This window comes from Eptatretus burgeri, chromosome 9 (genome assembly GCF_056783735.1).
Source record: "Eptatretus burgeri isolate ZD-2024b chromosome 9, Ebu_testis_v1, whole genome shotgun sequence".
Taxonomy (NCBI): domain Eukaryota; kingdom Metazoa; phylum Chordata; class Myxini; order Myxiniformes; family Myxinidae; genus Eptatretus; species Eptatretus burgeri.
The window spans coordinates 40039800-40102299 of NC_140969.1; the positions used below are offsets into that span (position 1 = coordinate 40039800).

The 62500-nt window shown below is 45.5% G+C and overlaps 3 protein-coding genes and 1 non-coding gene across 8 annotated transcripts in view; 2 read left to right on the plus strand and 2 right to left on the minus strand.

The window, feature by feature from the left end:
- IMPACT (impact RWD domain protein) overlaps positions 1-1947 on the minus strand; it is a 32064-nt gene extending 30117 nt beyond the window's left edge. For both annotated transcript variants that reach the window (XM_085894878.1, XM_085894877.1), the window contains exon 1: positions 1716-1947. In XM_085894878.1, coding sequence (XP_085751004.1) covers positions 1716-1796 — 81 coding nt within the window. In that variant the 5' untranslated portion in view covers positions 1797-1947. The remainder of the gene's footprint in view (positions 1-1715) is intronic.
- Positions 1948-2619: 672 nt separating this feature from the next.
- Positions 2620-5979, plus strand: EXOSC6 (exosome component 6). The gene is made up of 2 exons (XM_085894876.1): positions 2620-4031; positions 5447-5979. The coding sequence occupies exon 1, from the start codon at positions 2804-2806 to the stop codon at positions 4010-4012; it is 1209 nt and encodes a 402-aa protein (XP_085751002.1). The 5' UTR covers positions 2620-2803; the 3' UTR covers positions 4013-4031; positions 5447-5979.
- A 2845-nt stretch (positions 5980-8824) lies between these two features.
- LOC147019962 (palmitoyltransferase ZDHHC1-like) lies at positions 8825-45589 on the plus strand. Of its 4 annotated transcripts, XM_085894882.1 has the most exons (12): positions 8825-8896; positions 15571-15675; positions 15831-15999; positions 16112-16220; positions 16339-16530; positions 16645-16823; positions 26099-26200; positions 27665-27786; positions 28410-28535; positions 37904-38010; positions 44463-44532; positions 44660-45589. In XM_085894882.1, the coding sequence occupies exons 4-12, from the start codon at positions 16170-16172 to the stop codon at positions 44962-44964; spliced, it is 1254 nt and encodes a 417-aa protein (XP_085751008.1). In that variant the 5' UTR covers positions 8825-8896; positions 15571-15675; positions 15831-15999; positions 16112-16169; the 3' UTR covers positions 44965-45589. The 4 variants fall into 4 exon arrangements, with proteins under 4 accessions (XP_085751008.1, XP_085751005.1, XP_085751006.1 ...); XM_085894879.1 differs by having other exon boundaries at positions 15831-16220; positions 44660-45588; XM_085894880.1 differs by having other exon boundaries at positions 15835-16220; positions 44660-45588.
- A 4176-nt stretch (positions 45590-49765) lies between these two features.
- On the minus strand, positions 49766-49837 carry TRNAQ-CUG (transfer RNA glutamine (anticodon CUG)). Its single transcript has one exon. It is a non-coding gene; the product is annotated as a tRNA-Gln (tRNA).
- Positions 49838-62500: the final 12663 nt, after the last annotated feature.

A 62500-nucleotide genomic window follows, 5' to 3' on the forward strand; every position in this document is an offset into this window, starting at 1 on the left:
CAATGCGCGTCGGTGTTGTGCAGGCAGCTTCAACAGGTGGCGGTGAGCCCGTGGCGTTAAAGGGAGTCGCGAGTCACAACATCGAGTCGGCAACCAAGAAGCGGACTCGTGATGTGGGTTGCGGGTTGTTGTTCATGGCATATGTGTTTTTCCTTGCTCTAGTGATGCAGTTTAACGTTGTTGAAATAAATGCCAGCAGTTCTCATGTAAAAGTGGATTTGGTGGAGATCAGTCAATGGGAGTTGTATTATGATCAATGTGATGTGGGGGCTTCAGGAGCGGTGGTGGCGAATAAAAAGGTTGGGTTGGCCTTCCATTGTCCCGGGCCGCAGATAATTGCTTTGTCATGTGCTGGGATTTTATCAGAAAAGCGCGCTGTACGGAAAAATGAGTTTGCAATGCTTCGAATAATGTTCGTAGTGATTTATAACGAGCCTATGATTGCAGTGTGGTTTAAATGGAGTTGCTCCCGTCTCGCTGCCGTGTGGGTCTCGGAGGTCGACTCGGAACCAAGACTGGTGCCCTGGTCGGCGTTACCCCCACCTCTGGTTGCGAGCGCAGCTCTCTGTGTTCGCTCAAGGCCGTTTGGACGGGCATTGGCGTCTCAACTGATTGGGGTGCGTGAGTTGTTTTGGAGAATTAAATGCATGCAGCCAGCGGCGCTGTTCAGTGCCCCCGGCCAAGGTCGATCAAGGCTGGCGCCACGGCTTCCAGACAGTGGGCTTCCGGCCTCGGAATGTTTATCTACGTCGGGTCTGCCTGGGGAGAGTGGGTCGGAGGCGTTTGATGGTGCCGGGGGAGGTTGGCTCGAAAGGTCGTCACGACCTCGGCGAGGGCCATGTCAGCATGGGCCGCCTGGGGGCGTTTTTGCTGCGTAGTGCTGCTGTGCTTCTCATTTGCTGCTTCATATCGGTAACGCGGTCAGAGTGTGGTGGGGGGGCTTTGTGCAACTCCGTCTTTGGAACCTGGCCTTTGCTGCTCCACTCGCTCGCATCGACACATTATATGAGGTGGTGTGCTGTTATACTTCACTATTTTCATGATTATTATACGGAGTCCTTCGTGTTCTGTATGCTTCTTATAATGGTAATCATTTAATAATCATAGTTTTAGGGGGGAGGAGTGTGGTGGAGTCTGCGGGCCTACGGGGAAGGGCATGGTGATGATGCATGATGGGCGTGATGATGGGAGGAGTGGTCGTGGTGGTCAGTGTATCGGCGAGGGATATAAGGTGTGCGTGCCGCCTGAGGCGTCGTAGTAATGCTGGAGTCGCCCGGCTCGTGAGTGTGCCGAATACGGAATAAAGGGGAGCCGCCGGGCAGAGTACGCCCGCGCTCGCACTGGTGCAACACAGCCTGGCTCGACTGTTCCTCCGCATCGTGTCTGCCTGCTAGGCATCTCCCATTTCAGTACATTACACGTACGTGTGTGTGTGTGTGTGTGTGTGTGTGTGTGTGTGTGTGTGTGTGTGTGTGTGTGTGTGTGTGTGTGTGTGTGCGTGCGTGCGCGTGCGTGTGCGTGCGTGCGTGTGTGTGCGCGTGTGTGTGTGTGTGTGTGTGTGTGTGTGTGTGTGTGTGTGTGTGTGTGTGTGTGTGTGTGCGTGTGTGTGCGTGTGTGTGTGTGCGTGTGTGTGCGTGTGTGTGTGTGTGTGTGTGTGTGTGCGTGCGTGCGTGTGTGTGTGTGTGTGTGTGTACGTGTGATCATCATCCACGTACTTGCCTTTCCACGTTCTCATTAAGCGCAGCCATTATACTGGATTCTTCTTCACGAATTTTTTTTTCTTCAAGCCGAGCCATCCGTGCACCCCATACGAATCATTACCTCGTTGAAATGAAACCGACTAAACCTCATTCTCTACGTTTGCACCGATTTTAAATGTTGTCGCGTATTTTTAAAACTGTACCGGATGGAGGTTACGTCACCGATCCGTGACCACGCCCCAACCGCGAAGCTGTCAACAGTTTCATTCATAATTCATTCCTTCAAAAGAATGAATTATAAAGTGAGAATAACGGTGATATATACATCGAATTTTTTTTACACATTTTGACGGTCCGTTCGCTGCTTTACTTGTAATGAACGAGTAAGCGGTTTCACACAGTCCCTCGGAGTAAGTGGCAAAGACTCGACGTGACGTACAAGTACACAGATGGTGATTCAAAATGTAGGCCTCACGTCCAACATGATAATCCTTGAACACACGTGTGAAGGAAAAGGGCGCGTTTCTGGGGGGAACTGGGGAAGGGGAGTCGAAAATTCCGCCATATGGTTCCTTTGATTATTTGTTTTTTGTTTCACACAAACCGCGAAGTAATTTACGGCGATTTATTGGGGCAGTGTATTGTGAAGCGTCGGTTGCTAATTTTCTCTCGTCCATGGCGTAAACTTAAGGAAAAAAAATATTTTGACTTGCTTTTGTCAAAGCTGAAATAAATTTGAAGTTTATGAAGAAAATAGAATGTAAAAATGATCAAGGTGGGTGTGTGTGATCTGTGGAGTTCATTGATTTTAATTTTGTGTTCAAACTGGTATCCGGCTGGAAAGAATAATATTCTCTTCAGTTTTTTTTTTTTTTAAATAGTCTTTACTCCGGTTTTAGTAGACGGCTGATTAGAAATAGTAAAAGGAATTGGTTAAACTGGCCTTGATTTTTTTTTTTAATCGCCGTCCTTGGCGGAAGCACGTGGTGCTCGTTGGAGTCGCGAGGGCCGCCGACTCGCTGTGATTTTTGTCCCGTTGAACGCGCCTCCAACAGGTGGTGAAGCCAGAGCCGTGCCCCCATCGAGCCGGCCGTCGGCGCGACATGCCAGGCGGGGACACGAGGCGGGTTCGAGGGCCGGACGAGTCGCACTCACCGCTGGTGTTGTGCGACGTTCACACCGGACCGACGGGTGTGGAAAGGCCGTTGTTGGACGCGCAAGGAAAGCGGGCCGATGGACGCGGCGCCGACGACCTCCGCCCTCTCTTCTACCGCGCCGGTTTGCTGAACCAGGCCAAGGGCTCGGCGTACGTGGAAATGCAGGGAACCAAAGTGATGTGCGCCGTGTACGGACCCAGAGAGGTACCCAGACGGGAAGACTTCAGCCTCAATGGTCGACTGTTGTTCGACATTCATTTCGCTCCGTTTTCCCGCCGAAAGCGCATCCCTCCGGCTCACGGTGCCCCGGAGGAGCGGGAGCTCTCGTCTGCCATCACCAAGGCCCTGGAGCCCGCGGTCCGTCTCCATCACTACCCCAAGGCGCAGCTCGATGTGTTCGCCAGCGTTCTCCAGGACGACGGCTCTGCTGCGGCGGCCGCGCTCACGGCTGCCTCGTTGGCCCTGGCTGATGCCGGCGTGCAGATGTACGACCTGGTTCTCGGTTGTGCGCTCAGGTTTTCCGCCGGTCGCTGCCTTCTCGACCCCACGGCGGCCGAAGAGTTCCCGGGCTCTTCAGGACCCGCGGCTGGTATCGCCGGCGGTGAAGGAGCCATGACTGTGGCTCTGCTTCCCTCGCTCGGACAGCTTTCGGCATTGATGGGTTACGGAGAGTGGTGTGGGGTCGACGAGGTGCGGCAAGCCGTGCAGGCAGCCATGGCGGCTTGTCAGCGGCTCTACCCTGCCGCCCAGCATTGTCTCACATGCTCCTTGCGATCCCGGGCGCCTCCACCGGCGCAGCCCGAAGAGGCGCAGTTGGGTGCACGACGCCTGAAATCTCGACTCGAGCGACAGCAAGCGGACCAGAACGAGGGCGATGAGGTGCTACCTTGCCAAGAGCAGGAAAATCGCACCGAGCAACGACTGCCGAAAGCACCGCATGGCGAGAAGGTGGAGGAGAGCTGTGTGCAGATGATGGACTCGAACGATTCCCAAGAGTCGCCGCACGTCCTGAACCTGGCCGTGTCCCAACTGATTGTGGAATGCAGGAAGCAGTCGCAATCCAAAGGAGCTTCAGACAAACGGCAGCAAACTGAGCCGAAGGAAGCACAAACTGCTCCTCGGATGCAGCAGCAGAAACCACGGAAACGACGCTAGCCATCTTTAAAGGGACGATGTAATAAAAACTTTTTTATCATCTGCCTTGCTCATCTTATCCCTCGCCGAGAAGACCGATGTACTCCGTTTTTTTTTTAGTTTTGTGTGGTCTTTAGGGGCTTGCGTTCTCCTTTTGCCTTTCCAGACACCCAACTTCCATTTTAACTTTTTACAGACTGGGTAATGGATGTTACACGAGTTTATCTCTCATGATCTGGACGTGTGACTTGAGGGGTGGGAGGTTAAGTGCTCAAGTGTTGTAGTTTAGCCTTCACTCCTCTCGCATTTTGAGGCCAACCTTTGTCGATAAACGAAAGTGTAGAAGTTATAATGTAACTGTGACAGCAGCTTGTTGTTGATAATGGCCTCTTGTGGGTTATTAGATCTCGTGGAACTTTTTCTTGAGTGTGAACCTCCGCAAGGTTTGCGCATCACCATGTATCACTATCATCGGTGCAGAGGTCCCCTTGTGTCCGCCAAGTTGTACGGCTTTGCTCACTTGTTTTGGCTTTGTAAATGTGACCCCCCCTCCTTTCCACTTCACTTGGGAGCTGTAAGAAAGGTCCGTACATCTAGGTTGGGGTAACTCCTCCTCCCCACGAACCCCTTCCTTGATCCCCTGTTGGCCGCAGGTTAAGAGCCACCGATATAAGCAAATCGGAGTCCTCGCTCGATATTCCCCTTCTACCCTCTCCCATCTTGCTCTTCCACAAGCAAGTTTTATCCACATTCAACTTGCAAGAATCTTTGAGCTCGGTTGAAGATTTATTTATTATTATTATTATTTTAAAAAATATGTCAATTTTCACTTCATTTTTGGGAAGCCTGGTATATTGGCTGAATTGTTAAGGCGATTGGCTTAATATCTTCGGGTCCTGAGTTCTTAAAAGAATACTATTAAAGATATTAAAATAACACGAGGACTCCAGCATGTCCTCCTTTGAACGGCAAAATGCGGACGATCTTACTGGGAAGAATGAGCCGTTCGAGTATCGTTCGTCCGAGGGACGACCCGTCCAGGATTGTGCCCCTAGCCAAGAAAAACTGCCTGTGCAGCCCTATGTGTCTGTAGACGTTAAAGGAGCGGTTCTTCGTTTTTGTTGCCATTTATGGAATCTACAGTTTCTTTTGTCATCAACTTTTACAAGGTCAGAGATCTGGCATCAAGTCTTATGTCTATTATAGACGATCGTTGACCTTACAAAAGCATGATAACATGGCTGGCTCGAATTTCTGGCAAATTCACCGAGTTGCTTTTCCTATACCATGATGCATTTTATATGAGGATGAAAAGAAGAAAAAAAAGATGTCGTATATGTTGATTGGATTGGCCTGATAGCTTGGAGCCTCCAGGTACGTGTCCTCACGTTTGAACCGTCAAGTCTAACTTTGAGTCCCAATCTAGCAATAAACCGTCACCCTGGTGTTTCACAGGCACGAAGATTTGATGTGTGCGCCATCCAGCAGAGGGCCATTAAGCCGAAGGACCCGTCTACCAGTGCTGGTTGTCGATGGATGCTCGTGCCTCTGGTGAAGAAGTGCAGGCGAGTTATCGCCGGCACCCTGGCTAACACCCAAATTCCTGCCAGTGGAACCAATCCGGCCAGTTGGTTCCAGAAAGACTGGTCAGAACCCTTCCCACCTTCCCCATCCCTCCAGCTTCCCCCAAAGAAGATGGAAATAATGATTCCCATTAAAATATATTTCACACATGATGGAACTGTTAATTTAGTTTTCCTTGAGGTCACTTTTGTTAATCGTTTTTAAGGAATTGTTCGGAATCATTTCTACAGTGTTGTCATGCAATGCACAAGAAACGAGGTCGGCCGGGAGGGTGTTGTGTATAATTTTTCTCCTCGATGTACTTTCAAACACCAATCCGTTGGGAGTGAAGCATTTTTCATGATCCATGCATGATCCTATGGATGTGTGTGTAGTACATGATTAGTAATAAACAGACTTCGCAACACGGTTGTTTTGTTGCGCGTTCAGCCAGGAGACGAACGCTTGGAATTTGGTAAGCTGTGTGTGTTGCAACCTTGACGTGCAACGAACTGAATCCATGTTGTCTGCTATGCTTGAAAATGTTGGGTATGTGACCCCCATAATCCCCACCGCTACCACATTTTCAAATATAGATGACACCGATATCCTGAATACCCAACCAAAAGATCATTCTCCAAGTTGCTAACTGATTGTGCTGGTCTGCAAAGACCCACAAATTGCAACATTTAAACCCAGAACAATCTTACAGCTGTTGTGATTAACTTGGCCAGGAGGATTCCAATGTCGGTATTTGTGGCAGGGGGAGAGGAGGGGAAGTGGTGTGAAGATGTGGGGTTCGAGGAGGAAAAGAGGGGCACGGTGTTGCCCGGCAACGCTGGGCACCTTGCTGATATATATATATATATATATATATATATATATATATATATATATATATATATATATATATATATATATATATATATATATATATATATATATATATATATATATATATATATATATATATATATATATATATATATATATATATATATATATATATATATATATATATAGTACATGGAAGAGCTAAAACACTGAAGGGATCAGGACGTCGCAAAACAAAAGGAATAGTCGAGAAAGAGGGGGGAGATACTAACAGCAGGGTTGAAGGACAAAACATCGGGAGACTTGGACAAATAATGGGTGGGGGAGGACACATGGGGTGGATAAAATGCATTCAGAAGTAAACACCCAGGAAGGAAAAATTGGAAATTTTTGGGGTGGGTTGGTGGTTTAATTGGGATAGAAAAATATGTTTTTGGATGGGGGATGGTGATCAACAGCTGTCGTGAAGATCTGGAGGGAAGAATGAAATCGAATAGGATATGGTAGTCTATTCCTTCAATGTTGAGAACCCCTTTCTCCCAACCAAATGCAAGTCTAGAACCCCCTCCTCTCACGCTGACATTGTCCCAATCTTCCTCCCCCTCCCTCCTCCTAAGTCCCCACCCCTCCTAACTTTCCTCCTAAGTCCCCACCCCTCCTTGCTCATGACCCCGGCCATCCTCTCTCTGCCTCCCCTCCCCTCCAAATATTCCAGTCAGCGAAGCGAAGGGTTGTATTTGCTGGTTTACTATAAATCGATGAGGTGTGTGTGTGTGTGTGTGTGTGTGCGTGTGCGTGTGCGTGTGCGTGTGCGTGTGTGTGTGTCATGTTTTTGTGGAGTTCTACTGGAGCGTTCTGATATGCAATGTGAAACACTGAAATGCTCGTTATGATCTGAGTTGATTCGGACAATTAACTACAAAGAACTTGGAAAAATCCCCATGTTTTAAAGTCACGCCATGTTGAGGTGGACAAATCGGCCTCATAGGTCCTTCCGTGGCATGGCATTCAAATTAGAAAATGAATTGCATTGTAACAAAGCATTTATTAATTAATACTAATAATATTAACATCAATAATAATAATAACAACAAACGTATCATCTTTGCCCCTGGCTCAATCTTGGTGAAAGGCAAACCAATACTCAATCAGCACAGCAGGCAGGTATGCCACAAGGCCATGAAGACCATTGAGAATCTGAGCACAATGTGATCGAACGGAAGACCAAATACTACATTCGAGTCATCAGAAGGACCCTGAATAAGTAAAGGGCAATGATACTCATCAGGAGGAAAATGGATAGAGTTTGGGTTTCAGCTGCAGGGGAGGCAGCCCAGAGGTGAGAGCGGTACTCCATCAAGCTGCAGATGAAGGCCTTGTCCGTGGATAGGAGTTCGCAGGAGTGCCAAGGAGGGACTTTGTATGATGGAGGATGCCCAAACGGCCTGGCGAATCCTGGCTTTGGAGACCAACTTTGACCCCAATTCATGTCTCCCGAGCAGAAGCGATGCAATTTAGCTCCTAAAATGAGCTGCGAGACAGAATGATTCACACAAAAATGAATTTCGATAATGTACCACGAAGGGTAGGCGAGCTATCGCCGCCACCATGGCGAAGTTACAAATTCCTGCTCCAACTACTGCTGGGAACGCAATATAAAACCACCCAGAGCCAGTTTAATCATTGCCAAGAAACTGCTTCAGCAACACCGTTGCTCGAAATGGCAGAGTATGGTCCATCAGAATCAGACAATCAATCCACCTCACACCTGCTAATTCCAAACAACACAACAATGTGTTTGCGATCCTTCCTGCAAAAATGAGAATCGACATGTTTAATGGTTTAAAACCACATCGCAGCTTCATTCCTATCTATGTCCATACCACCTTGAGAATACAAGAGAGCCATGGGGTATGTGCATTCACCTCTGAGCTATCTTGGCTGAGTAAGAATCTCAGCCCAGCTATAAACTTGTTCTTTCATGAGCCTCGGTCTTCTAAAAAAAAAAAACAACCACTGTTCTGGTGTTTCGCATGCAGGGCGATGCATCAATGTGTGCACCATCCCTCGGATGAATGATAAACGACGTGTCCCATCTGTTAGTATTAGTTGGTGGACGTTAAAAGATCCGAAGGTAGCACCCTGGCAAAATTACAAATTCCTGCTCTGACCTGCAGGCCACAGCCACATTCTCAACAACAACGATATAACTGTTTTTTTTTAACCCAACTGCTAAATATTTTTTCCTGACTGCCCTTATGGTTAAGGCCCCTAGAGCAGACAGGATGGTCTGGACTCTAGACTCTTGAGGTATGCACACTCATGTCTAAGCTGTCTCACCTGGGCTCGAATCCCGACCCAGCTATAAACTGCCACCCCGTTGTTTTACAGGCAGGATGATTCATCAATGTGTGTGCCATCCCTCTGATAGACGTTAAACTGGCGTCCCGTCTACCGGCTTTCGTTGATGGACGTCAAAGATGCCATTGCATCCTTCATGAAGAGGAGGTGAGCTATCGCCAGCACCATGGCCAAGTTCCTGCCTTAACCAACAGAGGGCATTGCATCAGTGGCACAGCTGTGTCCTCAGCCAATGATGCTACCCCATAGCCTTGTGCTGTATACGAACGAACGAAGAAGAAATAAGACCCCATCTTTAATGGCCTCTTCCCCCATCCTCCTCTAACCTAAAACAGCCTGACTTCCCTTCTCAATTCCCTCTCTCAACCTTGCTGCATCCTTTCTGTTTCCCCTTCAGCCTTCATTCTGGAAACACTGCTCCCAAAAATGGTTAAACTCCCAAAAATCCAGGCTGACCGCACACCTCAACTCGTCTTTTCCTCGATTTTACTGTCTGTGGAACAATCTTCCAGATGCTGTGCTGTCCAGACCCTTCAAACATCACTCCCCCCATCCTTATCCACAATCTTTATTACCCCATTAATCCTCCATAACTCTTGTACGTGCAGGTTGCAGTGTTTCCTCCACCCCCCTCCGCCCCATCTCCCTCTCCTCTTTTCTCATTCATTCATTTCCTTCCTTGCTGTGTCCAGCTGTTGCCCTGCTGCCCCCACTGTTGGTTTATACTGTTATGTGTCGACCTCAGGGCACCGCAGTGAATGCACCGGTGTCCCGGAAGGTGTCATGGCAGAAAATAAATAAAGCCACCGATGTGCCTTTGGTGCTGTTTTTAGGGTGACACCAACATACGACAGGAGACGAGAAATATATATATATATATATATATATATATATATATTAATCCCTAATGTATACCTTGAGCACAATAATATTAATGAAACGTAACAATTAATGACTTTCCGAAGAATCCCCAAATTAAACAAGTACGAACGTTACATGCAGCTCCGCAGCTCTACGATAACTCACGATTCTGGATGTGGCAACTCAGCTTAATTAAGCACTTTGCACATGGAACCCCAGCGGGTTATAAATAGGTGAAAGGTCAACGGTGAGCCTCGTTGAAAGGGTCAAAGTCTGGAGGGTGCGCCAATATGGCGAAGCCAACACAGGCCGCCATGTTTAATAAGTCCTCAGAAGGTGAATTCCCGAATCAAGCCATAGAGAAGGACCCGGATCAGCCATTAAAGCTGCACCACAGAAAATTAAGACGAAGAATGCTTCAACACGCCGTAGCGCACAGTGGGTTCAAGATACGTAGTGGTACGTAGCGTTCAACACGCCGAATGCCTCCACGAAAAGACGTAAATCACCCAAAATGGCGCCAACGGGAATACAAGGAGCTGCGTTTATTTCTTCCCTGGGGACAACAAGTTCTGTGCAGTGTTCATTATGCAGGTCCAACAAATTATTGAGGGAGTTCAGCAGAGAATACTACCTCACTGGGTAGATGTATGAAGATAAGCTGGATCTCCTTCCCGGACCAACGCACAGTGGGTTAAAGATGAGCCTCAGTGGCAAATGGTCATTAAACCTTTACAGGTTCACATACCGGTACAGATGATCTCCGATCCCTCCTTCACTGTGGATGTTGGTTTTAAAATGAAATGCACCGCTCGAAAACAGGGTGTCGCAGCTCCAGAGAAGTCCCAAAGCCTCATTGCTCTCCTCTTCATCCTTATCTCTCTCTCACTTCTTCCATTTTAAAACTGCTGTTGCCTCTTCCTTCTCGTGTTATTGTGGTGGTTGCTGTTGTTGTTGCAACTTAACATAAAGCGTTACCCTTTCCAAGCACAATTAAATGAATATACTGATCTGTAACAATGTAACAATACCCTCCATCACCTTGCTCTTCCATGAGCCACCATCTTGTGAAAAATTATTTTTAAAAGGATTTGGAGGGAATGATACTGTTATGGTTTTGGAAACGTACCCCAGGGGGAGAGCATATATGGACACGTTTTTAACTTGAGGATTAGTTATTTCATTCATCTTTGTGTAGATAGTCCTTGGTCCCTTGTCAAGGGGTGGTTCGGTTGTATTTCCCCCTGTGTAATCTCTCCCCCTTCCCCCTCTCTTACTTTCATTCTTTCTTCCTTCACCACCATCGTTTTGTTTAACCCATCTGATACTTCCAATCATTCCTCATTCACGCCATCGGTCCATTTCCCCCTCCCCCCGCCCCCCACCTTTCTCAATCCACCAATAACCTCCCCTTCACCAAACATCCTTTCAACAATCCCTCCTTTTCATCATCGTTCTGTTACTCACCTCCTCTGCTCCTTTCGACAATCCTTCCTTCACCCCATCGGTCTTATCTTCAATCCCACTGCCGTTCGGTCATCCCTCGGTCCGGCAGCATCCCTCTCAATTTTCACTCCGTTCTCACATGCAGGTGGTACAGCTCTTCTCACAGGTGTGGTACAGTACATGACTGTACGAGTGAATGTTTGCACGTAAGGGAGGGAGCAGGGGCTGCACCGAACATTCCCTTAGAATGACATGGCGTTTTCCATGGGCTGAATCGTGGACCCGCCCTCATCAGCTATGCACAAATGAGAGCAAGGCTCACACGAGCCGAGGAAAAAAAGCTATGTGAAGAAGAAGAAAGGCAGAAGGAGACTGAGAAGGCTCGTGGGGGAGGAAAAAGGCACGTGGGGGAAGAAAGAAAGGTTTCACAAGCAGTTGGTGCCAAGCTTCTGTGGTAAAAGAAACTGAAAAGCAAGTGAAGAAAAAAAGGGGAGGGGGAGAACACTTCTTAGATGAACGTCATCCTGCGGTCTCGATCCTGTCGGCCACGAATGACGAGGAGGGTGGTGAACGGCACCACCTCATTGACCGGGACCTGAGGAGGAAGCTGAGGCAGAGGAGGGTGAGTCGCATATCGAGCTCATATCTGGCCCGCCGGAGAGAACTTTATATTTTAAATACTTGCTTTTAAATGATTGCTTGCTCTTGTGTTTGCAATAAATAATTGTTTGTTGTTATTTCCAATCTGTCTCGGTTGTCTTTTCCTTTATTGGTCTGACACAGTGCACAAGTGTAGTTAGAAAGGAAGTTGTACCCCACCCGATTTGCTTATTAGCCGGTGCGTACTTGGCAGCTCCACTCGGCTGCAGCTGAAACGGTAAGTTAACGCAAGTACACATTGAGGGCACGAAACTCGCTTGGTGGGGTCAATCTACCGGAAAGAGTAATGCGCAAAGTAGTGTAGCCCTGCAAGGATTGATGGTACCAATCGGCGTTTGTGGTTTCTTAGCAACCTGTCGGTGCGTGGAGTTATCTGTGCCCGGCGGCCCCAGGACCGAGCGTTCGGGAAGGACCTGAGTGCTTCCCCTCTTGTCGAGCCCCGAACCCTGGATCCGTAACAATACATTGCATTCGCTTCTGAATGACTGTAATTCTAGTTAGCCCGTCCACTGCGTCGTGGGACATGGAGTTTTGCAATTGTTTGTGTGTGTGTGTGTGTGTCTGTCTGTCCAGCCCAAACTTTTTTTTTTAACCGTTTGAACTTTTGTCATCACATTTTCAACAAACCTCTATTATGAGAATATGGAGAACACTGATTCTTAACAATACATTTTACTTTTTTTTCTAGCTGTTGTTTCCATTAGTTCACATACAAAGTGGATGTGGACAGGCTTTCGGGATGCTCTCTTGTTTTTATTTACGTTTCGTTTCCCTTTTCTTATTGACTCAAGCCCTCAGGAGGTCAAGGCAAGGATTCCAACGCTTCATTTGTTTTAGATTTGATTTGATCTTTTCTTTTTTGCTGGAACCAATCTCAAAGGAGATATCCCCAATTATTTTAACTTTATGTCTTAAAAAAAAATGAAAACCTTCCCAGGAAAAACCACCGAAATTGTGGGATCTACAAAATGGAGAACACAAAAGCACAATAAACTCGAGGTCGGATTGTCAAGATGAAAGAGGTACAAAAAATCCCCCAAAAAAGAAACATTTTAAGGGTTTTTTACGATTCCAACTTCAGGAAAGTAAAATTTTACAATTCAAATCAATTTTTTTTTACTTCTACTATTACTTCTTATTTAATGGCCCCAATTATTCCCAACCTCTTGTGCATTTATTTCGCCAGGAAACATCGTTTGGCCCAAGTCTTTCACCAACAGGCCGGTTAGGCTGAAGGTGGCACGAATTTGGAATTTGCTTAGGGTGGCGGCAACAGTCACCTCTTCGTGCAAGACACCGTGGGATCTTTAATGTCCACCGGCTGGTTTTCTGGCTTAATGTCTTTCCAATGAACGGTGCACCCATTGACCAATTCCTCGCCTTGCATGCAAAACACCAAGGATGGCAGTTTTTAACCGAGTCGAGATTCAAACCCAGGATAAGCAGCTTAGAGGCAAGAATACACTACCTCTAGTTCCAGTAATAATCTAGGCTATCCGGCCATCCTGCCTCAAAATATGTCTTGGTTCATAAAATATTTATGAATACTCAGTTGGATATCATTCAAAGTTTATGATTTTTTCAAGTTTGACCAATAGTGGGGCAACTGAGCATAACAATTGTGCATTTTGTGAGGAAAGCACCAAATTTGGCACACTAGTAGCCTATCATATTGTTACGGCTGTGGAAATTCGCAATACACCTTAAAGGGTCCTTAGATCAGTTATGATGCTAAGTTTATGTGCAGATAGTTCCCCACCATTGTTTAAAGGGAATTCGTGTGATTCACCGGGCTGCGACTCTTTGAGATAGCCGTTTTTCTTTTCTATTGTTATTTTGAACAAACCTTCACGCAAGCAACAAGCCGCGTTGAAAACCGTCGAACGAAAAAGGGAACCAAAAGAGTTCCCTTTTGGAAGCGCAGATTTTTTCCCGCCTATTTTTCCCCGCGCTTGGTGTGAAGGAAAGGGGGAGGGCAGCTCGCCGCCGATTGGTGGATGAACAGCGTGAGGCGGTCGGGGTGAGGGAACACCCCTTTTCGGGAACCTTCTCGAAGGGAGGTGGAGCCGAAAACGGGGAGGAGCGAAGTGCGGAGCCCCGCGCTATATAAGGCGGACCGCGCGCGGGGCTCACACTCTCTGTCTGGGTCGTCGACGTCACACTCTCTCTGTCAGGGTCGAGCTCGCTCTCAGCTCTCTCTGTCGGGGTCGAGTGCTCCCCTCTCTTGGTGGCCAGGGTTGAACTCGCTCTCAGCTCGCTCTGTCAGGGTCGAGTGCTCCCCTCACTTGGTGGCCAGGATCGACGTCATTCTCTCTCTGGTCCATGAACTCTCTCTTTCAGGGTCGAGTGCTCCCCTCTCTTGGTGGCCAGGGTCGAGCTCGCTCTCAGCTCTCTCTGTCGGGGTCGAGTGCTCCCCTCTTTTGGTGGCCAGGGTCGAGCTCGCTCTCAGCTCGCTCTGTCGGGGTCGAGTGCTCCCCTCACTTGGTGGCCAGGGTCGACGTCATTCTCTCTCTGGTCCATGAACTCTCTCTGTCGGGGTCGAGTGCTCCCCTCTCTTGGTGGCCAGGGTCGAGCTCGCTCTCAGCTCTCTCTGTCGGGGTCGAGTGCTCCTCTCACTTGGTGGCCAGGGTCGAGCTCACTCTCTCTCTCTGGTCCGGAAGCCCTCTCTGCCTCTCCTTCTTCTCGGTGCAGCACTCTCTCTCTCTCCCTCTCTCGGTCCTGTGCTCGTGGTCCGGCGAGCGGCCTGTTGGTAGAGACGCGGACGGGAGGCGCAGCAGTGCCGGCTGTCTGGTGGACCTGCGCGTCCGGACGAGGGGTGCCGGAGGGGGTTCGCCGGTCGCATGGGAGGCCAGAACCAGGCACGACCACGCTGACAGTCGTGGGAGAGAGACTGGATGACCACAAAAGGGAGGTCTTTTCTTTTGTTTGTGTGTGTGTGTGAGTGGCGCCGTGTCCGACAAGTAAACCTGTGTAAGTGCCTATACTTTGCTAATAATTATAGTCTGTGGTATTGCTTTCATTGCTTTCTTGCCTGTATCCGTGTTTCATTTCGATTTGCCTTGCTTGTAAATACGTGCATGGTTCCTTGCTTGTGTTGTGTGTGTAATGTGTGCTTGCTTGAATGAATGTCCTTGTGTGAAATGTATCCCGTTCGTCGTCTTTTTCCCCATTGAAAGTGCCATCTTGAATCGCGGAATAAATTAGTAGTGGGTTTTGAACACCCGGGTAAAGAAGATAATCTGATCCGTCGAGGTCGGCAGTAACACCGCTCGGTTATCACTGTAGCACGGAACGGACCGCTTAAGCGGTTCGTGTCCTAGGCCGACCTGCGGCGAGGTACGATCGCCCGGTCGACTACTCGTGCAGATACTTAGGTAGGTCGAATTTGGCGAGCAACCCTATCCTGCGCTGGTGGGCAATTGGCACGATCGTGGTGAGGTTAAACCCCTACCCGTGACTGGCTCCTGGCGGTAGTTCCAGGAGGGTCACGACTGAATTGTCCGTCCGGTGGGCGACGCGGTTGCGATTGGAGTTACGCAATCACTCGCACGCCAGGCAGGCCAGAATTCGTAACAATATTATGAACGGATTTGGATATTGGGTCATCTCAAAATTTTTGATGGCAGTGGAAAATGGCTGCCACAGCTTCTTCCACTGTGGCTGAAATTCGTCAGTGGCTGAATTTGAGATGGCCCAATATCCAAATCTGTTCATAATATGTTAGGCTACTAGTGTGGCAAATTTGGTGCATTCTTCACAAAATGCACAATTATGCTATATTTAGCTAAGTTTCCCCACTACAAGTAAAATTACCTCCTCTGTTGAACGAATAACGTGTTCTCCATTTTGCACAGGTATGCATAGTGGAAGAAGATTTGGTGTGGTGGGGGAAACGCAGCACAAACGTTCCATTAGCCTCATCCACTTACCTACTCTCTTCCACATTGCACGTAAGATAGGTGATTGATTTAAGCTTCTCAAACACCACGCCACAATTGCACTCCTCTCTTTGTTCGTGCACGTCCTCGAGATTGGCTCGTGCAGCCTTTTTTCATTTATTCTGATGTACTTTATTAATGAAACTGTTTCACGCCTCTCGTGTGTTTCTCTCAAGGCAGGCTATCTACAGGATGCAGAGATTGCTGACTTCCCCACACACTCGCAGTCATGGGCATTATCGAGCAGTTTCCGGGAAAAACAGAGGGAAAGTGTGAGACGATGCTGATGTCACAGCCGAAAGGAATATTTTGATGACATTCAAAAAAGGCAGTCACACCGAAAAGGTAAGACTTTGATATGCTGCATTTGCTTAAATAAGGAGGTCTGTGGATGCACAGCAGAACCTTGAATCTCGGATGTTTCGGTTTCTATTCGATCAAATAATCTCTGGGAAAGGGAAGAAAAGGGCAGAGAGAAGGAGAGAGAGGTTCTAGGTATTACGACAGCGTGGTGGATGGAGCACACACACCGTGAGCCTGCAATAAAGATGCTTCCCAAATGCCAGGTGAGCTCCAGATGTCTTCTCAATGCTACTGTATGACACTTACTTTCATATTGTGAACTTTAGACTCGATTTGCATCGTTTAAAACAAACTAGCAGTTCCTTCCCACTTCTGTGACAGCTGGGTCGTTGCACCATTTCAAACAAAGATGGCACGGCGAGCGTGGCACAGGCCCGACACAATGGTTGGAGTTGGCCTCCACACCCACTGCAACTTATCGCCTGGATTTATTTCGGTTTCCAATGTGCAGCCACCTTTGGATACCTTTTGCCACTTTTTCCAGCCAGCGCTGAACGTACGGCAGCCTACGCTGTATCCTACAAAGAAACACGGGGCGGTAGAGCGAGAGATCCGGTGAAATGTGTGCAAATGTCAAGATAGCAGAGCACATGTTGTACGTGTGTATCCTTAAGTCACTTATGCAAGTCTCTGGCCTGCATGTTTCTCTACCACGCAACCTCCCATGTTGTTTGCGTGTCACTGGATCCCCGAGACCCTGCCATTAATAATTGCTGTTCGTCTGATTCCTTGCCTCCCTCGAGTCCACCAAGCCCAAAAGCTGTCACAACTTCAACACCTTTCTGCTACATTTGCAGAGCCTATGTGTACGTGGTTAACTTCTGTGAATGACATGAGGCCTCTGATACTTGCTTATTGCAATTATGAGTTGTTGGTATTATCTTCAGATACACTTGCATAGCACAGACAAACTAGCACCAGTTTAGTCTGAAGTGATTCAAGGAAATGAGGCCTGGGGGAGCTACGCTTGCTTGTTGAATCAAGTATCAGGATATATTTTGCTAAATTGGATTATGGAGTGTGAGAGTTAATGCTTATAGGAAGTATTTGGTGCTCACTCAACCAATATCTTTTTAGTGTCTCCATACTTGTGTTGTTCTTTAAAAGTCACTATTATTCCCAGCCTCTCGTGCGGGGTGGGCTGGAGAAAGTTTGGACAAAGTCTTTCACGAACCAGCTGGCCCGGCCTTGATGTTCGACTAAGTACGTTGGAGCAGGAATTTGGAATTTGGAATTTGGCCAGGGTGGAGGATTTCTAAACATAGGATATGGAGACTTGAACCAATAAATGTCTCTCTCTCGAACAAAGCATTGAAATAGAGTCACAACATCATGATGCAAACGATGAAAGCGTTGAGCTCACCGGGGCCAACACTCGCGACAGGCATCATATTACACCTGCTGAGCTTCGCGTGTTCCTGGACAGGATGATCACATCTTCGTTTACTATTCGAACATGTTTTTCCATCAGAGGAAGACCGATTCATTGTTTTGGGATGTAAAGTTGAGAGTTCTTCTTGTGGTTGCCAAGGGGAAGCAAAACTGAAACTTCAACTGAGAATTGTTTATTATGATTGATCTTTCTCATTCGAGGTAACCACGCGTTGTGTTTGTGGGTCCTTGATTTACTGTCAAAACTCATTTGCATCCTTCATAACTTCAGCTTGACGTGTCCCAAAGCAAACGAGCATTAGCACTTGCTATACAGCAATGAAAGGGCGAATCAACCGCGTCCTTTTATCTTTCAGATTTGAAGCGATCAATATGTGGCAATTCCTAGCCCGTTAAGTGGCTTTGCTTGCACAAGCACTCAACTTAGTCCAGTGATTACAGTACAGTACGGTATCTATATTTCAGAAATTACACAAAAATCACAATGTAGAAATGATCTTAAAATTGTCATTCTTGTTAAATTCTCAGTTCAATTCAGCACCCCATAAACCTCTTTTGATTTCAGAACAATCCGAAGGAAGTGTTTTGTTATATTGCCTACATTGCCTTTTGGCTTTTTCAGCCAGTTTATAGATGACACCATGGAGGGAAGTGCAGTGTTCAAACTCTGACAAGGAACTTCAACACAGAAGGTCATTTGGCCCGTAGTGACTACACAGACACCACATTAATCCAATCTATCAGCTTAAGACTCAACTTCCAGAGGAGGAGTTGGTGGGAGGAGAACAGTGTGGCAGACAAAGGCACATAAACTGGGTGATTTGTATAAGTGTGTGTGTGTGTGTGTGTGTGTGTGTGTGTGTGTGTGTGTGTGTGTGTGTGTGTGTGTGTGTGTGTGTGTGTGTGTGTATACAGTCAAAGATCGCGTAGCGTGCCTACAACTTATGGCCAGCGTATGCGGAACGTGTGTCATATGTCGGGTACGTCGAGAAATTTTCAACATGCTGAAAATTTCTCGACATACTCGGCGTACTACGATGTATGCCAGCGTACTACGATGTATGCCAGCGTACTACAACGTATGCCAGCGTGCTATTAACGTATACAAAACTTACCCATAACGTATTTGACGTGTGCCAGCTTGGTTCGGCAAATTTTTCATACGTCGGTATACGCTGGCTAAAACGTCAAGGTGTGACAGCAGCTTCACACTTCGATGTCTAGTGCGGTTATGATTTGAATCGTCGAGCCTCAGCCTTTTAATAGCCTACGCCACGTGATCGTCGGCGATACGCTGCCGCGCTATGCATAAGTTAGTCTCTCGTTAGGCATAGGTTGTGAACGCCGACAACACGCTCAGCATTCGTTGGTATAAGTTATCTATATGTGATTAAAACGTTCTCTGTACGTTACTAATACGTTATGCATATGTCCAACACGTTATTATATGCCCAAAACTTAAAAAAAAAACATCAATAGTTCAGCGTACGCCAACGTTTTACATACATTTTGAGACCTTGCCATACGCTGGCTAAAACCTCAAGGTGTGACAGCGGCTTAAGGCAACACCAGGCATGAATCTGGTAGAGATCTTCCCAAAAAGTCTCGTAGCAGTTATTGCTCCAAAAGGTATTTCCACCAAGTACTGACCAAAGGGGCTGAATGCTTTTACAATCAGTGAATTTTGATTTGTACATGTTTTTTGCAGGTATTCCTGACATGTAACCTCCTTCAACTATAACAGTGTTTAGTTTGATCTCTTCAGTTATCAATAAAAAAGTTCATTTGGAAAAATTGTTTCTACATAATTCGTAAACATACTAAAATATGCCAGTGTGTGTGTGTGTGTGTGTGTGTGTGTGTGTGTGTGTGTGTGTGTGTGTGTGTGTCTGTGTGTGTGTGTGTCTGACTGTTTTTTTGACTGCAATACATTCGGTGGTTACGAATACAATCTCAAACAAACTTCACAGGAGGACTAAGGGTCCCATGATTGGGGTTGTAGCAATTTAACTTGCTTCCCTCCCCAATTTGTGCCTTGGCCAAACTCCGTATTGAGGTATATAATAGGTTATTCTGGTGTTTCATAGGGCAGACCTTCTGGATGTAAAACTTATAACCACAAGCGATTCAGTCAATTCTGTCTAACGAACAATTGCATTTTGAAATCGTCACTATGAAACTGGAAGAAGGTTAGAGGAAACTCGACATGCTTGAGGCATTCTGTACTTATTGCATGCCCTCAGATGAACGGATCAGAGTTTTCTCGAATTGTTAGGCCTCTAGGTAAGTGGCAATGATCTTTAGTTAACAAAGCTGTCTGCATGAGTCTTGATGTATGAATGATGAATCCCACTGCCTGTCCAGTTTCTCTCACCATCAGATTATATGTGGACTGTATATGGATTGTTTGTAACTTATATCTTGGGGCCTCGTATTTGATTTCTCCCGGCCATGGCTTCATGAGTGATATTGCTACTGACACCCTTACGGCCCAAATTGTGACCTTTATTTCATGCATAACCATATTTCTAAGGTTCGTTAACATTGTTTAATACTCGCCAGAGGGAAATTTGGAGAAAATGCGACGTACATACACATGGGCAATGTATCAGCTAACAGTCGCTGGTCCACACATCTATCAGTACTATTATAACCAGTTATCCAGTTCCGTTAAGTCGTGGCCAATTTCTGGTGACATTCATGATCAGATGTCTCCAACCATCCCTGTCCTGCACTGCTTTGTGAACTTCTAGCGGACACAGCTTGTGTGCAGCCTTTACCCCATCTATTGAGGGTGTGGTCCAGGACCGATCAGCTTGCCAAGCCAGTCGTTCCTCATCAACCATTTTGGTGGAGTGCTTGCTTGAGTGTTCAAAATCAAACGAGCCACTTGGGGAGCACTCTACAAGCTGATTGGTAATGGAACACACCCCTTATGAACACATCGATCTTTTTAGTTGACAAGATTTTAATCTTGTTTTAGGTTTAAATAAAGACCAGCTTTTCACTTTCCTCCTTCACTGTCTGCAGCAGTTTCATCAAGTCCTCTTTACTTTCTGCCAACAGAGTGGTATCATTAGTAGCATACCTGAGGTTGTTGATTCATCTTTCTCCAATCCCGACTCCAGTATCTATGTCATCCAAGTTATATTTTTTTATAACCAATTTCGTCAAAATTATTATAACCACAAATTAATCAGTCAATTCCATCCATTGATAATGGCATAATGAAAATAATGATTAACACAGGGTGGCATAGAGCGATGCATACAAGAGCAATGCACACTCTCCTTGAAGCTGTCTAGCCTGGGTTCGAATCCCAACCCAAATGTCATTCCGGTGTTTCACAGGCAGGATGATTCATCAATGTGTGCCATTTCTCAGATGGATGTTTAACTGGTGTCTCGTCTGCCAGCATTGCTTAGTGGACTTTAAAAATCCTATGGTGTCCTTCACGAAGAGTAGGTGGGATATCGGTGGTACCCTGAACAAATTATAAATTCCTGCCTGAACATGAGTCGAACGTCAGCCCTTGCCAGCTGGTTTGTAAAAGACTTAGCCCAAGCTTCCCCCAGCCAATTCCACAATTATGTGGGAAATAATTTGGCTGTTAAACAACAAGAGAAATGTTAACAAACTGACATCTGCATGGTATGCATGTACACGTGATCCCCCCACCTCCCACTCCCCCATCCACCCCATCTCATAGGGAGTGGGTGTACTCGTTCATCTAAATCTGGCATTATTTGTAGGTGGTGAATAGTTTTGCAGGCCACTGTTTTTATATATATATATATATATATATATATATATATATATATATATATATATATATGAATTTTAATCGTGTAGCAATTACATGTGTATATGAGTAAATTATCCTTTGATGCATTGCCAAGGTGACAACATTGTCCAAAATAGTGGATAAAGAGGGTAAGGCATTATGTTTTTGTGTTGCCCCATGTCTGGATCCAGGTGAGCCCAGGTATTTGCGGATGACATTGGATTGCGAAGAAGCAGTGGGCTTGGACAGGCTACTGTGCTAATGTGGGGGTGATGATGTAAACATGTTGAACTAGAGCTTTCTCTATCTCTATCTCTCTTTGGACTTCATTTGTGGGTTTCACAAGAATGAACAGCATACTCCTGGGGCCAAAGTATCTACTTCCATTTTGGTAAAGGATCACATTTCAGGAACCAATTTAAGAAGATATTGTCATGTCAGACAGCCTCCATTAACACAGGCCATCTGCACGACCTACGAACAGCCATACAATCTCCAACTAACCTGCGTTCAACTGATCAATCGCCACTGCGTTCTTGACTTGCAGTCCTCCAAGGTTATTCCCAATTAAACCAAATTTGACAGTGGCATGCACAGGAGGCAGAAGGATGGGAAAACGTTTCTTACCTTTCTAAGGGTTTATGTATAAGGAGTCCGAGGAGAAAGGTGGATGGGACGTGGAACGGATAAACCAAGCAAGTCAACAGATACGAGCAGGGAGAAGGGAACAAGCAGCTTATGTGCAATGAAATGAAATAAATACATCTAACCACTCGAGGCACCACAGAAAACTGACTCACTACAACGATGGGGAAAACTGGTGAGGGCTTTCCAGCACAAAGTTGAGAATGTGCAGGGTGGACGGGTGGCATGGTCGCATTCTGTCTGGTGCACACAGCACGAAGAAGCTCTCCGCCTCCTTAGTCCACAGCTGAGAGAGAGAGAGAGAGAGAGAGAGAGAGAGAGAGAGAGAGAGAGAGAGAGAGAGAGAGAGAGAGAGAGAGAGAGGTATATATATATATATATATATATATATATATATATATATATATATATATATATATATATATATATATATATATATATATATATATATATATATATATACACATACACACACATTTATCCTGCAAGTCAAAGGTCGAACTATTGGCTCCTCATCTATGAGCAGGCCCAGCCCTCTTGAACTCAGGGACTCTCAGTACTTTTTCATAGAGGCCCCACCCTTCTGTGCAGTGGGTCCTCTGGCCCACCCTCCGCACACGGTCGGACATCATTGGCTACCGGTTCTGGTGGGCAGTGCCACGTGCTACAGCATCCCACCCCTTTCCAAGGCTCTACAGCCGACTTACGCCATGGCTTGTGGTGTACCAGCCAAACATTTAATGATGGTCCCTTTGAAACGTGAAATGCTTTCCCGTGTGCTTTCGTGCTAAGTTCCCTACCTGGCCTTGCCTGTACAGGAGGTCTTACACCATACAATCTTTTCCTGAGCTATACTGTTCATAAATATTAGCCTGGTGTTGGCTTAGTGGTTAGGGTGGCTGGCTTGGGATGTTTGGGTCCTGAGTTTGAGTTGAGCCCTGTTTTCCACTGAATTAACACCAGGTGGGGTTGATTCAGCCTGCCATCCTTCTGAGGTCAGAGAAATGAGTACCAGTGTACTGGTAGAGGGGCACAGCATTAGCGGCACAACCATGCCTCTCAGAAATGATAGCTACCCAGTACCCAGCAGCCGAGTTGCCATATGCAAGAACAGAAAAGGACTATCCATAAATTACATACGCTGCTTCCTCAATGTCATGTGCAATGAGACGACTTAATCTGACATTTTCCCTGTTTACAAGAGTAAACCTTTGCTAAGCGAATCACACAGACCAGACGACACTTACTACATTCCAACTATGGATCCCCCCTTCCACACAACAATATTTGTTCTCGTATCTTTATTCCCCTTCAAAGGGGATTCCCTATGATAAGTGCCTGGCTGCCTGCCATCCTGTATGTGAAATGTAGCAAAATTCCCCATGCCATGCAGGGACGTTTTACACCCCGCGAGGATATGCCTGCACCCCGCAATGACGTTCCTGTGCCCAGCGCGGATGTTCCTGCACCCCACAAGGACATTCCTGCACCCAGTGAAGACATGCCTGAATCCCGCTGAGATGTTCCTGCACCCAGTGAGAACATGCCTGCCTTCCCCAGGACATGCCTGCACCCTCTGAGGGCATACCTGCTCCTTGCGACAACTTGTCTGCGCCCTGTGAGGTTGTGTCTACACTCTGCGACTAAGTGTCTGCTGCCCCATGTCGTCGCCTATCGACTGATTGCTTGCCTCAGAGATGCTTGGTCCCTGTTGTATGTTTTGTGGTTTGCTCAAATATATGTTGTTTCGATCTCGTTCGGAGTACAAAGCACATTCTCCACTCGGGCGTAGCTTTCTTCTCAACGATTCAAGCATGATCATCGTTGAATCGATCTGCTTTGTGCTTTGATGTATACGGTCTCCTTGGAATATATTTTACATCTGCACATACAAAGCACACCATTACTTGCTTGTGGAATGCAAGCATGCCGCACTAGTATATGAAAGAACGCTCTATGCTCAGGCTGTATTCCCATTCATTTGATACTTGCAGAAACGATCTGCATGATAGGATTGAGGCCTGGCTGATTTAATCGATTGCAACAAGGCAGGTCGTATTGGGGAAGTTATCAGTTCCTTGCGACGAGAATATGGAGGAGGTGAGTGAGAATAAGAGGGGAAGGTACATTGAAAACAAATATGAAAAATAATTCTTTAAATGGTGATTGACTTGTTATCGAAAGAAGTGAAGATGACGTTCGGGCCTTACCCTTCGTCAGAGATAAAGAAGGTACAGGGAGCTAGAGAGGGAGAGTGTCGGGAGAAGAGTTGGTGAGTATATTGTTGTGGTTGTCGGGGTAGATGGAGGAACTCCATAGGAAAGTTGGGATTGTATGGAGTTGTTTGTTCCGTGGACGTGTAGGAGACATCTCGATGTAATTAAGTAGGGAAACTGTGAGCTTAAGTGTTGTGTCACCATATAGGGGGTGGTGCGGTGTTAATTAGATAGGGATTAAGGATAATTCCTCCCAGTATGTAATTGTCCCCTGTGACCTGTTCTTACGTTTTTGCATTTACAAGCGAACCATGAAGGAGTTGCGTTTTTATACCAACAACCATAACCACAAGCAAGCCAGGCGTGCCGAGGCCCCATCTTCCCGGGTTTCATGTAAGCAAGCCACACCCCGGAGATGGATGGTTGTTCGGTGTGACATTGAAAAGACATTGGGAGCGAACGCACGAGTGTGAGGGACGCACACCGTCGAAAGAGGAATGTGGCTGGGATGGAGGATCTCACTTTGCTTTCTCGGCACGACGAAATGGCTTTCCTTCGATGCATGAAGAAGACGGCATGATTCTTGTGTTCGTGCTGAGGCGAATCGGCTCACGTGGTGGAGCATGAGAGACGGACCTCCAAGCCTCATGTATGTCACCGAAGGGGACGGCGCCATTCTGCAGAGTGCTGTGTATCGGCAAGCACGATTGACGAAGAAGTCGCACGGTGGTCTCTGAGCCCCGGTGTTGGGTACCGCTCACGAACTGCCTGATGTACGTTTTTCCCACTGCGATAGAGCGGATTGGCGCCATTTTGGGCACGTCTACATGTGCAGGACGAAGCGCCTCGATTCCAAGTTCCATAAAGAACCAAGCTAAGTGCCAGAATAAAGGGAGGATTTTCTTTTATTTTGTTTCCCCCTTGCCTGTATTTAAGTCTGTGTGTAGAGGTGCCTCGACTTCGATGCCAGAATAAAGGGAGGATTTTCTTTTATTTTGTTTCCCCCTTGTCTGTATTTAAGTCTGTGTGTAGAGGTGCCTCGACTTCGATATAATCTACCTCACATATTATTACATTATGAATTATTGTCCCTTGTAAGTATTTGTCTATTTTCATTGAATCCGCGTTTATTTTAAGTTGCTGTGTCTGCGTCTTTGTCATGGGGTTTGAGTATAAACCCCTGTGCATCCATCTGATCCATCGCTCCGCCAGTGCCGCGCCCTACCCCTCCCGTGCACGTTATAATCCCTGAGGATCAACGTGTCCACCTCCTCAGGAAAACCGCTCGACCATCCGGGCCTGGTCGGTGTTAACAGCCATTCACCACAATTTGTGTTGAGGGATTCACCTTAACCGCCCAGACCCACAACAATATTGTGCTTTTGTATTTTAATTAATTTTCTGAAATTTTTAGAATTTGTTTTTCACTTGGAAGTTGTGGGTTACGATGTGCAAATAAAGGTGGAAAAAGTCTGATTCAATGCAATTTAATTCCAGGCTATGAGGCAACAAAAGGTGAACATTTTGAAAGAGGATGTCGACTTTCTATAAACACTGTATTTAGTAATACAAGTAATATAACACCCTGTTGTTGTCCTTTTGCCTTCATTACTGTTCTCCTTCCCACTCTTCTCCAATTTACTCTTTCCCTACGCTGTAAGAAGTCGATAGATTTAATTAATGTAGTGTTGATATAGGCCAAGCATCTTGGACCAAAAAGGTTTCCTGTGTCAATGCTTCTTGTATATCCTTGTACCTGGTCTGTGCTGCTGAATAGCTTCGTGAAGCTCATTGAGTTGTAAGCCTTTAGCAAGATATAAGATCAAATTATTTTTGACATATCTGCCTCTGGATATCAAAAAATGGTCGATAACAAAAGATCATAATCTATTACTTAATATTCTGGAGCTAATCTGGCATCATTATATGTTACAGCTTTGAGTGTGCATGCCTCACTAAATATAAAACATTCTCCTTGGAACTTGAAGCAGACTAGATTATTATGATTGGTATTCATCAATGTGATTGTATGTATCTGAGACAGTGCGGTGAAATCCAAGCACTGCAGTCTGTGCAACAAGTGTGTGGAAGGTTTTGACCACCACTGCAAATGGCTCAACAACTGTGTGGGAAGCAGAAATTACAGGTAAGGAACTTTGCCATGACTTATATTATTACATTTCACCATGTTTAACAAAAAAACTCCTTGTGTTCCTCGCAAAGTTATTCACAATTATGATACTCACTACATTTATACATACATATAAATACACACATGCATACCTGACAGTATGGTACAAAGGTAATGCATTTACCTTTGAGCTGTCGGTTCGATTCCCGACCCACCTATCAACCGTCCGATTGAAGGTTCGCAGCTCGTGCGTTACAACACAAAGTGCGCTGTCCCTCAGATAGACGTTAAGCTGGCTATCCTAATTGCTGTGAATAGTTGGTAGAAGTTAAAGAACCCACAGTGTCTTTCCTAAAGTGTTGACGAATTAATGCACGCACTCCAAGAGAGCTTACAAATTCCTGCCACCTTCAGTAAAACACTAGGCCTGGTCAGTGGGTTTGTGAAAGACTTGGGCCAAGAAAAGTTCCCTGGCCAAACCTTAAGAATATGGGAACTACAAAGCATCTGAAAACGTAAAGCCTCTCTGCTTTGAATTTGGACTTCTACTTCCGTATGCTAAATGTTACCTTTGACCTTGTGACAAAATTATTAATTTATCTTCTCCACAGTCTCATAATAAAGCTTTGTTGAAAACTTCATAACAAAAGCTCAAATGCTTTTGCCATCAAATTTTCTCAAACGTTTTGTCCAAATCCGTCCACAAAAAAGTTATGGCCCGGAAAGACACACACACACACACACACACACACACACACACACACACACACACACACACACACACACACACACACACACACACACACACACACACACACACACACACACACACACACACACACACACACACACACACACACACACACACACACACACACACACACACCGAAGTGATTGCAAAACTCCGTCTCGTGTTGCACGGGGGACGAGCTAATAATTGAGGCCGTTAAAGAAGTCGTTGATGTACATATATGCGTATCACAGTGCGCTTTGACTACCTGTTTGCCATGCTTGTTAAAAAATAAAATTCCTCGTGGCGAATAATATCTGGCTTCAATTCATTGGCAAAGTTGGAAAAAAAATTTCATGGAAATTCCCTCTCATCTGGATTGAGTGGCGACTGACATATCATTTCATGCACATGGCTTGCTTTCCATCGTTCTTCACTTAATCTCGAGAGGTTTCACATGATATCGTCCCATTGGCTGGGTAGAGCAAATATTTATATCTTTTATATATTTATATCTTATGATATATTTTTATAAAAATAAAAAATATCTTTTTCATATTTGTGAGCACACACACAAGTGAAAGTCATGTATGCCATCTGTGCTACCCTGTCACTGCCTCGTTTGATGTACCTGACCATGAGTCACAACGTTGTTGTTTTTTTCCCCCACTTTCCCACTATTCCTTGATGTATTTCATAACACTTCACTGTGCATGACTGTAACTGATGAACCCTCACTGTTTCCCCAGCTCGTTCCTTCATTGCGTGTTTTCGGGTGTCGTGGCAGCCGTTTCCGTTTGTTGCCTTTCGCTCAGTGTGCTAGTCCTAAGCAGGGACAGCCTGGACCAACCTGCAACAAACCACTCATCGGGTGAAGGCAATCGCAGCTGTTCTAAACAAAAGCAAACACAACTTCGTTGCTTGTGAACCTATATCTGTGTTTGTCCATTGTCTACTAAAGTCCTTGTAATTCATGTGAGTACATTGATGTCTTCTCGTGTCTTTTTGCTGCATGCAATTTACATGCAAGCTCCCCCATGAGCCTTAAAGCACTGTATCACTGTAAACTACAATGGCACTCGGTAGAGCATATCCCTCCACCAGGCTGAACACTTTACGTTTTGTATCCCACTGATAGGCTGGATCTGGATCCGGACCTGAACCAAAATGTAATCGGCTTGGTCTTGTCACCTAACCATCTCATCCACTTGGGGGATTTTTTTTAAATTCGGGAATTTCCAACATGGGAAGAAAAAAGATCTGTCATAAAATTATCCAACATGGCCATCCTGCATACTAACCTGAATTTCAATGATAAATTTTCTTCCCTATTTTTCTCCTTTCCTTTGCCTAAGTGCATCCTTTTGTTTATTTTATCATGTTCGACTATTGATTGATCTTAAAAAATAATATATATATATATATATATATATATATATATATCTATATATGTATCTTACTTTCCTTTATCTCTGTCTCACATATCATTCACAGTATCTTTAGCCTGGTGGGGCATCACTCCACACCCTGTTCTGCTGGGATTCACTTCCTGCTGCCTCATTCTGGCCTTCACCACCACCATCTTGCTTATGTACCTACTTGCATTTCACATCTACCTGGGTATGGAAACCAAGCAACACCACAACTGAGAGTATTTTGATGTCCTTTATGATAAAATGACACCATAAAGCACGAGAACGGCACTCGATAGAGTGCATACCTCCACCAGGCTGAAGAGTTTACATTTTGTGCCCATTGATAGGCCGGATCTGGATCTGGACCTGAACCAAAATCTAATCGGTTTGTTCTTGTCAACTAACCAACTCATCCACCGAGTTTTGTCATAATCCTTCTGGTTCTGTTCTGGGTTTGGAGCTTCCGGTTCTGGGTTTGGAGTGTTGGCAGGTCTCCTTCAGGGCTTTCGACTGACAATCTGAAAGTTGTTTCCGGTCGTTATCTGTCCCGTTTTAAATGTTTATTTTCTCACCTGCATGTTACTGTGTGTTCCTAGTTTGGTTTTGTTTCAAAAATCGTGCTATTTTGTGAGTTTTCGTTGACCTTGTCTTACCGAGTGCTTGAGACCTACCCATCATTCCCCTCGGTGTACGATCGTGTTTATTTGTATTTTCTCCCCACTACCTTCAATTTCTATCTTCCCCACTTTCCCAACGTTCCCCATCCCTCCCAACTAAACACTCTATTTCTTGTCTTAAATAAAAAAATACCTTTCTCCTTGCACACTCACTAGCTCGATTCTTCTTCCTCTTCTTCTTCTTCCTCTTCTTCTTCTTCCTCTTCTTCTTCTTCTTCTTCTTCTTCTTCTGCATCCTCCTCTTCTTCTTCCTCCTGATGGCACACCATCTTTATTCTACTGAGCTGAACCTCTCTCGCCATTACCTACACGATTTCTTCTGATCTACAACCTTCCATTCCCGAATCTTACCTGTTCTTCAAAAATACATCAAAAAATAATAATCTTCCTTGTGTCCTTTCGATCTTCACACGTGTGGTACTCTTTACTGTATCATAATGCACAACTCTTCTACTATTTATACAGACTGCTCTCAATTCGACCTTTCCTTCATACCTTGCCTAAAAAAATCCAACTGTTACAGCGTTTCTTCTCTCCATTCTCTGAATTCGCCTTTATTGCATCCATCAAGAAACGTGTTTAATCGCATCTCTGACCTAAAACTTAAAAAAACCCCAGTTTGCTATGAATGTTCGCTTTCCAACAACCATTCTTTTTTTTCCAATTTCAGTGCCAACTCACCCCTCTCACCTCTCACTCTCAAAGCAACCATCACACTCTTCTCCCTCCAAGCCTCCCTTGCACCTCTCTCAAAAACTTCCCCCTCACCTTTCTCCCACCATTCATCCCCCTCACTCATCCTTCTCAAAGTTGCCCCCTCTCATTCACAAAGCTGCCTCCTTCCACTGCACTCTCACCTCCATCTCCTCACTCCGCCTCCTCAAATCTTCAACTGCCTTCTTCCCCCTCTCTTGTCCCCCCCTCTCCCTCAGCACCACAGATCCTTTTCTCCTCCTCATCCAGCCCCCTCCCCGAGCTATTCTGCAATCCCCCACACTCTTTCAACAATGCTCCTTACCTCCCCCCCCGCATCCCTTGTGCTACCCTCCCCTTTCCCCTCCCCCCGCCCCCTACACCCAAAGCCTCCTCCCCTCCCTCTTCATTAACAGTGTGGACCTCAAATATCCGGGGCCTTCGCTCAAACCTTTCAGATCTTTCCATACAGGTAGCCACTGACAAACCAGACATAATCTGCCTAACAGAAACTTTCCGCCCCCAAGACGTGTCTCACTCCCAAGTATCTCTCCCTGGTTACTCCCTCCTCTGGTATGACAGACCTGAGCCTCGTCCTGGTGGAGGAGTTGCTCTCTTCATCAAAGACTCTATTCCTCACTCTCCATGCACTGCCCTCACTCCCCCACACCCCCATGAATACCTCTGGCTACGGCTTCCCCTCAACTACCACCTCATGTTTATATGTGTACTGTACCATCCACCTAACAGTGATGACTCCATCTACACCTCACTATCCGAAAACATGAACCAACTTCTATCTTCTCATCCAAACTCTCTCTTCCTCATATGTGGCGACTTCAATTGTCATAATGCCAGTTGGCTAGGTGTGGGTACTTCTTTCACCTGTCATGGCACTTCAGCAAAAGCTTTCTGCGACTCATTCGGACTGACTCAATCGGTCAACTTCCCAACCCGGATCTCAACCAATGGTACTCCATCTCTTCTGGATCTGATTTTGACAAATTTCCCTGACAATATCTGCTGCTCGGTTGGTTCTTCGGTTCTTCTGACCACGTCCTTCTTAAAGTGGACATCTCTCTGGCTGTTATCAGAGAACCACCTCACCGCCGTCGAGTCTGGCATTTCACTCAAGCCGACTGGCAGGGTCTCCAAGCAGCCATCAAACTTATAGACTGGTCTCCTATCGCTACTTTCTCCAACATCAACTCATCCTGGGAATTCTTTCAAAGAAACTTGCTCTCCCTCATACACAGATTTATCTCTCGTCGGCAGTTGTCCTACCCTTCCTCCCGCCCTTGGTTCACTGAAGCTTGTGGTGAGGCAGTTGTCCTGAAACAACTTGCCTTTGCCTCATGGAAAGCAAACCCAACTGAGGGTAATCTCAGTTCCTTCCATAAAGCTCGGAACAAGTTTGTATCTCCCCTCAGGAGAGCCAGAAAACAACATCTTTCTAAGCTCAAGTCTGAACTTTCAAACCTGTCTCCCTCCTCAAAATCCTGGTGGCATCTAATCAAATCTTTTTTTGGTGCATGTTCCCCCTCCATCCCCTCCCTTACCTCAAATGGCCGCACTGTTGACACTGTACATGATAAGGCTGAATGCCTAAACTCGGTGTTTGCAGCTAAATCTTGTGTCCAAAACCCATCGCTTTCTCTACCCACCTTATCCAGTCACACCCAACTGTCCCTGGACTCTGTGTCCTTTTCTCCTGACAAGGTGGAGAGCTTGCTGTTAAACCTCGACTCAGATTCTGCAACCGGTCCAGACGGCATCAGCCCACGTGTCCTAAAGACCTGCTCTTCTGCTCTTGCTCACCCTCTCTCTGTTCTATTCACCCTCTCATTTGCTCAAGGCCATCTGCCATTTGCTTGGAAATCAGCAAATATTACTGCCCTGCATAAAAAAGGTGCAAAAACAGATCCCTGCAACTACAGACCAATCAGCCTTTTCCCAATCATCAGCAAGGTTATGGAATCCATCATCGCTTCAGAAATTAAATCCTTCCTCTTCTCCAATGGCTTGATTTCTGATCATCAATTTGGTTTCAGACCAGGTCACTCTACCCTGGATATGCTGCTTCTACTCTCCCAACAATGGATGGAGGTACTCAATGCCAGACAGGAAATCCGAGCCGTATCCCTGGACATATCACGTACTTTTGACACGGTCTGGCACCCTGCCCTGCTCACCAAACTCTCTTCTTATTGTATCGAAGGCCATCTCCACTCATGGCTCTCAGACTTCCTCTCCTGTCGCAGTCAACGTGTGGCCCTAAATGGAGTTCTTTCACCCCCCCTTCCTGTCCAGGCTGGAGTTCCTCAAGGTAGCGTTCTGGGCCCTGTTCTTTTTCTGGTTTGCATCAATGATCTCTCCGACTCTCTGGAAAATCTCTTTATCTCTTTGCTGATGACTCCACCCTCTGCCGTACCATCGGTCATCCCTCAGACCGGCAAACAGCAGCTTCTTCGCTCACTGCAGATCTGGGTAAAATCACAAACTGGTCCAACACGTGGAACATGTCTTTCAATCCAGACAAATCCCACACTCTCACTATGTCTCTGCGAAAGGACCGTTTAGAAAAACCCCCCATCCACTTTCTCAACAATCCTCTGGAAGAAGTCCTTTTTTCAAGCTTCTGGGTCTCACTATCTGCCATGACCTTTCCTGGGAAAGCCACATTTCAAACCTCGCCTCCAAAGCCAGTTGCCGACTGGGAATCCTCCGTCGTGCAAAGTCCTTCCTCGGCCCACCTGAGCTCCTGACCACTTACAAAGCTTTCGTCCGCAACCTGATGGAGAACTGCTCTCCCCTCTGGGCTGGTGCTCCTGCCTCCCACCTTTCTCGGCTTCACGCTGTGTAAACCAAGGCATTTCGGATCATTGGCATCTCCCGCAATTAGGCTGAGTCTTTGGGCCTCTCACTCTTTCACCGCAGGTTGGTCGGTGGTCTTTCTGTCTTCTACCGTCTCCTCTCCAGCCTCGCCCCTCCCTGCTCTCTCTGCGATTTGTCCCCACCACATTTCCGCAGGGCGCTCAAGGTCCGCCAACAACCCCCTTCTGGTAAAACTACCAAAATCACGAATCACTGCTCATCTTCACTCTTTCATTCCTCTTTTTTCCCCGTCTTTGGAATAAACTCCCTCACTCTATTCATTCCCATTCTTCCCTCCAGGACTTCAAAACAGCTGTTCACCACCACCTCTTGTCATCCCCCATCCAAATCCTCGATCTTTTCTACCCCCGATAATCCACCCAAGCCCACCTCCTTCAAATTCCCTGCTTTCCTTCCTGAAAGTCCCTGTAATGTCCATCTTCTCTTCCCCATGTTCCCCACCCCATCCCTCTCCCTTCCACAGATCTAATGTCTCTGTTCCCCACTGTTTTGTCCTTCCCACTCCCACCCCTCTTGTCTCATGCCCCCCTTGCTGTGCGTTGTTTGTTCGCGCTCACACGAGCCTCGACAAGGTATTCAGGAAAAAAAATCCGTCCATAACTTTCTGCGTTATCGTGATATGTATCATTTTTGGCCCCATCTCTCAATGAAGAATTACTTCAAAAATTAAAAAGAATTCTCATATCTGGATTCTGATCTTCACCATAATCGAATCATTTCGTCCTTGTCACATACCCAAACTCTCCATCAGATGTCGTTCGAATCGTCCACAACTTTTTGAGATAACCTGTTCGCAGACAGACAGACAGACAGACAGACAGACAGGAGTGAAAACATAACTTCTGTCCACCTTCCGTGAGGAGGTAACAATTAGCCAAATCAATTTGTGTCACTCATCATAACAATGCAAATAATTTCTTCATGAGCCATCCTATTATGTCTTTCAATCTTTTACAATATCGCTCTATTGCTGTAAACATTACAATTGCTATGCATGACACTTAAACAAAAACATTCTTTTAAAGTGAATAAATGTTGATTATCTTTGTCTTCTTTTTTCAATGAAATTGTCTTTTGCCAATAAATAGTTGTTTTTACAACAATAATACAAAATTTCCCTTTAACTGAGGACTGTCTGTAAATGATGTCATCGACTTGGTGGGGGAAAGGGGGAGGGGAAACCATAATTCAAGGGACTGTTCCTCAAAATGTGACAATGAAGACACAGGGGAAGTAGAACTTATTAGCTATTTACACAAGGATATGGGGAACCCAGGTTCAAATACCATGTGTGTTTGTCCATTGTCAACTCATGTCCTTGTAAGTTCTAAATTAATGTGAAAGTACACCGATGTCTATGAATGTCTTTGTCCTGCACGTGACTTATGTACAAACATCAACACGAGACATAGATCAATGTCAAAACAAAATAAGATTTTAACAAACTTTACGTAAATGACTTGTGCTCCTTAAAATATGTTCTGGTCCAATCCAATTTTTTAAATTGGCATTTCCACGAAACTCTTGCATCAAATTGCATTAAACTAGAAGGGCACTCGGAAGAGCGCATACCTCCACCAAGCTCATTGGTTTCCGGTTTGTATCCCACTGATAGGCCAGATCCGGATTTGGATCTTCACCAAAATTCACCTCACCCCTCTCCCTCCCTCACTCCTCTCCCTCCCTCACTCCTCTCCCTCCCTCACTCCTCTCCCTCCCTCACTCCTCTCCCTCCCTCACCTCACACCTCTCCTTCTTTCTCCCCTCCCCTCTCTCACCCATCCCCTCTCTCACCCCTCTGCCTCTCTCACCCCTCTCCCTCCCTCACCCCTCTCCCTCCCTCACCCCTCTTCCTCCCTCACCCCTCTCCCTTCCTCACTCCTCCACCTTCCTCACACCTCTCCTTTCTTCCCTCCCCTCTCTCACCCCTCTGCCTCTCTCACTCCTCTCTCTCCTTCCCAATCCGACCCCTCTCTCCCAACCTTCTCCCTCTTTCCGACCCTGACCTCTCCCTCTCTCTCCCACCCCTCCCCCTAATATCTAACCTTCCCTCTCTGTTGAGGCGAGGAGCATGTACGAATAGGTTTCGGAGTCAGCCGACCGGTGGGGTGCAAATGTCGCTGCATATACGAGTATGCATGCAGGCAGACCTTTGCCAGGAAGATAGCGTGGGTTTTAACTGCTCACGCCCCAAGTCTCAAAGTGTGTGTGTGTGTGTGTGTGTGTGTGTGTGTGTGTGTGTGTGTGTGTGTGTGTGTGTGTGTGTGTGTGTGTGTGTGTGTGTGTGTGTGTGTGTGTGTCATTGATTGGTATCTACATATGTGGGTTTCAGAATGTGGAATGGAGTCCTCCCAGGGTGGGCTCAAAGTATCCACGTTCATTTCAGTAAGGGGTCACGATTCATGGACCAAGTTGTGAAGTTTTCTGTTCTCAAAGTTTTGTGCCGAGGGCTCGCTTCAGGATCGTCACTGAGCCCTGAACAGCTTCCAACTGAGGTTCATTTGTTATAATATTCCCAGAGATGGTTTTTAATATCTCTGTGAGGTTCTTAATCATCATTCCTATTGCTCAAACTATCACTGGTACAACTTTGGCATTCTTCAGCTTCCAGAATCTTTTCACTTCATTTTTGAGATCTTGGTATTTGGTAATTTTCTTGATTTCTACATATTTTTGTCTAAAATCACTGATATTAACACCACAATTAGCAGCCTTCTCTTTTTTTGTACCTAAGTATGATATCTGGTGGCAATGTTTTGTTTTCAATGTTCACGCTCGATGGGATCATTAGGTTGTACGTGAGTGGTATCTCCATGTTTTCAGTGATTGCTTTTGGTTCATGTTCCCACGAATCCTCTGGAACTGGGATATCAAAGTTTTTGCAGATGTGCCAGCGGATTACATTATAAACTCTGTTCTGTCATTGTGTGTACAGCTGTTTTGACATGAGTTTTTTTGTGTTCGGTCATTAAGCATAACATATTATTCTCCTTCCTAACCCCATCTCCACCCCTCACATTTCTATGTTGTTGTTGTTTTTTTGTTTTTTTTTCTCTCTCTCTCTCTCTCTCTCTCTCTCTCTCTCTCTCTCTCTCTCTCTCTCTCTCTCTCTCTCTCTCTCTCTCTCTCTCTCACTCTCTCTCTCTCTCTCTCTCTCTCTCTCTCTCTCTCTCTCTCTCTCTCTCACTCTCACTCTCACTCTTCCCCCTTCCTCGCTCTCCCCCTTCCTTGCTCTTTCCCCCTTCCTCACTCTTCCCCCTTCCTAGCTTCCTCTCCCCTCCCTCCGTGCTCTCCTCTCCCTCCCCTCCTGCCATGCTCTTCTCTCCCCTCCCTCCATCCTCTCCTATCCCCTCTCTCCAACCTCTCCTCTCCCTCCCTACATGTTCTCCCCTCCCCTCCCGCCATGCTCTTCTCTCCCCTCCCTCTGTCCTCCCCTCTCCTCTCTCTTCACTTCCTCCTTCCTCTCTCTCCCCTTACTTCCTCTCTCTCTCTCTCTCTCTCTCTCTCTCTCTCTCTCTCTCTCTCTCTCTCTCTCTCTCTCTCTCTCTCTCTCTCTCTCCCCTCTCTCTCCCTCCTCTCTTTCTCTGCCCTCCCTCCTCTTTCTCTGCCCTCCCTCCTCTCTCCCTTCCCTCCTCTCTCTCTCCCCTTCCTCCCTCCTCTCTCTCCTCTATCCCCTCCTTCCTCTCTCTCCCCTCCCTCCTCTCTCTCCCCTCCCTCTTCTCTCTCCCCTCCCTCCTCTCTCTCCCCTCCCTCCTCTCTCTCCCCTCCCTTCTCTTTCTCCCCTCCCTTCTCTCTCTCTCTCCCCTCCCTCCTCTCTCTCCCCTCCCTCCTCTCTCTCCCCTCCCTCCTCTCTCTCCCCTCCCTCTTCTCTCTCTCCCCTCCCTTCTCTTTCTTCCCTCCCTTCTCTCTCTCTCTCTCTCCCCTCCCTTCTCTCTCTCTCCCTTCCTTCCTACTCCTTCTCCCACCTCCCTCTCCTCCCTCCCTCTCCCACCTCTCTCTCCCTCCCTCCCCCTCCCCCCTGTAATATACCAGTCAGCGAAGCAACGGATTGTATTTGCTCGTATATAATACAGTATAACACATAATAAAGTTGCTCCCCCTGCCCTCACCACCCACCCCACTTGTCACTCCCATGGGGAGCAGGTGTTTCTTGTACATTCCATCCTTTTAATTCACCTTAACTTCAATGCATGACTTTTGAAATGACGTATGAATTCATAAAGTGAAATGGAACCCTTCAAGGTCTCATAGTATGTGTGTGTGTGTGTGTGTGTGTGTGTGTGTGTGTGTGTGTGTGTGTGTGTGTGTGTGTGTGTGTGTGTGTGTGTGTGTGTGTGTGTGTGTGTGTGTGTGTGTGTGTGTGTGTTTATACACTGACTCCATTCAGCTCGCAAGGCAGTTTTAACCTGCCTTTGCTTGTGCAAAATCTGTGATTCAAACAATCTTTTAAACATAATTTTCAGCATTTAGACAAAAGAGTGGCAATTTATAGATGGTTAACCATAATTGTGTTCCTGAATGCAAATTGGACTCATGGGAATACAGGAATTTGTGAAATATCTGTGGATGAGAGGAGTCAGGTTTGTACCATTTACAGTTCGTATTAGTACATTGTTGTGGCGGCTGTGGTTATAACACACATACACAAACAGACGCTTCTTCTTTCACCAGTAGATGCAAAAATGGAGTATAATTTGTCTTGTGGCCCTGGAACCAAACAAAAAATATACACTTCTAACGACACTCACAGTCCGCACAGCTTCCACTCCCACCCCTACCCCGACTTCCAAACATGATTAAGAGTAAATATCATTTTAACTTACCATGTGCATTGATAAGCCCCAGATATGACCTTCCCATCAGTATTAAGAAGCACGAAGGCTTGGTTCGAACAGATACATCCACGAACCTTCGACCTTTCACAAGTTTTTGCAATACGAACTGCAACATATCAACTCTTTGGACGAGATGATCAGGAAGTTCTCCAACTGTTTTGTTGTGCAGAGGCACACCCCTTTCTCACAGATAAGCGACCAAGTACTTTCAGCATTACAAAAAAGTTTTCTTAGTCGTTTCATTGTACAATCCTTATCTGGGAGGCATGAAAGATGTCCAGGCCACCACAATTTACTTAGTTACTTGAGGTTTATGTGCATGCATGCCAAGCAATCTGGGGCAGATTACATCATTTCAAAAGTTGCCGATTGACATTTGATGCTTGGCTCTTTACATCACCACATTCACGTTCCTACCTTCCAAACGTGTAATCCTGACTTTTCTCATGTAAAATTTTCCTCTTTTGACATAGCATGGAGGAGGCTTAGTACCTTTGAGTACTTTGTGCAGAGTCAGAGGATTCAACGACCCCCATTACTCAGCAATGACCAAACCACGCTCACTTTGAAATTTCTGCAGGTAATGCACATCCTCACTCATAAACTGCATTACTTACCTTTCATTCACTGTGAAGACATACTAGCTGTACATATTTGGAAGCAAATCACACTGAGATGTTAAGTTTTTCACTCACTTCCTGTCACACTGTTCAATTAAACCTAGTTTTTGCTCACATCTGCTTCACAAAAGGAGTCAGTAAACTTGAACAGCACTTGGTCGAGCGCATACCTCTGCCAGGCTGAACAGTTTACGTTTTGTATCCCACTGATCGGCCGGATCTGCATCGAGACCCGAACCAAAATGTAATCGACTTGTTCTTGTGACACACCCAGCTCATCCACCAAGTTTCGTCATAATCAGTCCACAACTTTTTGAGATATCGTGCTATATATAGTTTTTGGCCCCACCTCTCAATGGTGAAGAATCACTGAAATAATTCTAGTATCCGGATCTGGATCTTCACCAAAATATATCAATTTGTCTTTGTCACACACACCTGACGTGTCCACCAAATTTCGTCTGAATCCATCAACTTTTTGAGATATCCTGCTCACAAACAGACAGACAGGCAGACAGACCAGGGGTGAAAACATAACCTCTGTCCACCTTTGGTGGTGAAAGTAAAAAAACACAACAATTAAAAACAACCTTACAATATTTAGGTACCTCAAAATCTGATTTTGCTCCATCTTAGTCATCCCATTTTCCAACCATCTTAACTGCTTTATTCTGCTTCATCATATGAATACGCTTTCCTCATATTCTTACTCAAGACCACCTCGAGTATCTTCTTCTCTTTTGAACGTTCTAAGCTTACTTGAAGACCATTTTAAAAACCGAATAAACATGCTTGCCATCATTTTGCATTGCAACAATTCAGTTCTTGTTCTTCTTAATAATAATAATAACTGGAAAGCATTTGAAAATGCAAATCCCATCCACTTTGTATTTGGGCTTGTTCTTCTTCCGTATGCTAAACGGTACATTTGACCTTTTGACCATTTGACAAAATTCTTCATTTGTCTTATCCATATTTTCATTATAAAGCTTTGTTGAAAATTTGATGACAAAAGCTCAAATGGTTAAAAAAAAAACAAGTTATGGCTTAAAAAAGCTCAAATGATTATTAAAATTTCAGGTCAATTGGATTAGTCGGGCAGGAGAGAAAGGTTCCCATGCACCCCCTTCAGGAATTTAATGGCACTCAGTTTTTTTTTTTTTAAACTGCCAAGAGTGTCCATTAACAGATTTAACATGTTTCCAAGGAAAAGAAAAAATAGTGGCTCGAAAGGTCCATTCGGTGGGCATCTTGGATTTTGGTGTGAGCAACAATACAACGAATATTTCGAAAATCATAACTTCTCACAAACTGACAGACAGACAGAATTTTATGATAACAAAAAAAAGTATTGTCTTACATCATTTACATTACCAATGTCAAAAAATAATAACAATATTGCCAATAATGATTACTTGTTATAATTTTTTTTGCAGTCGAGAGAAATGAAGATGAAAATGAATAAACACTCTGAAATATCAAATTATCAAGCTATTTCAAACTATTAGTTTCACCGATATCATGTAGAACTTTAATCATCATCATCATTGTCATTTTCATAGTTAAGCTAGGTTAAGAATTCCTCAGGTTAAGCTAGGTTAAGAATTCCCTTCTTCTTCATCACCGCTGGACAGAATGTCCACGAGACTTGGATACACGACCAGCCATCCGACCAAAGAGGCTCGAGATGATCGTTATCTCCTTCAACCCATCCATAACTGGTGGCTGGTGAAACATAACGATTGGGATGTGGGACCGCTTCCATTGGGCCACATGGTAGTTCACTCTTTGGATATGTGGATATAGAGACTTTGCATGGTACCAGGTCTCCCTTTGACTTGACATTCAAGGTTTCATCCTCTCCCACCAACTTCTTCAACATCAAAGCCCTGCCCTCATCAATATCAGTGACTCGAGCATGTCGCTATCTGTGTGGGAGGATGAAAGTCTGAGTCTTCAGCTCCTTGGTGCTTCCAGTCTTGCTCTATGGATGTGAGACTTGGACTCTGACCAGCGATCTGAGACGGAGACTTAATTCCTTTGGTACCAGGTCTTTTCAGAGAATCCTTGGTTATCGCTGGTCAGACTTTGTGTCCAACGAGCGGTTGTTGAGAGAGACTCAAATGAGATTTGTTACCTGCATCGTCCGTGAGTGTCAGTTGCGGTTGTATGGACATTTGGCTCGTTTTCCTGACGCTGATCCTGCTCACCAGATTCTCTCAGTGAGGGAGCCTCGTGAGTGGAGGAGGCCAATGGGCTGACCACGTGCCTCATGGTTGCAGCAGGTTGATCAGCATCTCAAGGAGATGGGGATGGGCCAGGCATCTGCCTGGGGGATGGCCAGACGGAGGCCCCTGGAGTACCGGCAGAAAGTGGCTGCAGTAATGCGCTGCTCTAGCGCATGCTCTCATACCTGACCTGACCTGACCTGAGCATGTCCATACATAATGCTGGTAAAGGCCTCTAGACCAATGAGTAAGCTTGTTTCTGCATCCCAACTTGATCCCAGTTCTATGAAGACCTTCTGGAATATGGGATTCTTGTCAAGCTTCTTTGGAGGCCCAACTTTAGCCTTGCACTTGAAGGCACTGTTGCAGTCTTCTCCTGTGAAGCAATACAGACCCATGAGCGAGCTGGTGTACTGCAGGCCAAGCAATCGCACTGTTTTTGTGATATTGATCATTTGCCGATGCCACCAGGTTCCAGTGTAAAAGTCGACAGTGATATTGACTTGATGAGCGTAGTATAGCAAAATGAAAAAGACATCACTGTCTGGGCTTTTGATGATTTCTGGCTAATATCCTTCCTTCATTGCATGCTAGAGGTAGAGGACTATCCACGTGTCAGTCTCCTTCTGATTGGAGCAAAGAGAGTGGATCTCCGACACTTGAGACTGACCGGCATCAGATGTGAAGAGAAGAGCCACACCTTCAGCGATGAGCATAATGGAGCACTTCTCCAGATTCTTAGCTCCTTTTTCACTGCTCCAAACCTTCAGCATCATCTCAAAATATTTGCGCCTTGTTATCATCATTCTGGAGGAAGGCTTTGAAGTCTGGTGGCTTCCTAGTTCTGGTGACAGCCAAGAGCAGCTTGTCATTGATGCAGCACCGCAACCTCTTGAGCTTTGAATGAGCGAGGATGATGGGAGTCTGTTGAAAATACAACAGTGACTTTGTGACAGATCATATCCAGCAACTCCAAACAGATGTGACCAAATGTAGGGGAGAGATATTTCATCATGTGGATGAGAGCGTTGCAATCCTCGATTATACAGGACTTGATCAACAGGGAGATCGACATTTTCAGGGGCATCATGCATCAGGTAGTGGACCATCTTTACCTTGTCCGTCTTTGCGAGGAATCCATCTGGGTTACCAAGGCTGTGTGGGATGGGAGTGAGGCAGAACTTCATCAGCTTGGACAAACTGATGGGTTGCTCCACGAGCTGGGACTTGATCAGAAATTGGAAAGGGAGGTCTCCCTTCTCTTTGTACTGGATCAACTGAAACACAAAAGAAAGAAAGGGTTGATTAACCAATTTAGTTTTTAAAGCATTTGTCTTCTACCCTAAGAGAAATATGTATTATATCAATGTACCTTGCCACAAATTGAGGTTAGCTTGACCTCCTTGTTTACTTGTTGCCATTGTCAAGAGCTTCATCTTGAGAATTTTGTCAAAGAAGCTCTTTTCAGCAGCTGTATTTTGCAGTTGCTTGAAAATAAGTCCTCCTTTGCTTCCTTCCCTGCCTGGTCAGCTTGGAGAATATCGATCTCTACTTCTATGGATGCAGCAGCTCCAGATGATATGGAGAAGAGCTTGGCCTTGTCAGCAATTGTGAAGTGGTGAATTGAAAGGAAAGGGAACAAAACACATGCATTTTACGAACCATATTAGATAGAATGGTCAAAGCAGTCTTAGAAAACGTCCAGCATTACTTTATTTATATGATAACTACCCATCACATTCATCTGGATGCATGGTCTCAGTGTTGGTCAGGAATCCGTCGAACCACGTCAGATATCTGGTGTAATTGTGGTCACCATATGCAATGAAGAGATCTTCCATCTTCGCCAGACATCTGTGAAACAGTCGAAAGTCATTGATCTTGACTGCACAGAGCAGCATGAACATCAGGCATTCTTGATCAATCAAACTGAGCTCGAAAGTTCCACTCTTCCCCCAAGTGACCAGCACGAACTTGCTCCTGGTATCTGAAGTACTTCTCCAGGAAAGCCATGGTCGTCTTATTCTCCAGACTCTTGGAGATGCTCACGATCACATGATTGCAGGAGAGTGATCAGCGCAGAGATGTCAGTGATGTCAACACCCATCCCATCAATGAATTGCTGCAGCAGGAGTCGCTTCACGACTTCACTAACAACCTTGAGATAGTATAGGCCCCTGGGAACACACATAAGGTTGAAAATAACCTCAGATTCCAGGCCTTTGCAGAATTGGGATGAAGTTTGGATGCAGAGGCAAGCTATCTCATTGATCTAGAGGCCTTTTACCTGCGTTATGTATGGACGTGCTCAAGTCACTGATATTGATGAAGTCAGGGCTTTGATGTTGAAGAAGATGATAGTATAAGCTGAGACCTTGAATGCTAAGTCAAAGGCAGACCTGGCACACCTCCCACCCTGCAAAAAGTCTCTATATCCCCATATCTGAAGAGTGAATCTTCTTGTGGCTCAATGGAAGTGGTCCCATATCCCAATCTTTGATGCTCCACCAGTCATGGATGGTTGACGGAGATGATGGTCATCTCGAGGCTCTCTGGTCGGGTAGGCCAATCTTTCCTTCAAGTCTCATCGACATTCTGTCCAGAGGTGATGAAAAAGAAGAGCACGAGGAGGAAGATGAATGGGATGGAGTGAATGACTGAGGAATTGTTAACCGATCTTGACTGTGAAAAGGACAGTAATGATGATGATGATGACTAAAGTTCCAATTGATATCAGTGAAACGAATGGTTTGAAATAGCTTGATAATTTGGTACTTCAGAGTATTTAATCATTTCCATTTATTTTGACCTTGCAAAAAAAATTGTAAGTAATCATTATCAGCCAGTGATGTACTCGTAAGACAATACAGTGCGGCACTTGAAAAATCAAAAACTTTTGTCAAATTATCAAGGTTTTTCTCAATTTGGATTTATAAAATTACCTCTAAATGGTGAAATGATGTTTCTAAACAATTTACCATCTCAGAATTAACGAGAAAAGTGGTATAATTTATGTTTCTATGACATCTGGTTAAAAAGTTATGATGAGCTCACCTGGAATGTTGTTCCGGGGAACTTATGGGATGACGCATTGTCTGTCTGTTCCTCCACAAATACTTTCAACTTCTTCTCTGAAACTACACATTCGATTTCGATGAAACTTTACCACAACATTCATCACTGTATATGTACCAAAGTTTGCTCATGGCATGACAAAAATCTGGCCCGAGGGGGTCTATGGCGGTTGACCCCAAAATAGGTATTACGTGTGGGGGGGTGGGGTTGCCCTCCAAAGAGATTTTTGCTTTCATCTCAGAAATGACATAATTCTGATGAAACTTCACCACCACCTTCATCACCCATTATGTACCAAAGTTTGTTCACGCCATTAAAAAATTTGAGGTCTAAGGGAGTCGACCCCCAAAATAGGTGTTTGCTTTTTCACAGAAACTACACACACATTTCTGATGAAACTTGACTTTAACCTTCATCACCCATGATGTACCAAAGATTGTTCATGGCATAAAAAAAATCAGTGTCAAAGGGGGTCGACAGTGGGGGTTTCCCCCAAAAAGAGGTGTTTGTTTTTTTTCTTTGACACTACATGCATAATTTCAATGAAACTTGACCACAACCTTCATCACCCATGATGTACCAAACATTGTTCACACCGGCTTTAAGGTGTCGATGGGGTGGGGGGAGGAGGGGTTTCCCCTCAAAAGATGAGCATCCAGGTGAGCACCCAGGGGTATTGCCCTTGTGTTGCTTTTTTCAAATATCAGCTGTTGCGAATGCAAAAATCCAACATGGCCACCGAATGGGCCTTTTGAGCCACTTCTTTTTTTCTTGGGAACATGTTAAATCTGTTAATGGACCAGAGATTGGCAATTCAAAAAGAATGTAGTGCCATTAAATCCCAGAGGGAGTGCATGGAAACCGAGCTGAATCACCCTGCAAGCTGAACATCAGGATAGCAGTTTATAGTTGGACTTAGATTCAAACCGAGGCTCCACAGCTCAAAGGGGAGTGTGCCCAGATCCCAGCTATCCTGTTAGCTAAAACTAAAAAAAACCCCTACATTATGTAAAGTAAATTGATTTTGTTGTGCTGTTTAACTTTGGTCTTCATTGTATTTTAACCTTAATTGTTTTCTTAAGCATTAGTCCTTTTTTTTTATTTGACAGTATGCAGGTTCTGAAAGGCGTCCGAGGGAGAGTAGCTACTCCTTGGAAGGTACCTCGGAAAATGGCCAAGGTGAAGTTACAATTGTTGCGTTTCCTTTTTGGCTGCCAGCACCCACACTGTAGATATGAAATTAATAACCCAGTACCTTTTGGTAATTTAAATTAACGATCTCATCCTTTCCTTACCATCTCCACAGAAACCAATGGAGAATCCACCGATAAAGCTGTTGCGCTGCAAGTTTACACAACCAATGAGGTATTACCGCAAGAGCATCAGATGTCCTCACCTGCGTCAAAAAGCACCAGCCACCAATGTGGCATACAGATTGCTGAGATGGACAGAGGGACCAATGGAGGATCCCTCCCAAGCAAGAGCCCACCAAAGGAATTATTGGAAATGCAGCAAATGGTTCTTGCTTCCGGTCATTTGAGTGGGCGGTTGTCGGCCTGTCTTGGAGCAAGCACCAGCATCTTGGAAAGCACTACAGAGTCCGGTTTCTAGACTTTACTTGACATATGCGAGGTTTTCTTGAAAGGGTGAAGCTGAATGATGAACCTTCATGACACCATCATTTGTGTTGTCTCATGGTGCAACAAGGTGTCCGGTTTAAAGCAATGAACTGTTCTTGAACCTAAACCCCCGGGTTGATACCGTGACAAAGGATAAAACTTACACTGAATCGAGGCATATGAGGTACCAAAATATCCATATATTTATCATATATTCTACATTTTTTTTTTGTCAGTGTGATATCCATCCTGTCTTTTAGAGTTCTTTAAAGTCAGGATTGAAGATTTCAAGAGATTTTGGATAAAATCGACACGATGGTGATGGAGCCGCTTGTGGGAAGCTTAGATGATGAATGAACACCTGAAACGTCACCTTCTCCTTGCCTACCACAGCCACTGGTATACCTCAATGAACGTCCTGTTGATTTCAACCACTGTTATACCTGTCTGCCAACGCAGATCAACACTAGCCTTCACCAGCAAGACTAGTTCTAAATTCGTCAAAAAATACTGTTTGAATAATAACTTTATTTCACTACCTTTGGTTACTTGTGATTTTCATGCAATAAACGAGTGGCCTACCTAGCCGAGCAGTCCTTTGTGACTATTCACTGTGACACACAAAGGTTTAATTCCTTTGCTGTTTTGGTAACTTGTATATTATGCCATAATATATTTTTTTTCATGTAATATGGGAATAAGCTCCCCAGCGAACCTCATTTAACGTCTTGGAGAAAAACGTTTTCATAATGAACTAGAGTAATTCGACTGCGCGCAGTCGACGGGTATGCCTCCGCTCTCCCGCACAAACACTTGAGTATTGACATATTTGACCCTTGACCTTTATCATATCTGACCCAAAATCTAATCAGTTAATTGTCCTGTCTAACTTTACATTTGTACCAAGTTTGATGAAATTCTGTCCAATATTTCTTGAGTTAGGGCATAAACAGTAACATTTCAGAGTTTGACCCTTGACCTTTATCACATCTGGCCCAAAATCTAATCACTTAATTGCCCTGTCTTGCTTTACCTTTTTACCAAGTTTGATGAAATTCTACAATTTGCTTCTTGAGTTATCGCGTAAATGAAAATCCAGACCGGATGGACGGACAGACAACCCGGAAACATAATGCCTCCGCACCAAGGGTGCCGGTATAAAAATAGCGACAAAAACGTTCGAAAATGTAATGACATAAAGTTAGAGGTCTGAATAATTCCTTCAGCTTGTTGAATTCCTGATTCATTTACCATCCAGATCATCAGATAAGCATTGTCCATCATCGATGTTTTCTGCCTTTCAGCCCAGAATATCCCAAATCGTTGTGTTTATAGCATGAGATGAGTCCAAAGGTTATACATGGAGAGAGAGAGATTAATGGGAGATGCTTCAATGAAGATAACAAAATGTATATATACATATATACATATATATATATATATATATACATTTATATATACAGGTACATACCGAAGAAGTGATCTTGTCATTCTTCATATTTGATGGGCTTTACACTTGTGAAAAATCACAAAAAAAAATTAAGCAACAAAAGAACTTTCAGACCAAAATAAACTATGGATCCACAGTTCATAAATGTATTATTACCTCCGCCACCGAAGGTGGAAGGAGGTTATGTTTTCATCGCCGTCTGTCTGTTTGTCTATGTGCGGGATATCTCAAAAGGTTGCAGACAGATTCGGATGAAATTTGGTGGACATGTTGGGTGTGGGACAAGCACGAAATGATTCGATTTTGGTGAAGATCCGAATCCGGGGTTGGATACGATAATTATTTAATTTTAAAAGTGATTCTTCACCATTGAGAGATACTGTAGGGCCAAAAACGATATAGTACTGTATAGCATATTTCAAAAATGTATTGGGCCCAATAAGTTCTCGTGGATCAGGCATTATGTGGTGGAGGTATGCACTCCCACCGAGTGCCCTTCTAGTTAATGAATGTGCAACCTTTGGCTATTGAGGAAAGAATCCCAATCAGGAAATTGGGCATGTCAGAGGTCACGTTATAATTATTGTCGCCTGTACTACTCGGCAATCCTGGAATTCCACGTACAAATGTTGTCTCCCACAGAATCTGGGTACAGATCTGCACACAATCTATGTTGATATTTTTCTATTAATTGGCCCGCAATGTGGTCTAATTATTTTTGGAATGGTTCGGCATCATTTAATACCAAATGAGTTGGCTCAAGTCGGGAGAGGAAAGGTGGGGTGACTCAGACTGTCGTTGCTTCCCAGTTATCGCAATGTTCATCATAGTGTCATTTCTTGGGCACAGACGAGGTACCATCAGATGGGTCGGTTCACTAACAGACTTCATTCACATCACCCAAGGGTTACAAGCCGTCATGAGGATCCTTATCTTGTCATCCTTATGAAAAGGAATTTCATCTTTAGCAGCACAATCTCTCCAGAATGACCTGCAAAGAGTAATCAACCATCAAATTTTGATGCAGACAGCTTGGATACCTTCATGCCAGTGCTATGAGGTACAGAATATCACCGATCGGTATACGTCGAACACAGTATCATCGACAGCAATTTGATGACAAAAGCTCAAATGATAAATAAGTTATGACCTGGACAGCCAGACATGACATTAAATCACAACCAGAAAGTGAACATTCAGCATGATGTTATTTTCACCTCTGTGTCCAGATTCTGCCTCGACTTCAGCTATGGTTAGGCTTGAGTCAGAAGATGAGGTGGAGAGCAATTTGCTAATTTTGCAGTTGGGAAGCATAATCGGTTTCGTTGGGTTAACTTGATGGTAAAGGTTAGCATTCGATATGGCCAAAGAACTGATGTCATCATTCCAAAGGTTGCTTCAACTAGTGTTAGATAAAGGGATAAGATCAGTCCACCTGTCATCATCCCTTTGGCTCAATAGTATGCTTCCAACGTAATCTTTATTTGTAACTAGCAAGGTTAACTGATTAGATTTTGGGCCATATATGATGAAGGTCAAGGGTCAAATATGTCAATACTCAAGTGTTTGTGGGGGAGAGCGGAGGCATACCCGTCGACTGCGCGCAGTCGAATTACTCTAGTTCATTATGAAAACGTTTTTCTCCAATACGTTAAATGAGGTTCGCTGAGGAGCTTATTCCCATATTACATGAAAAAAAAAATATTATGGCACAATATACAAGTTACCAAACAGCAAAGGAATTAAACCTTTGTGTGTCACAGTCAATAGTCACAAAGGACTGCTCGGCGAGGTAGGCCACTCATTTATTGCATGAAAATCACAAGTAACCAAAGGTAGTGAAATAAAGTTATTATTCAAACAGTATTTTTTGACGAATTTAGAACTAGTCTTGCTGGTGAAAGCGAGTGTTGATCTGCGTTGGCAGACAGGTATAACAGTGGTTGAAATCAACAGGACGTTCATTGAGGTATACCAGTGGCTGTGGTAGGCAAGGAGAAGGTGACGTTTCAGGTGTTCATTCATCATCTAAGCTTCCCACAAGCGGCTCCATCACCATCGTGTCGATTTTATCCAAAATCTCTTGAAATCTTCAATCCTGACTTTAAAGAACTCTAAAAGACAGCATGGATATCACACTGACAAAAAAAAAATCAACAGGACGTTCATTGAGGTATACCAGTCGCTGTGGTTGGCAAGGAGAAGGTGACGTTTCAGGTGTTCATTCATCATCCCAAATCCTCTTTGGGATCCAAAGGGTCTTGAGGGTATTCAGGGTTTTAAAGTGTCTCAATTGTGTTTGGGCGATTCAATGGTCTTTGCATCTTCGGGGTCTTAACTCCCGGGCATGCAGAAAATCTTCTCTCAAGCATGTATTCTAATCTCTCGAGCATGTAAAAAAAAAAGGTCTTATGCTTCTTCGGGCTGAGGTTGTGGATGAAAATCGGTTGTAGCTTCGGTTGGACTTGGTCTGTGGGCCAAATTTGGTGGTTGTTGGTCCAGCGATTCTTGCAAAAAATGCAAAAAACAGATGGACAATCAGACATCGGATGAATCTTATTTATATTATGAGATATAAACATCTTCAAGGAACGAGCATTCGCTTGTTCTGAACCCGGTACTTGTTTCAAACCACTGTTCGAATGCAGAAACACATGTTTTTCATCAACTAGTGTGTGTTTTACCTTGAACTAAGCAAAATAACACATTTTACACAATAACGTGTTTTTCATGAATTGGTTGGGGAAAATATCTCTCACCTCCATCACATACACTGGTGACAAGAAGCCAACAATGTGTTTGAATCGTGTCATTTCAGTCGTGATGTTTCGGGAGTCAAATTGATCTTTGAGTTGTGTGAACCGTGGCTGAGGGTCATCCGGCCAGAATGGCGGCAACTTTTACTGAACCGCTGCCAGCGATGAAAATTGTTGAGCATCTGAGAATGGCTTGATGATTGGTCGTTCCGTTTGACTTGATTCGTGTTTGCAACTCCTCCTCTGTCCATTTTGATCACCTCCTGGTCACCAGTTTGGAGGGGAAGAAATGACGTCTGAAACTTTCATAGTCTGATTCCATTCGTTGTTAAATCGCAATAATAAAAACTCTCAAATCTCCTGAGAGGAAACATCCTTCAATCAAAGCTGAACCTGATTCACATATTATGAAACCAAAGGAAAATAACACAGCAGCACCTCATCAAACACCATCTGAAAATCCAGGAAAACGACACCAACTGTAGCCCCTTCTCCGTCCCAATTTGAAACTGCTGCAACAAATTTACTGGAGTTCTGTCAACTTCGGAGCATCAAACAAATTGTTGAAGATGAAAAAAAGTTTAAGAAGGTTCCACCGAGATTTGAACTCAGATTGCTGGATTCAGAGTCCAGAGTGCTAACCATTACACCATGGAACCACACATCACCCACTCTGACTCAGCCAATTCTTCCTTCAACCGTCACAATGTTCTGTCTTGTGAGCCACGTTCTCGCTCTTCCCTGAGCCTCCACTTCCGGACCTCCGTGGCCAAACAAGGCTGATGACCTACTGTTCTGCTGTTGCAAAGCAAGGGAAACCCATTGGAGAGCTCCAGGCTCCGTTGCTTTGGGGTATCATTCAAGCGACTCGATGAGAGGGAGAAAGTGGAAGAACAGACAGAGTTGGACTTCCGCAAAGGAAAGATGAAGACTCTATCTCTCTCTCTCTCTCTCTCTCTCTCTCTCTCTCTCTCTCTCTCTCTCTCTCTCTCTCTCTCTCTCTCTCTCTCTCTCTCTCTCTCTCTCTCTCTCTCTCTCTCTCTCTCTGTCTCTCTCTCTCTCTCTATGTCTCTCTCTCTCTCTCTCTGTCTCTCTCTGTCTCTCTCTCTCTCTCTCTCTCTCTCTCTCTCTCTCTCTCTCTCTCTCTCTCTCTCTCTCTCTCTCTCTCTCTCTCTCTCTCTCTCTCTCTCTCTGTCTCTCTCTCTCTCTCTCTCTCTCTCTCTCTGTCTCTCTCTCTCTCTCTCTCTCTCTCTCTCTCTCTCTCTCTCTCTCTCTCTCTCTCTCTCTCTCTCTCTCTCTCTCTCTCTCTCTCTCTCTCTCTCTCTCTCTCTCTCTCTCTCTCTCTCTCTCTCTCTGTCTCTCTCTCTCTCTCTCTCTCTCTCTCTCTCTCTCTCTCTCTCTCTCTCTCTCTCTCTCTCTCTCTCTCTCTCTCTCTCTCTGTCTCTCTCTCTCTCTATGTCTCTCTCTCTGTCTCTCTCTCTGTCTCTCTCTGTCTCTCTCTGTCTCTCTCTCTGTCTCTCTCTCTGTCTCTTTCTGTCTCTTTCTGTCTCTCTCTCTGTCTCTCTCTCTGTCTCTCTGTCTTTCTCTCTCTCTCTCTCTCTCTCTCTCTCTCTCTCTCTCTCTCTCTCTCTCTGTCTCTCTATCTCTCTATCTCTCTCTCTCTCTGTCTCTCTCTCTGTCTCTCTCTGTCTCTCTGTCTCTCTCTGTCTCTCTCTGTCTCTCTATCTCTCTCTCTGTCTCTCTATCTCTCTATCTCTCTCTCTCTCTCTGTCTCTCTATCTCTCTATCTCTCTCTCTCTCTCTGTCTCTCTCTCTGTCTCTCTCTCTCTGTCTCTCTCTGTCTCTCTGTCTCTCTCTGTCTCTCTCTGTCTCTCTCTCTCTCTCTCTCTCTCTCTGTCTCTGTCTCTCTCTCTCTCTCTCTCTCTCTCTCTCTCTCTCTCTCTCTCTCTCTCTCTCGCCCCCTGCTGGTCGTTGGTGAGTCGTGCATGGGTGTGGCGTCATGGCGGCTCTGTGTGTGCAGCTGTGAGTACTGTGTTGTGTTAGTGTTGTTCCTGTCCCTATTTCGTTTCCCTCTGTGTCCCCGTACGTGCTTGTGGAGTTTTTTTCCCTGTTTCCCTTCCTGCTGAGACGAGAGAGAGGCGGAGAGCGCGCACGGTAGGTGCTTTGTGGGTTTTCCTTGAAACCTTCGGGTTTCTGGGCCTACTTTTTCATCTGCCTTGTTTTCATAGGCCTGCCGTTTATCGGTGATTTAGCTTCTTCCTTATACTCTTCTTTTCCCTTATACTTCATTTGACCCCACTTGCTGGTTGCTTGTGACGGTTTTCCTTTGTTAAACTTAAACTTCTCTTCTTTTGCTTTAAGCTATGGCAAACGGACGTTTGCACAATAGTGTGTACGAGTCACTCACTCGGAAAAATGGAGTGACAATTACTCCACCTGATGGAGTTAGTGTTGAGAACGTGGTGATGGCTCTGGGAGAGCTCGTAGGAATCGAGAATGTTCTCGCCGCTTCGAAAATGAGCCAACGTGTCGTGGTTTTCTTGTCGGAGGAGCGACACGTGGCTCAGGCGGTCGAAACCGGTCTCTCCGTACCGCCAGACGTCTTCGTTAACGTTAGTTATCTCGATACGATGGCGGTAAAATTAACACTGTCCAACATCCCGCCCTTCTTCTCGAGTGAGGAGATTGTAGCTGCATTAAGCGTTTTTGGCACAGTTGTGTCACGAATCTCCATGATTCCACTTCGTCTGCGCTCTGACGCTTCGGTTCGCCACATCATGTCGTTCCGACGTCATTGCTATATCATTCTAAAAAACAACGCTCAATCGCTCAATGCAGTTATGACTTTAAAAAATAAAAACCGCAATTACCAGATTTATATCGCAACGGAGACCACAACTTGTTTTATCTGTGGTGAATCGGGACATTTAAAAAGTGATTGCCCCAAGAATATATTAAGTGGCATATCTAGTGTGGTCGAACCCATTGAGACGAATAGTGAAATGAGAGCGAGAGATGAACCTTCAGAGTTTAGGCTTTATTCCATTTGATTGGAGCCGCTTCTACGGGCACACCGGGGAATACAGGTTCAGCTAGGAGTACATAAGCAGTAACGTATACATGTGCGATTAATCATTGCAGACAATCCGCGTAAGCACGGAGTTCGATATAATCTCCATTCTCACCAGTCAATGAGCACCTTCAGTTAACGAGCATCAAGTGAACAGCCGATGTAAATGGCAATGCCCTGGGGACAACCACTCGTGCCGCAGAGACCTCCCCTTATACGCGAGACGCACAACATGTGATCCCGCGTCATGTCCCTCAATTCACCTCAATTCACCACATTCTCCCCACCTTTAAAATGTAACTAGGGGCCCATCTTACACACCATGATTGCTTTAGCACTATAGGAGTATACATTTCAAGCAACGCAGACTAATAGATCTACAGAAGCATACATGCCAAGCAGTGATTATTTTGAGTTGTAGGAGCATGGAAATGAGCATCGATATATGATATAATGGGCATATAGGAGCATGAGCAGCGAGAATGCCGATAATCCCCTTTACAGATTGAGTCGTCGAGGGGGCCTTATTCGTCGACCTCTCCGGGAGTAAACGGCAGTTTCACTTGAGGGAGACTCCCGATCCTCTTGGTGAGCCTCGACTTGTGCCGGGGATGACTCCTCGATCGCTCTCAGGTGGAACACGGCAGCCCCGTCGCCCGGCGGAGTTCCTGGGGGGGAAATGTCAGAAGGAGGAGTGCCAGAAGGTGGTGTACCTGCGGGAGGAGTACCTGAGGGAGCCAGATGGCGAACCGACACAGTGGTCTCCCTGCCATCCGGGAGCCTGACATGAGCATACTCTGGATTAGTGTCAATGAGTTCGACCCCCTCCACCAGGGGTTCATACTTGCTTTGTCGTACCGGGCGTTTCATGAACACTGTACCGGGATGGGTCAGCCAGTTGGGCACCGTTTGACCGTCAACATAACGTCGTTGGTGAGTAAACATACGTTCGTGAGGAGTGGCATTGGTGGACGTGCAGAGCAAAGAGCGTATGGAATTCAGAGCGTCGAGAAGGGTAACCTCCCACCGCTCGGGGCCCAGTCCTCTCGATTTCAGCGCCAGAGTTACGGCTTTCCAAATAACTCCATTATACCTTTCCACCTGCCCGTTTCCCTGTGGGTTGTAACCCGTCGTTCGACTAGTTGCTATGCCGAGCTCTAGTAGGAATTGTTTTAGCCCGGCCGACATGAAACACGGCCCTCTGTCTGAATGTATGTACGAAGGTCTCCCAAACATAGCGAAGAGGTCAGAGAGACATTTCACGACAGTGCCCGAGGTCATATCCGAGCACGGAAATGCGAAAGGGAACCTTGAATATTCATCAACAACGGTGAATATGTATCTGTTGTCTGTCTCGGTCGGCAGGGGCCCTTTGAAGTCGATGTTTAGTCTCTCGAAGGGGGAAGTGGCCTTGATCAGTCTGCCAGATGCCGCGCCATAGAATCTGGGTTTTAGTTCAGCACAAACAGGGCATGAAGCATTCATTTGTTTAATATCTTCAACAGAATAGGGAAGATTTTGTCTGCGTACGAAATGTGCCATCCTGGTTACCCCCGGGTGGCACAGAGACACATGGAGGTCTTGCAAAGCCTGACTGATTGTTGCCGAACTGTAGACCCGAGAGAAGGTATCTGCAGCAGGGTTTTCTTTCCCGGGCCGGTAAACAATGTCGTAACTGTAGCAAGCTAGGTCTATCCGCCATCTCATAATTTTTTCATTCTTAATTTTTCCGTTATTTTTCCCATCAAACATGAATGCCACGGATCGTTGGTCCGTAACGAGCGTGAAGTGGTTTCCCAGTAAATAATGTCTCCATTTACGCAGCGCTTCAACGATGGCGTACGCTTCCTTCTCTATCGCTGAGTGTCTCTGCTCGCTTCTAAAGAGAGTTCTCGAGAAGAACGCGACCGGCCGCCCAGACTGATTAAGTGTAGCAGCTATGGCGTGATTTGAAGCGTCGGTTTCCACCACGAAGGGCACCGAGCTGTCGATCGATAAAACCACGGACTTACTGATATCATCCTTGAGGTTGTGGAAAGCTCTTACAACAGCGGCATCTGGTGGAAAGTTTTTGCAATGCACTAGGGGATGTATTTTCTCGGAGTATTGCGAAATCCATCTTGCATAGTAAGCGGACATGCCGATCACCCGGCGCATTGCCTGTAGGTCCTGAGGTGGGGGTAGCTCACGGAGCGGGCGCAATCGCTCAGGATCAGGCTTAATTGTGCCGTCGGCTATTGTGTAGCCGAGAAGGTCAATTGACCTTGCCGAGAATACGCATTTCTCGTAGTTGAGAGTCAGATTATATTTTCTAGCAATGCTCAAGAATCTGTCCAGATTCCTATCATGTTCCCTCTGATCCCTACCGCACACTGTGACATTATCCACGTAAACAAAAGTGTCTTTGAGGTTTTCATCTGAGATGATGTCGTCCATAACCCGTTGGAAGCAAGCTACCCCATTCGTGACACCGAAATGTATTCTCCTGAATTGGTAGAGGCGCCTCCCTGCCTGGAATGCAGTGTAAGGTTTGTCTTCCTCTCGGATGGGAATTTGATGATAGGCGCTTCGCAAGTCGATGGTACTGAATACCTTATAATTGGCCACGCGTTCGACCATCTCGTCTATGCGCGGCAGGGGGTAGGCGTCGAGTTGGGTGAAGCGATTGACCGTTTGGGAATAATCGACAACCATTCGTTTCTTATGGTTCTGACTGCTGGTTACTAACACCTGTGCGCGCCATGGCGAATCGCTCGGTTCTATAATTCCCTCCTCCAGTAATCGCTTGGTTTCCGAAGTGATGAAATTCATGTCAGCAGTGGTATATCGCCGCGATTTGATCGCTATCGGTTTGCAGACCGGCGACAAGTTAGCGAACAGCTGGGGGACGTCACCTCCGCGGTGGTCAACGCATTTAAAATTAGACGAGGCTTGCTTCCTCCAAAGGGTATTTCGACGCTCGTGTGCTGCTTGAGGACATTATGACCCAGAATTACGTCTGCGCACAAATCACGAAGCACCAGTACCTTTACATCCCGATGCGTGTACCCTTTTACGTCCAATTCAACATTGCAGTACCCTCGTACGCGGGATTGTAGTGAGGTGGCGGCCATGCATACCGTATTGTCAGTCGGGTGGATTACCCATTTCCTGCCCTTCACTAGCGAGCTGTTGACGAAACTTTCAGAGCTACCGGTATCAATCAGTGCCTCAGCCATATGCCCGTTAATTCGTACGTTGATGATAGCCTTGGATAGATTCCCCGGGGAGGCTGCAGTTAATTTATTCTGCGAGTAGAGAGCCGCAGAAGTGGGTTTATTTCTCCTTAGAGTAGATTTACATACCCTGGCATAATGCCCTTTCTTGTCGCAATTCATGCATGTGGCATCTCTGGCGGGACATTTTTGACGAGGATGCCTTTTGTACCCACAAAAGAAGCATTTACCAACCGGAGCAGTTGGTGAGGAGTTTGACGAGGTCTGGGTATCCGGCTCCTCGGGTGTTTCTCCATCCCCTATGTCTGGCTGTGTCTGTGCCAGTGGGGTTCCTTGAGTTCCCACCGTAGCAGCGTTCATTAGCAGCATCGGTGTCCCAAATGACTCAGATTGCTGCTGAGCCGTATCCATCGCTCGAGCCTGATCGACTACCTTGTCAAGAGTGGGTTGCGCTTTCTCTAGTAAGCGTTGCCGTATGTGGGCTGATCTGAGTCCTTGGATGAATGCCTCCCGTGTGGCTTCCTTTCGGTGTTCCTCGGCGCTTACGGCCCGGAAGCTGCCGTCTTTTCCCAGCTGATTCAGAGCTTGCAGGAACTGATCGATTGTCTCCCCGGCTGCTTGCTTGCGTGTGTTGAGAAGATGTCGTATGTATACCTCGTTCTTGGGCTTCACGTAGAGCGCTTGCAGCACCTCGATCGCTGCTTCGTAAGTGTCGCACTCCGAGAAGAGCCTGTACACGCTGGGCGAGACATGATTCACGAGAGCGGCAAATTTGTCAGCTCCTTCCTCGATGATGGTCAGATAGTGTGAGAAGGAACAGAACCAATGCGACCATTTCATTTCTGCGTCAGTCGCGTTTGGGTCTGCGTCGAACCTCTCTGGTTTGTAGATCTTGTCCATCGTTGGTTGAGAGAGCCGAGAAAATCAAATGGAATAAATTGAAATGAGAGTGAGAGATGAACCTTCAGAGTTTAGGCTTTATTCCATTTGATTGGAGCCGCTTCTACGGGCACACCGGGGAATACAGGTTCAGCTAGGAGTACATAAGCAGTAACGTATACATGTGCAGTTAACCATTGCAGACAATCCGCGTAAGCACGGAGTTTGATATAATCTCCATTCTCACCAGTCAATGAGCACCTTCAGTTAACGAGCATCAAGTGAACAGCCGATGTAAATGGCAATGCCCCGGGGACAACCACTCGTGCCGCAGAGACCTCCCCTTATACGCGAGACGCACAACATGTGATCCTGCGTCATGTCCCTCAATTCACCTCAATTCACCACAAATAGTGGTATATCTAGAGTTGGGCACGTTGGTGACGCTTCAAACTCGAACAATCTGCCTGGGCCGTCGAGAGTGGAGGTAAATCCCCCCCTGACAGATGACGAAAGCTTCACCGTTGTTCCTTCAAAAAGGAAACATAAATTGAAGCATCTAAATGATAACAATAGTCAAGATGTGACGACGAGCTGTGCAAAAAAGATGGCGCCGGCTGCCGAGAATAATGACTCGTGTTTGGAAGCAACAATAGATGCTCTTTTTAAAACGAAAAATCGATTTGATGTAATTGCTCCAGAGGATGATGACTTTTTTGTCGGTGGGGTTGGTGAACATGAGGAGGAGATTGGTTTTGTGCAGCAGGGAGCACACGTGACCACTCCCATAGTCACAGGCACCTTGGATATTAACACCGAATCCACTGTAACCTCCCTCGCTGAAAAGACCAACAGTGAAATGTGTACCGTTTCTAAGTCACCAATTACTCCAAACCTGGTTGAATCAGGGTGTAAAGCTTCAACTAGTGAAACACCAGGTTCATCTCAAGCGGAATATAACATTCCTTCCATTAGTATTCTTCCTCCTCCCCGTTTTCTTCACCCTCCCACTCCTCCTCGTCCTCCCCTCCCACTTCTAATCTTCTTCCTCTTCCCACCCCTCCACCTCCCCTATTCCACCTCCCCCACTCCACCTCCCCTACTCCACCTCCCCCACTCCTCCTCCCCCACTCCTCCTCCCCCCACTCCTCCTCCCTCCACTCTTCCTTCCCCGACTCCTCCGACTCCTTCTCCCCCTTTGGAAGCGGAATGTGAGGCTTCCCTTATTAAACCATCAGCTCCATCTTTGGAGCATAACGATAATGTAATGGACACCAATCAGTACTCGGATTATGATTCGGACGGGGACTCATCACTTGCTTCTTGTGGCAGTGCTGAAGCATGGAATGATCCAGTTTCCCAAGATTCGGAGAGTGTTACCAGTGTTCCACCTGCTGATATCATAAAGTTTCTTCATGACACCTTTCGCAAGAAACATGTTAAAATTAAAAACTTTTTCCCTGACTTATCCGGCTTTATAATCTCTGCGAAGCTTTTGCTCCTCAAAGCCGGACAGCTTGGTGTGACGGAATCACAAGTGTATCGACTCCGGAAATGCATCCTCAAAGCAAAGAATGAGCTGCAGACACAGAGAGACTAAGTTTTTGACACACCCTAACTCTATGTTAGCCTATGGCCTTCTCTATAGCGAGTTTAAATATTAATGGGGGACGCTCCTCCATCCGTAAAGCAGAAGTTAAACAGTTTGTTGAGACAAATCACATTGATGTTTTGCTTTTGCAAGAAACAAGATGCAGCTCCTCTTGTGCAAGTGAATGGCAAAGGACAATGAGGGGAAAATGGTTTTTTAGTAGTCTGGAACACCCAAGGGCTGGGGTGGCTGTTTATTTACAACCTTCCTTTTGCAGTCCCAGTGTTGTTTTTAATGAGATTATCAAAGGGTATTTAATTTCACTCACCTTCACACATAATGGCTTTAAACACACCGTACTGAATGTCTACGCACCTAGCGATAGCACAGAGAGACTCGCCTTTTACACACACTTAGAAACGTCTCTTTTACACATTGATTTTGATGGACTTGTCTGCTTGGGTGGAGATTTTAACTGCACGATGGACCCCACCATTGATCGTAATGGAGAGGAGCCGCACCCAGCAAGCGCAGCGCCTTTGTTGAGAGCCTTGTCCAAGTTTTCCCTCGTTGATGTGTGGAGAATCCGCAATCTTTCTCTCCGCCAATACACGTGGAGTCGGTGTTCAAAAGGCCACGTATCACTTGCAAGATTGGACCGTTTCTACATCAACAGTACCTTTTTAAATGTTGTGAGCAATATGGACATTATTCTGAGCGGCTTCTCAGACCATCACATGGTCGCACTTCGTATTCACCAACCAGTTCGGAATCGTGGTGCTGCCTACTGGACCTTCAACGCAAGCCTCTTGGATGACCAACTGTTTGTCGATGCCTTTGGTGTGTTCTGGAGAGCCTTGCTCCAACGTAAAACTTCCTTCCCCTGCCTTGGACAATGGTGGGACAACGTCAAAGTGCAAATAAGATCCTTTTGCCAACAATATGGAGCCTACCACACCAAATATGACTCTGCCCTTCAATCCTTGCTTGCCAAAGAAATATTATATTTGCAGACCAACCTCTTGGCCTCAAATCATGAAAGAACCAACCTCTTGCTGGCGAAGAAAAATCTCTTCTTGCTGGACTTTGTGCAAAGCAAGCCAGAGGAGCGCTGATTCGTCTCCGACTGGAGAATTTGTGCTACCTGGACACCTCCTCTAAGTTCTTTTTTAGACTGGAAGCTCAAACAAAGAGAAGTCAGCAGATAACTTCAGTAAGGACAAAGGAAGGAAGGATAACACACAATCAAAAAGATGTCAGAGCCTCACTCAGACACTACTTTACTGAACTTTATCATGCTCCGAAAATCGACAACAAAATGGTAACAGTGCTGACTTCTTCCTTACCTACCTTGTCAAAATCTGCAGTTCTACAAATGGACAAGGAAGTAACTTTGGAGGAACTCCAAGCTGCTCTTCAAACTCTACCCTCGGGTAAGGCCTCCGGCCTGGATGGAATTCCTGCGGAATTTTATAAAACCTTTGGGACCTCCTCGGACCAGAACTACTTGAGGTTATAATCGACGGTCGACGATCAGGCTCACTGCCATTAAGCTGCCGGAGGGCTGTCCTCGCCCTTATCCCCAAAAAAGGAGACCTTCAGCAACCACACAACTGGCGTCCCATCTCATTACTCTGTGCAGACTGCAAAATATTTTCCAAGGCCCTTGCCAACCGCCTTAAAGCCATAATCGAGGAGATCGTACACCCAGATCAGTCTTACTGTGTCCCGAAGAGGACAATTCATGACAGTATCTTCATTGTGCGTGATATAATTGACATCTGTTCTCTTGAGCAAAGGAATGTCGGGTTGGTGTTCTTCGATCAAGAAAAGGCCTTTGATACCATTGATCATTTTTATCTTTTCTCTGTTTTACGGGGGTTTGGTTTTGGGGAAAATTTTATCTCTCATGTGCAGTTACTGTATAACAACACTTTTAGTCTCTTAAAGGTTAACAACATTTTATGTCCCCCTTTCCCGGTTAATAGAGGCATTCGTCAAGGGTGCCCTCTTTCTGGCCTCCTGTACTCTCTTGCGATTGAGCCTTTGCTCGTTCGGTTGCGTGCACGTCTTCTTGGTTTCCTTCCTCAACCAATGGCGAACCCGTTTAAAGTGATTGCTTATGCAGATGATCTTTGTGCAATCGTTCGCTCGATTGAGGACGTCTCAGCCTTGGTCCGTTGCATTCATGAATTTGGTTTGGCAAGTTCCACAAAAGTGAACTGGGGAAAAAGCAGAGCTCTCCATCTTGGTCCACAAAATGGCGCCATTCCTCCGACTCTTCCCGAGAAACTTAAATGGGAAAGGGATGGAATTCTTTACCTAGGCGTCTTTCTTGGAACTGAGAACTTCATTTTAAAAAACTGGGAATCTCTAATAATTAAAACTGAGAGACGTTTACGAAAGTGGAAGGGCTTACTTTGTCAACTCTCCTATCGGGGCCGAACCCTTGTTATCAACAGCCTTGCAGCATCAATGCTTTGGCACGTTTTTATAGCACTGCAGCCCCCAGATTTGTTTCTTAAAAAATTACAATCAATTCTTATTGACTTATTTTGGGGAGGAAAGCATTGGCTCCAACCTGGTGTGTTAAACTTGCCTGTTTCTGAAGGAGGACAGGGGCTGATTGCTATTACCAGCAAGGTGATGGCTTTTCGCCTCCTTTCGCTTCGCAGACTGCTGTACACGGACGTCTCGTGGAAGGCCTTTGCTCACTGCCTGCTTCGGCAGGCGGGGAAACTCGGCTACGATCAGCAACTGTTCCTTATTGACACCAAGAAAGTTGATATAGCATCAGTCCCCCTGTTTTATAGAAGCATGCTGAAGGCATGGCAGGCAGTCACTGTTCGCCGAAATAACAATGACTACTCCCTGGAAATGTTTTTAAATGAGCCTATCTTTTTAAACCCCATTTTTGAAGGGGTCTGCAGCAATTGTATTCTTGTACAGAAGTTTATTGATGCTGGATGTACGAAGGTAAAAGATCTCAGAACTCCTTCTCCTTATAAGTGGAAGCCAGCTGCTGACGTCGCTGTGGCCACTGGAGTGAGGTCCATTCGAATTATTGGGAGAATCTTTTCTGTGATTCTGCGCTTTTTCAAGCAAACCAATCTGAAATGGATTCCACAGGTGGAAGCTAACCTTTCTTTATCCCTACATCCCTTTCCAGAGCTTTTGCTTCATTTTCAAGGTTTCACCTCCTTTAAATTGATGGAAAAATCTTCTGTTTACGCTTTGTGTGTTAAAACTCTTGTTCCCGATAGACCTGCGGAACCACAAGCACATTGGGGGAGAATGCTTCAGACCACTCATTCTACTTCAATCAACTGGCATGTTATGTACAAGGCACCCACTGCCAAGCGCTCCGGAGATTTGCAGTGGCGACTGGCACATTACATTTTACCATCCAATGTTTTATCTCATCGTATATCTCCCGATAACACAGAATTGTGTCCCTTCTGCGGTGCCACAGAAACTATTTTTCACATTTTTATTGATTGCTCAAGATTGGCACCCCTTTTTACAGTCTTATCACGTGCTATCCGGGGACTCGGCCTAACTTTTACTTGTTGTGGTTTTGTTTACGGTTTTAGCATCTTCCACCAGCGTAAATACGAGTGCCTGTTAGCAAATTATTTGTCCTCTGAAGCGAAGCTTGCTATATACATGTCAAGGAAACGCAAACTTCAAGATGTTTGTGATTCTGTTTCCGATGTTGTTTATCTCTTTAAAACCTTGGTCACAGCACGCGTGCACCTTGAAATTAATTCCAGTGATTGTACACTGTTCTCACAACAGTGGTGTGTGAACACATCCTTATGTGAACTTGTTGATGGTGTACTTACATTGAAGTTTTAATTTACCTTGTTTCTTTGTTGGGCAATGCTCAGGCATTTGCTTGTACTGGTATAACTTCTCTTGTTGCATCATGATCCCAAACAATCAAGAGGCCAAAAGTGTCTGTGTCTCTCTCTCTCTCTCTCTGTCTCTGTCTCTGTCTGTCTCTGTCTCTGTCTCTGTCTCTGTCTCTGTCTCTGTCTCTGTCTCTGTCTCTCTCTTGGCACGCACGTGCAAACGCAAGGGGCTGTTGCTCAGTCTCTGGCGGTACGTGTGGAGTCCGTGTTGCTTTCTCTCTTCTTTTCTTCTTCTCCTCTCTCTAATGTATTTTTGGGGTGTTCCTCGTGTATAAATTGTTATCAATGCTTTATCGATTACTTGAAAATTGAATTGGTTTCTTCTCTTCTTTTTTCCACTCTTTTATATAATCCTTTGCTTTTTTGTATTGAATTTTTTCTTTTTATATTTTTTTGTAATAAAAGGACATAAAAGACAAAAAAGTCTCTCTCTCTCTCTCTCTCTCTCTCTCTCTCTCTCTCTCTCTCTCTCTCTCTCTCTCTCTCTCTCTCTCTCTCTCTCTCTCTCTCTCTCTCTCTCTCTCTCTCTCTCTCTCTCTCTCTGGCGCTCTCTCTCTCTCTCTCTCTCTCTCTCTCTCTCTCTCTCTCTCTCTCTCTCTCTGTCTCTCTCTGTCTCTCTCTCTCTCTCTCTCTCTCTCTCTCTCTCTCTCTCT

Excerpts from the sequence above, each read along its gene's own strand:
- LOC147019962 (XM_085894882.1), top strand. The coding sequence starts at position 16,170 with ATGGAGCACACACACCGTGAGCCTGCAATAAAGATGCTTCCCAAATGC. Across the intron at positions 26,201-27,664 it reads GTGGGAAGCAGAAATTACAG|CTCGTTCCTTCATTGCGTGT; the intron begins GTAAGGAACTTT and ends CTGTTTCCCCAG. Across the intron at positions 28,536-37,903 it reads TGCATTTCACATCTACCTGG|CATGGAGGAGGCTTAGTACC; the intron begins GTATGGAAACCA and ends CTTTTGACATAG.
- EXOSC6 (XM_085894876.1), top strand. The coding sequence starts at position 2,804 with ATGCCAGGCGGGGACACGAGGCGGGTTCGAGGGCCGGACGAGTCGCAC.